Here is a 72,089-nt window from a genome sequence, read left to right on the forward strand (position 1 = left end):
GCTTCCTGCCGCTGAGGACTCGGCAGAGAAAAGAGCAAATCAAACAAACTCTTGTGTTCTGTCAAATGGTAAAAACGTGAATTTCTTGGCACAAAATCGTTGAAGCTAAGTGAAGCTGGTTGTGTTTGACTCACTCACACAGAACTGGTGTCTATGTATTTCCATGTCGGTTCCACTGTGTGATCGCTTAACGGTGTGAGTCTGAAATCAAGTGTAATGTTTGATTCGAAGTGCTGCTTCATATGTCATTCGGCAAATTTAACACTGCGAACGGCATTCAATGAGCCTGCTTTTCTCCCAGCGTGCGATTCACAGAAAGTGGCAGAGAATAATTATGCGGATGCATTGCATTTTATGCTGCGTGTCTATCCAGTCAAACCTTGTTTTACTGGGTAAAAGCAATCAGCACACTGTACCAATGAAGAACACATACAATTATTACAGAGCTTGACAGATAATCTGTTTTCCCTGCCTGGGCAGTTCTAAACAGGGGCCCACAGTCTCAGAATAAGCGGTCGGCCATTCAGGAAGAATGGGGAAGGCGTGGGGAAATGTATTCACTCTAAAGGTTGGCAGAGAAAACATTATAAGGACACCCTCAAAGCCTCCCTGATAAAGTGCAACATGTCCACTGACACCTGGGACTCTCTGGCCAAAGACCACCTGAAGTGGAGTAAGTGCATCCAGCAGGGCACTGAGCTCCTCAAGTCTCATCGCTGAGAGCATGCAGAAATCACACGCAGGCAGCCGAAAGAGCGTGCGGCAAACCAGTCCCACCCACCCCTTCACTCAACAACTATCTGTCCCACTTGTGACAGGGACTGTGGTTCCCGTATTGGAATGTTCAGCCCCCGAAGGACTCATTCTTAGAGTGGAAGCAAGTCTTCCTCGATTCCGAGGGACTGCCTATAATGATGATGAATTCCAGAATTGAACTGTTCCGTAACCTGAGAACTCACTGTCTGTGATGATGATCACATATATTGTTCAAACCAGAATTTGTTTGGGATTGAAAAGTTGCAAGAGGCAAATAGGCAAGCTTTGAATATCATACGTGTATGACAGGATGAATAGATTATTAACCCAGAACAACTTACTTAATTAAAGTTTGGTTCGAATCTTTGCTGTCATCATGGTCAGGATCTCCTGTGCTGAGATGGGAACTTTTACTACATCAGGCGCTCAGTGTCACCATCAATCATCCAAACCTCAGGGGCAGCACAGCAAAATGCAGCAACTAATTGCTTCAACCCAAGCCCCATTTTCATCCTACTGCCCAAAGCAGCAATGATGTGGGCTCGATTAGTGAGATGCCGTTCGCACAGTTAATTGTCAATTTTATATTCCACCCGATTAAAATTAAATTGGAATAAACAAAACTAGTAGCAACTTAGTTTCACGGAAATCTGGAGCAACGAATAAACCCGGGTATCTTTAATCGGCATCCAATAATAAGTTACTTTTCAGTTGGTAATAATCATATAATTTACACTCTTTTTCATTGGTTCATGGATGTGTGAACTAATCGCATAATTCAGGAGCACTTTTGATTGTGTAATCAGCAGCATTCATGATTGATTGCGCCGGTGTAAACTATTAGGGAAATGTTGGTAAACAGATGTCGTTTGTTGAAGAACATGGAAGATAAATTATACTTGAGTTGAGACAGTAGATGAATGCAGGATCGGCTCTCGGGTTTCCATAGGCAGTTGGGAAGATGGTTGAACTACTCACCGTGTTTTAGAACAGACCCAGGGAAGAGGAACTCCAACACAACACATCTCTTCTGCTGCTCAAGTAATTATGGCAAGAAATACATTTGGGAGGATTGATTCACCATAATCTATGTTTAATTTATAGGTTAAACAATGGAGCACATTGATAAGAGAATTGATCAGTTGAACCGTGTATCTCGATCGGGCAATGGAAGCAGGATTGGTGACCCCTCAAGTATGCGGCAACGCTGCGTGATTGGGGATAGGTTAATCAAAGCTCAGAAAGCACTTGAACAGTATTCACGCTACACATTTTAAGGAATCCCATTCCGAGTGATTACCTCCAATAATTTCTTACTCAATATCCTTCACATTTTCAATTTTATAGATCCTTCCACGTCTGTTAAAAATTGGGGGACAGCTTACATTTATTTCATCCACTGCAAAATATTTTCACTAAAATAATTTTGCTTTAACTGTTCTGAGCAGTTAAATTGCAAAAAAATGCACATCCATACCAATGCATTGCAAACTCTGCTTCCTTACCTCAGCAAATATCAACTTCCGTTTATACGTCATGTGTTCGCTGGCATGACCCTCTGTAACCATGTAATGTCCTTCAGCCTCCAATTCTCATCCTCGTATAAAAAATCCTACATATCTTCAACCCTCCCAATCCGAGTAACCTCCTCCAGACTTATAATTCTCATCCTCCTGGCCAAATCTCTCCATGGCCTCGCCCCTACCTATCCGTGCAATCTCCTCCAGCCCCCGAACCTCCAACAACTCTGTGTTCCAACAATTGTCATCCCTTGTACCTGCCCTGCTCCCTTCACCCCACAGTTGGCGGTTTCAGCCCTGTCGACCATCACCTCTGCAATATCTTCCCTAAATCGATCCTATTCTCCACATCTCTCCTCATTTATGACCCTCCATAAAAACTTCCTCTCTGAGCAAGCTTTTATTCACCTATCCCAATAACTCCCACCGTGGTGCAGAGTCAATTTATAGACTCTGTCCATTTTGGTCACAATCTGGATATCACGACCCCTGCCGTTACCCTGGACTCTTGTGCTCTCCTTTCTCTTTGACTTCTAACATTTCCCCTCACCTAAACTCTTCCCCCACACTATTCACTGCAAGCCCTGGTTTCCTGTATGCGTTAAATTTGAAAAGTTGCTGCCTGGCGCAGAGCTGTTCTATTTGGCCACCAGCTGCCCAGCAATTACGTTTGGGAATTTACTGACTGGTGGAAAGAGGCACTGGGCCTGATGGCACAGTGTAAGGGGATGCCGAAATTAACCAAAAGTTTTTTTCAATAACTTAAAAGCTTTAATACGAAGCCATCCTAGTGTATGTTAAAGGTGCAAGATTTAAAAAAAACGATTTCATCACTTTCTTCACAGTGCACAGACTTTCTTTACAAGTGGGAATTATGAGTAATGATTTGCATTCCCACGAGAAACGGTAGATCTGACAGTATTATAAATGATGCTATACTGAAGTAATGCAGTAATTCAAATGAATGAAAGACAATCAGTTTTCTGATTAGAGGACCAGGCCCACATGACCCCACGAATGCTTCCGCACAGCCTGATCCCGGCGATCCGTAGGCCATTTCGCTGCCCTTACTCGCACTGGTAGAGCGCAAGTTTATGAAGGATGGCCGCCATCATGTAGATGCGCATTTTGGGGGGAAGATATGCTGCCGGCAATTAATTTTTGCCCCATACCAGGGCCAATAGTGTGTTTAAGATACTGGGCCATTAATTTGTTTAAGATACTGAACCAACATTTTGTCTAAAGATACTGGGCCAACATTTTGTCTAAAGATACTGGGCCAACATTGCGTTGAATGAATTTGAACCAAGCTTTCACGTTTAATTAACACAATATCAACAACACAGCACATCGATACTTGTTAGAGAGTCTGGCTCCTCACTGGGAGACGCACGCTGTAAACAGCGACAATTGTTACAGAGTCTGACTCCTCACTGCAAGAGACACTGTACACAAGGACACTTGTTACAGAGTCTGACTCCTCATTGTGACACACAGTGTAATGGGTGTTGTGTAATGAGAGAGGTCTAATTAGCAATCTTGTTGTGCGAGGCCCCCTGGGGAAGAGTGACCATACTATGGTAGAATTCTTTATTTAGATGGAGAGTAACAGTGTTAATTCAGAGACTAGGGTCCTGAACTTAAGGAAAGGTAACTTTGATGATAAGAGACCTGAATTTGCTAGGATAGACTGGCAAATGATACTTAAAGGGTTGACAGTTGATAGGCAATGGCAGACATTTACAGATTACATGGATGAACTTCAACAATTGTACATCTCTGTCTGGAGTAAAAATAAAGCTCAACTGTGGCTAACAAGGGAAATTAGGGATAGTGTTAAATCCAAGGAGGAGGCATATAAATTGGCCAGAAAAAGCAGCAAACTTGAGGACTGGGAGAAATTTAGAATTCAGCAGAGCGGGACAAAGGGTTTAATTAGGAGTGGGAAAATAAAGTATGAGAGGAAGCTTGCAGGGAACATAAAAATTGACTGCAAAAGCTTCTATAGATATGTGAAGAGAAAAGATTAGTGAAGACCAACGTAGATCCTTTGCAAACAGAATGAGGTGAATTTATAATGGGGAACAAAGAAATGGCAGACCAATTGAACAAATACTTTGGATCTGACTTCACTAAGGAAGACACAAATAGCCTTCCAGAAATACTAGGGGTTCGAGGGTCGAGCGAAAAGGAGGAACTGAAGGAAATCCTTAATAGTCTGGAAATTGTGTTAGGGAAATTGATGAGATTCAAGGCCGATATATCCCCAGGGCCTGATAGGCTGCATCGCAGAGTACTTAAGGAAGTGGTCCTAGAAATAGTGAATGCATTGGTGATATTTTACAACATTCTATTGACTCTGGATCAGTTCCTATGGACTGGAGGGTAGCTAATGTAACACCACTTTAAAAAAAAGGAAGGTTTGAGAGAAAACGGGGAATTATAGACCGGTTAGCCTGACATCGGTGGTGGGGAAACTTTGGAATCAATTATTAAGGATGAAATAACAGCACATTTGGAAAGCAGTGACACGCTCGATCCAAGTCAGCATTAATTTATGAAAGGAAAATCATGTTTGACAAATCTAAAATGTTTTGAGGATGTAACTAGTAGAGTGAGTGGGGGAGAACCAGTCGATGTGGTGTATTTGGACTTTCAAAAGGCTTTTGACAAGGTCCCACAGAAGAGATTGGTGTGCAAAATTTAGGCACATGGTATTGGGATTAATATGCTGACGTGGATAGAGGACTGGTTGGCACACAGGAAGCAAAGAGTCAGAATAAATGACTCCTTTTCATAATGGCGGGCAGTGACTAGTAGGCTGCCGCAGAGTTCAGTGCTGGTACCCAGCTCTTTACAATATACATCAATGATTTGGAAGAAGGAATTGAATGTAATATCTCCAAGTTTACAGATGACACTAAGCTGGGTGGCAGTGTGAGCTGTGAGGAGGATGCTAAGAGGCTGCAGGGTGACTTGGACAGGTTAGGTGAGTGGGCAAATGCAGAGCAGATGCAGTATAATGTGGATAAATGTTGAGGTTATCCACTTTGGTGGCAAAAACAGGAAGACAAATTATCTGAATGTTGACAGATTAGGAAAAGGAAAGATGCAACGAGACCTGGGTGTCATGGTACATTAGTCATTGAAGTTTGGCATGCAAGTACAGCTGACGGTGAAGAAGGCAAATAGCATGCTGGCCTTCATAGCTAGAGGATTTGTGTATAGGAGCAGGGAGGTCTTAATGCAATTGTACAGGGCCTTGGTGAGGCCACACCTGGAATATTGTGTTCAGTTTTGGTCTCCTAATCTGAGAAGCGACGTTCTTGCTATTGAGGAAGTACAACGAAGGTTCACCAGATTGATTCCCAGGATGGCAGGACTGACACATGAGGAGAGACTGGATCAACGGGGTTTGTATCCACTGGAGTTTAGAAGAATGAGAGGGGATCTCATAGAAATATATAAAATTCTGATGGAATTGGGCAGGTTAGAGGCAGGAAGAATGTTCCCGTTGCTGGGGAATTCCAGAACCAGGGGTCACAGTCTAAGAATAAGGGGTAAGCCATTTTGGACTGCGATGAGGAAACACTTCTTCACTCAGAGAGTGGTTCATCTGAGGAATTTCCTACCGCAGAAAGTTATGGAGGCCAGTTCATTGGATATATTGAAAAGGGAGTTAGTTATGGCCCTTACGGTCAAAGGGATCAAGGGGTGTGGAGAGAAAGCAGGAAAGGGGTACTGAGGTTGAATGATCAGCCAATGATAAAAGTGGATTCTTTTCCCTCAATCTGCTTCAGCGAAATTACTGAGTCGAATACCGTTTCCGCCTTAAACAAAGCAAGCATTTATTTCAAAGCAAGTCTCGATCGAGGACTTTATCAGACAGAAGGAATGCACTGTGATAGATTGCACTCACTTCCTACAAACAAAGTGACGTTACATTGTAAAGGGACGACGGTTATACATTTTTGGTAAAAGATAACAAGATACAATTAGAGTGACATCCTAGTTCAGCCTATCCCCTTTGATCCCTCTTTCCCTTTGTTCACTCATAAGCCGACCTTAGTATGGTCTGATTTTACACAAATGTCCATTATGAGCTAATAAGACCTTGAGGTTTTTCTGCAAGCTGTGGGTTTGAAACTGTGTTAGTGTTGTAACATTTTGCAGTCTCGAGTCTGAGTTGTCATGGCTATTCCACCATGAATTCTTTGTTAGCTTATACTGTCCATATATAATTCCCACGTTCTCAACTTCTCGACTTTAATGTCTGTATACATTTAATATCCATGTTCAGTATGCATTCTCATTCCCCCCTTTTATCATTCCATGATAACCCTTAGGATATTTTGCTGATTAAAAGAGTTTGGTTTTCCCATCTCTCTTCTCAGGTCACCGTCGGTATAGCTGGCTGTCTATCACTATGGGTAAAAGTCCAAACTGGTCCACGTTCCAATTAGGATGTTGACGGCCTTGTTCAGCTATGGAGAAGAGGAAATCTGGAACAGAAACAGGATTTAGAATAACCAGTAAAATAGGTTCGTTAGAGGGTGGTGAGCTTGCAGTGGTGCAGGTGAACCCAGGCACTTTTCCCCTCAACCTTGGCTGCAGTGGGAGTAGTGAGTAACACCTGAAAAGGCCCCTCCCATCGTGGCTCTAATCCCTTCCGAATCCATTTCTTAATCAGGACATACTTCCCTGGTACCACGAGGGATGATTCGGGTAAAACTGGGAGGTCGATGTGAGCCTCTCGAACCTGGTTGTGAGCTAGTCGCAGAGCCTGAGTCAGAGAAAGAACATAGGTGGTCATCAGTCGAGCTGAGATACCATATCTAGGAACAATTTCCCTCATTAACACCTTAACAACAGTTTGAGCCTTATTGTCCAGGGTAGGGTGGACTTCAATCCATCTGCTAAACACATCTACTATTACTAACACATATTTGTAACACTGAACTTTTTGCAACTCAATGTAGTCCAACTGCAATGCCTCAAAGGGACCTTCGGGTAGGGGCGTTTTACCCCAATCACAGGGGAGTCCCTTCCCTGGATTATGTTGCTGGCAAACCAGGCAGCGGCTACTGATGTTCTGGGCGAGCGCCTGGAGTCTAGGGTGCCACCAAGTAGCCAAAAGTGTGTCACTCGTGGTCCTTGCTCCACAATGAGTAGCAAAATGCATATATTCAATAACCCATAGAGCCAACTCGTCAGACATGCAAGTCTGTTCCGCGGGAGTGGTCCAGAGTTTAGAAACATTGTCATAAATACACCCTTAGTTTTTCCACAACAGTTTTTCTTTTTCAGGAGCGTCCTCCTGTGCTTTAATAACATCTTGGATGGTTGGCATTGGTTTTTCCGAGGCTAACTTATCCTTCGCAGGATTTTTAGTCTGACTCATAATTTTGGGCACTACCATCTGTTGGTCACGAGAGGCCTGTTTAGCCTCTTTGTCAGCACAGTGGTTCCCTATATCAACCGGGGATTTTCCGGTGATGTGGGCGGTACATTTAACAATGGCAATGTGCTTGGGGAGCATGAGGGCTTGGAAAAAATCAGATACCAGTTGCTTATGGGATATCTCATTCCCCTGTGAGGTTAGGAATCCCCTATTTTTCCATAATTGTCCGAAATCATGGGCCACCCCAAAGGCATGCCGAGTGTCGGTATAGATATTGACTTTGAGGTCTTTGGCCAAGATACAGGCTCGGGTGAGGGCGAATAGTTCAGCTTGTTGGGCAGAATAGGCAGTTTCAAAGGCGGCAGATTCCAAGACCTGATTCTCCTGGTTTACTATGGTGTATCCTGAGATTCGTGTACCTTCTGGATTAATAGAAGAACTTCCGTCAACCTACATAATACAGTCTGGATCTTCCATTGGTACATCAACTAAATCTTCTCTGACTGATGAGGCCTCTTGAATTAAAGATAAACAATCATGACTGGGTTCTTCCTCATCTTGGGGTGGCTCAGTAAGAAAACAGGCCGGATTAATTGCAGCACAGTGCCGAAAGGTCAGCTTAGGATTCTTTAGTAAGTAGATCTCATATCTGCTTTGCCTTGTCATAGTAAGGTGTTGAGTCTGCAGTTGGCCCAGGAGGGCAGCTACGGAGTGAGAGATGTACACAACAATATCCTGCTGGAGGGTGATGTTGGCAGCGGATTGAAGGCTATTGTAGATGGCGGTTAATATTTGCGTGCATACAGGGTGTTCCAAGGCAACGGGGCCTATTTTGGAAGAGTAGTAGGCAACAGGCCTATGCTTATCCCCTTGTTTCTGAGTTAAGACAGCAGTAGCACAGTCTTTCAGGATTGTACAATACAGTTGAAAGGGCCGGTTGTAGAGGGGCCAGCCCAAAGCCGGAGCTTGCAGCAGGGCTGTCTTTAGTTCCTTAAAGGCTTGGACATCTGCGGTTTCTCTTTCAAAGCTGCCTTCCTTATTTTTATACAGTGTAAGGTGCTTAGTCATCAGGGCAACATTAGGGATCCAGGATCTGCAGTAATTTATCATCCCCAACCACTGTCGCATTTGTCTAGCCGTGCTAGGGACTGCAAACTGGCAGATGGGTTCGATTCGACTAGCCTGCAAGGCTCGGTGGGTGCCTGATAAAATGATTCCAAGAAATGTGACTTGAGACTGGCCAATTTTGACCTTTGATGGGGAAACTATGTATCCCAGGGAGGACAAGTAATTCAGTAACTGATTAGCATCTTCCTGATTACTTGGTTCATCTGCGCTGGCTACCAGTAAATCATCCACATACTGAATCAAAGTGGATCCCTTAGTCAGCGAGAGAGGCTGTAACTGTCTCTGCAGGCTCCTTGAGAATAAGGTCGGGGATTGGATGAACCCTTGGGGAAGTCGAGTCCAGGTATATTGCTGTCCCTGGTAAGTGAAGGCGAATAGGTACTGACTCGCCTGGGCTAGCGGCAAAGCGAAGAATGCATGATGAAGGTCTATTATAGCGAAGATCTTGGCGTTTGCTGGGATTAATGGCAGTATCTGTGCTGGGTTGGGAACCAGAACGTGCAGGGGCTGGACGATAGCATTGATCGGATCAATGGGAGTATAACCTACTTGGGAGGGGTCCTCTGCCCACACATGAGGATCCACATAGTCAGGTATGCCAGAGCCAGTATGATGCTGCAGAGTCGTTAAGATCTTCTCGGGGTCCCCGTGGAATTGGACTGTTCGGCCATGTTTTACAATCTGCACATCCCGGCTGGTAGGGTCAGCCTCGTTTATAGCCTGGCGCACCATAACTCCCAAATCTTTAGCGTGGTGGGGAGGTAATGCTTCACGAGTAATATGTGGTGCCACCGTTGGGGGCTGTCCATTTCCACAAAATCTGCCTTCCCTTCCGGTCCAGTCACTCTAGACCTTAATAGAATTTCCTTCACTTCCCCTTCGTGAGCCTGATAAAAGTTCTGCAGGTCCTGATTCTTTCCACTGGGATCGTATGCTAGGGTCACGTGATAGGGTGCCTGCGGCAAGTCCAGAGACCACCACTGAGGGGTTCTAGTGGTATAATACTGCCGCTTAAGGGTTCCCTGTTTTACAATAATCCCATCATCTCCACACTCCAAATGCAACTGTAATTTGCAGAGGAGGTCTCTAACCATCAAGTTACAGTCCAGATTGGTAGTGATAACAAATCGATGTTCCACAGATTCTTCCTGGTAACCCACTTTAACCGGTTCTGACACCGGGAATGTAGAGACTTGTCCCAGGAATCCTGACAGTCCCTGTGTTTCAGTGGATGCGGGGAGTTTAAGCTTTGATTGTACAGAAGACATGAAGGCTCCCGTATCTATCAAGAAGGGTTGCCACTCATTCCGAATTTTTAACAATATCATCGGTTCGTCATCCGGGGAGGGTCCCTGCACAATCAAACTACGTAGTCAATACGAATAATCGGGGGACGGTTGGCCAAAGGGGTTGTTCTGGGAGAAGTTAGTGTAAGATCCCCGTCCTCTCCCCCTTGCCCCCCTCCTCTTCCTCTTCTTCCTCTTGCGTGCCGACGGGAGGGACATTCTCTACTCCAATGTCCTTCTTACCCACAATTAAAGCATCCATCTAGTCTTTCCCAGCCCCGACCTCTTCCCATACCAGGCCGGGGACAGTGGGGCGGTCCGTAATTAGCAGGGCCCGGGCTATTTGGGTGTTTGGTATAACCGTATCCCTGTTTATCCACCCAACACTGCACACAACAATGCGGCTCCATCTGGTATCCCCTTGGGTCGGGTTTTGGTCCTTCCACCCGAGGCGGCGCTTCCTTTCTAGTCACGTATTCAGTCATGACCCAGGTTGGGGGCGCACCTCCCCCCTATCCTTTCTTTTCCTGCCAATAATTTTTAACCGCCCTTTCCATCTGGGCTTTACTGTTATCTGCCCAATTCATATTATTTGTCCGGATAGCGCGAGCAATCGAATAGGGCAGGCACTGAAGTAGGATAGCGCAGAATTGAGGAGAATCCTCTCCTTCCCTGAAGGCATTATCTCCTGATTGACTTCCGTATATTTCATAAATCTTTCCATGAATTAATCGGCAGTTTCTTCTCGTTTGGGTTTAGTTTCTAATACTGCGGCCATACTGATGGGCTTCTGAAGGGTCGTGGTGAGAGCATTAAAGATAGCGTTTAGGCGATCCTGGACATCGTTAGGGTGAGCAACCACCAATGCATCATGAGTAGCACGTCCGAGGTGAGTTAGAAATAGTGCATGCTCAGTTGGGCTCAGGGTTTGCTTTACCAGGGCCCACAGGTCCCTTGATTCTGCATTATATCCATGCATGTCGAGGTCACTCCGTGAAATCGGAGGTCAGGATTAAGTTGTGTTTGTGGATCTCTTTCAGCTTATTTATCTTAGCCTTTTAACTCTTCAATTTGTTTTGTTTGAGTATCTATTTCTTTATTGTATCAGGCAAGTATTAGTACATAAGCTAGTTCTGTTTTTATTTTTATTCTGACTATCGCACCATTCCTCTGTTAGGTGAGTCTTTTTTCTATTAAGAAATCCAAATTGATAATGTTCAGTATGAAACGGCTGTCAATGGAAAGGGTTAACTCCTTTACAGGTTTGTAAGAAGACCTGCTGTCATTACGTGACTTCACGTAACCATCTGAATAAAAATCTCTCATCAGGAAAAGCAGCATTTGATTAAACTCCAATATTTTTTAACTTCTTATTCAAGTACTTGCCAGATATTTTTTTAATTGATTTAAAACGAGACCACACATTTTTAATAGCTATTTGTTTACTGAAATTCAATTTCGTCATCAGCCTCGGTCAATGCAAAGCCAACCATTTTAACTACATAGTCTATCGATACCTTTCTCAGAGGTCCCAGTGGAACTCTTAGTACGTTTCTCGTGCGTGCACTCTTTCTTTAAGACATCTACGGTTTTTAATATGTCCTCCTTCTGTCAATGAAAGCCCTAATTTAATGGAGTTTTTCTGCCAACTCGACAAGAGTGATGCATTTTTTCAGACTGCAGTGGAACGTTTCTCATAATTTAAAATCTCAGCACATTTTTTTTTTCTTTCAGCACCTATTTAGTACGTTACGTCTTTTTTTTCGTCTTTTCCATAACTAGAGGGAAGTCTGGCACGTAAACTGAGGGCTGCTTTTCGTTATCTCAATTGTTCCAGCCTCAAGGTCGTGTTATACTGTCTCTTCTAAACTGCAGATTTAATATATTTTTTTGAATCCATCTCAGTATTTTGCTGTGCCTTCTCTGAATATCTCAAAATCCCGATTCAAACTTTGTAATTTCAATCTTTATTTAAAACTTTTTTTTGAGCTTAGAAGCTTTATTTTAAGGCATTCTTTATCTCATTCGGAGACTAAATTTATGTCTTTCAACACAATGTAATCAATCATTGCATGTTTTCTTTCGACAAGTAAGTGAGCATGTCAAATCCTTTTTTAACCACCGGGACCATGTATTTTTTTCTTTATTACTCAACAAACCTATCCTTTGTGCATTTCCTGGCTCCGTAACTTATCATCTGAATATACGTAATTCAATAAGGTTCACACTCTTAAACTTCCCACATACAGGACAACACTACCAAGGGTTAAAAAAACTTTCATTCTATTTAAAAAAGTGGGTGGAGCTAAAACAAACCACAACTCCCCGGTTTCCCACACAGGCTTTCTTTTCCACAGTAAAAATCACACAAGCATTTCTCATTTAAAACAGACGTTCACAAGAGTCTCTCTTCTTTCCGATTAATTGTTTTGGCCGGCTCTATTTTTGAATCAATGACCTTTCAGGGAATTCGTAGTTTTATCTAAATTACCTATCCTCATGTCGCCACAAGTTGGATCAGGGTCCTAATTAGTCCTGATTGTCCCCACGTCGCCCTGTGGTGGTTTCAGTTATCTTACCCAGAGCCTAGGCGGACCAAGTGATATACAAGATCGATGCCGTACCTGGCCTAAGTACAATTTAAAATTTACACAGTCCCGCGTAATCCCGCGGCTTAACTTTACGTAATTCCCTAACCTCTGCGTTTCCCTACGCGGTTCGCGCAATTCTCTCTCCGCGTTGCCACGCAGTTTTACTTGGGCCTCGAACCCACACAGACACTGGGCCTCGAACCCAGGCAGGCTCTGGGCCTCGAACCCAGGCAGACTTACCTATTCTAACCTATCTTTCCGAGTCGCCGCTTGGTTTGCGTCACCGCGCAATTTCCCTATATCTATCCCTATTCTAAGTTTGAAAGGTATTCACCAGATTGTCCTGGATCTCGTTCAGACACTACCTGAGAACCAGCGAGTGGCTAAACTCTCCTCAGACTTTTGAAACCGGAGGAAAATGGAGCAGTATTGAAATTATATCACTCCAGTGGCCATTTTCCTCTCGTCTCGTCCAAGGCTAGTCTGGCTCTTAATTCGCAAGTTTTCGGCAGTCGTCCGTTGAGATCCCACTTCTGACACCAAATGATAAAAGTGAATTATTTTCCCTCAATCTGGTTCAGCGAAATTACTGAGTCGAATACCGAGAGAGAGCAAGCTTTTATTTCAAAGCAAGTCTCGATCGAGGACTTTATCAGACAGAAGGAATGCACTGTGATAGATTGCACTCACTTCCTACAGACAAAGTGACGTTACATTGTAAAGGGACGACGGTTATACATTGTCGGTAAAAAATAACAAGATACAATTAGAGTGACATCCTAGTTCAGCCTATCCCCTTTGATCCCTCTTTCCCTTTGTCCACTCATAAGCTGACCTTAGTATGGTCTGATTTTACACAAAGGCCCATTATGAGCAAATAAGACCTTGAGGTTTTTCTGCAAGCTGTGGGTTTTGTTTCAAACTGTGATAGTGTTGTAACATTTTGCAGTCTCGAGTCTGAGATGTCATGGCTATTCCTCCGTGAATTCTTTGTTAGCTTATACTGTCCATATATAATTCCCATGTTCTCAACTTCTCGACTTTAATGTCTGTATACATTTAATATCCATGTTCAGTATGCATTCTCACCATGATCTTATTGAATGGCGGTGCAGGCTCGAGGGGCCGAATGGCCTGCTCCTGCACCCACTTTCTATGTTTCTATGTACAAAGGGACACTTGTTAGAGTCTGACGCCTCACTGGGAGAAACATACTGTACACAGTGACTCTTGTTAGAGTCTGACTCTTCATTGGGACACACAGTGTACATAGTGACACATGTTACAGAATCTGATTCCTCACTGGGAAAGACACACACTGTACACACGGGCACTTGTTAGAGTCTGTCTCCATACTGTACACTGTGTTAAACCCAGAGCGCCCGGGGGGTTAAAGGGGAAGGGAAGGAATTCAGCCCAAATGTTCAGATAATGAGAGCAGTGATGGTCATACAGTGAAATGTTCACACAATGGGAGCAGTGATGGTCATACAGTGAAATGTTCACACAATGAGAGCAGTGATGGTCATACAGTGAAATGTTCACACAATGAGAGCAGTGATGGTCATACAGTGAAATGTTCACACAACGAGAGCGGTGATGGTCATACAGTGTAATGTTCACACAATGAGAGCAGTGATGGTCATACAGTGTAATGTTCACACAATGGGAGCAGTGATGGTCATACAGTGAAATGTTCACACAATGAGAGCAGTGATGGTCATACAGCGAAATGTTCACACAATGAGAGCAGTGATGGTCATACAGTGTAATGTTCACACAATGAGAGCAGTGATGGTCATTCAGTGAAATGTTCACACATCCACACTGACTCTGGGTGATGTTTCCTGCAGCGACTTCAGCTGTTCCTGTCCGGTTGAACTGAACTGATTATCCACCAGCCTGGAACAGATTAAAGATTAAACAGGAAATAAACAGATTGAACAACAGTGTAAATAACAGGGAGACTGGGGTTAATATTTCTCTAATAATTACAGACCCATATCCATAAAAGTAAATGAATCCCATTTATATTTTATTTATTATATTAAACATTAACACAAACACTCACTCGATATACTCCAGACTCCTGCAGGTCTGTATGATGCGGCGGAGAGCAGGGACAGATCGGTCTGTGAAAGAGTTTGATCCCAGCTTCAGACCAGTCAGTGAGCAGTTTGTACTGAGAGCGGAGGAGAGATCCTCGGCACAACAATCTGTGAGACCTACAGCATAGAGACTGGGGATCAGAGAGAGAAATAACAGGAATCAGGGTAAATCCGCAAAGTTTATTCATAACATTATTACTGATACTAAGAATAATGTTAAGTGTTTATTAATAACCCTATTACCGATATTAAAAAAACACTGAACATTATTATTTGTAACGCTATTACTGATACTAATAATAATGTACAGTGACAGATATTCAGTGATTATAAACATAATGGTATGTTGACCTTCATAGCTAGGGGATTTGAGTATAGGAGCAGGGAGGTCTTGTTGCAGTTGTACAGAGCCTTGGTGAGGCCTCACCTGGAATATTGTGTTCAGTTTTGGTCTCCTAATCTGAGCAAGGATATTCTTGCTATTGAGGGAATGCAGCGAAGGTTCACCAGACTGATTCCCGGGATGGCAGGACTGACATATGTGGAGACACTGGATCGACTGGGCCTGTATTCAGTGGAGTTTAGAAGGATGAGAGGGGATCTCATAGAAACATATAAAATTCTGACGGGACTGGACAGGTTCGATTCAGGAAGAATGTTCCCGAGGTTGGGGAAGTTCAGAACCAGGGGACATAGTCGAAGGATAAGGGATAAGCCATTTAGGACTGAGATGAGGAGAAACTTCTTCACTCAGAGTTGTTAACCTATGGAATTCCCTACTGCAGAGAGTTGTTGATGCCAGTTCATTGGATATATTCAAGAGGGAGTTAAATGTGGCTCTTACGGCTAAAGGGATCAAGGGGTTTGGAGAGAAAGCATGAAGGTGGTACTGAGGTGAATGATTAGCCATGATCTTATTGAATGGCGATGTAGGCTCGAAGGGCCAAATGGCCTACTCCTGCACCTGTTTTCTATGTTTCTAATCTCACAGTCTGGTACTTACCACAGTTTCTGTATTTTGCATTCCAGGTTCCTCAGAGCCGCAGACAGCAGTTTCACTCCTGAATCTCCCAGTTCATTGTTCTCCAGTCTAAACACAGAGAGAGAAACACAAACTGAACCAAACCCCGTATCAGATATATTTTCTCTCGGATATTACAGCAATCACTGAAAGTAAATCAGTAATTAATATCGGGTTTTCGGCTGTGGTTCCATATGCGGGCAGGCCCGGTGTGACCGGGGTTGGTGGTGGGTCTCGATCTTGCGGCCGGCTCCAGCCCACTCTGTGAAACTATCCCCAGATTGGCCATGTTAAACCCCGCCCAGCACGGTTCCCAGCCAATTGAAGGAAGTGGGTCTGGTGACATGGCATCAGCAGGTTTACTTAAAAGGACTGTGCACAAATTGATTTTAACAGTTGTGCCCTCAGTGTGGCTGCTGCAAACAGCAGGGCCACCCTGAGCTGCGAGAGAACACCACTGCAGGTAGGGAGGCTAAGAGCTGGAGCGAGCCACTGCAGCTTCCAGAGCGAGCCGCTCCAAATTTGCGACGGCGTCGAAATGGGCGACTGGATGACGTCATCAGGACTCAGGTCGCCGTTTGGTGCCTGGGCAGGAACATCGGCGGGACCCAGGTACAGTAGAGGAGCGGGAAAATCATGGCGGACTTATGATGAGTGATCAGGGCGGAGGAGTGATGAGGGATCGTGGCTGACAGTTGATAGGTAATCGTGACGGAGGTACAGCGAATGTTTGGTGCAGAGATGCGGCGGGAGATCGTGGTGGAGGTGCGGCGAGTGTTTGTGGCGGAGGAGCGTCGAGAGATCGTGGCGGAGTTGCAGTGAATGAGGGTACAGGGCTCAGAAGAGCCTAGGGCTCAGGGGCAGCACAGGCCAGCCCACACTGCGAAAGGTGCATGCACTCGGTCCGTGCAGCAGAGCTGATCTCCAGTCGTCCTGATTAGCTCTTGCCACTGGATAAACATAGAAACATGGAAACATAGAAAATAGGTGCAGGACTAGGCCATTCGGCCCTACGAGCCTGCACCGCCATTCAATAAGATCATGGCTGATCATTCACCTCAGTACCCCTTTCCTGCTTTCTCTCCATACCCCTTGATCCGCTTAACCGCAAGAGCCATATCTAACTCCCTCTTGAATATAAAGGCCTAGCTGTGTCAAGCCCGTGTGGTGGCTGGTGTGCAACGGTCATCACACGCTAAAAAAATCCATGCACAGACATCTTCCACCCCCTCAATTGGAGACTGGGACTGGAACATCGGGTCCTTTATTGAAACATCTGTGAACTCACGTGGAAGCAAGTCATCCTCGTTCGAGGGACCACTTATGATGATGCTGCTGCAAACTGACAAGCACTGCAGAGAGGTGTATGGCTGCACTCTTGCTCTCCCATCACTCCCACCATATGCCTATGGAGAAATTCACAGCACTCAGGGAGATCCTCTTCCCTTCACAAGGGTGGAAGAGACCTCCCCAGGAGACCATTGCACAAGTACGAATATAGTCAGGAGGACCAGGCTGCAGTAGTGCACAACTATGATCTCCGTGGATCACAAAACATTACTGCAAAGCCACACAGAACCTCATCCTGCTGTGCCTCATTACATCAGCATCACTCTACGTTCCCTACCCGACTCCTGCAGACCCTTACTCACACCAACTTACCTTGCAACTCCCCCCATCCCGCTCTATCTACATTATTTTTCCTCATCTCACTAACCACCCCTCACACTCACTCACCATGTCCAATCACGCCAACTAACAACACACAACGGTAGGCACTTATGGCTGATGTTTATGTAAAGTTTCTGTTAGTACGCTGGCAAGAATTGAAATCTGTATTTTCAATACTTTTCGTGCTTGGGCAGACTTGTGTGCACCTTTGGAAGCGGCTGAGTGAGTTGCAGTGAATGGTGTGTAATAATTGTACCCCCACAATGTTGAGGAGGGTTTGGGCATTGTCGGGGTGCTTTATGTTGTTGGTGTAGGGTGGTGCTAACCTGGCGCATCGTGTGGCAGCCAGCGTACAGCGTCAAATGAAGGACATCTGGCCATGGTGAGGCCAGCCCTGACCTTCCGGGTAGAAATGTGGTCGAGTGCTGATGCCCTCTGACCTGTGCAGCATCAGGTGATTGCAGAGGTCGGTGTGTTTGTTGGTGCTGCTGATGTGGGCGGGGGCGGTGATCATGGTCAGAATCTGAAGACCAAGGGGAGACAGTATAAACCGCACCCATTCTGATATAATAGATGGCAGGTGAACTTGAGGTAACAGAACCGATCTGTCAATGGTGAGAGGTGACAATGGATGGAGATCTTTCTCCAAACAACTGCAACCCGCATAAAGATTGCTTGTCTTTCAAATGCATCAAGCAACAGCTTCTGAACTTGGAAAGTGAGAACTGTGAGATTGGAGCTTTTATAGCACATTTCCAGCTTTCAAGTAATGAGATGATTCCATGTCCATTCAACTCCCGCCCTGGTTACCCGACGTGATCCCCGAGCAGTGTGGAGCACGTGGGCGATCTGGAAAACTCTGAAGGTGGTCTGAAATTAGATGTTAACTGTTAAGAAGGTGATAATGACCTGAATTGTCTCCCCCGCCACTGTGTGTCGGGTCTGCTCAGCGCTGACAGACCCGACATTTGGGAAAGTCATGTGGGACGGGTTCACAGCGGGGTCCAGACCCACCGTCAAATAAATCATTTTCCCACCTGACCCGCCACCGATCGCGCCCACTGACCCCCGGCAATATTCAATCTCACTCTGTCCCACTCCCCATATATTCAGGGGCTGTCAGCAAATGTGTTTATTAAATAAAGTGCTGTCTGTGTGAACCTTTCAATGCCCCTCAGTCCAGACTCATTCCCTGATGATCATAATTACCCGCCTGGAGCTCAGTTACCAGACCTGTCATGTTTGGGGAAACTGGTTTCATTTCTGAAGCTCCTTAAATCCTGGGTTATATGGAATGGGTCGATTTTCCCAGAATTAAATGATAAAGCGGCGATTCGCTGCACTTTATACTCTGTGCATTATATTAATTTGTATAATATCTCGGGGTGAGTTATATTGTGAAACGGCGCTAACTGCTGCTATATAATCCACCCTCAGGATTTGATGTAACAAGGAGTTTATTCTGTCCCATTACAATGTCCCTGTACACGGGAGGCATGTCTCTCACTTATTCCCCATTAAACTGGCTCTACATAGATTCCAGGTGTAACTGGGGAAATTTTGGGGGAAATTTTCAGAAGTCCCCTCCCCAAGCGAGGCCTCACACACAGGGTGCAGATTATGGAGAATTCCCGGGTTTACTGCCCCCGGTTTACCCAGGAGCACTCTGCTGTGTGCGAGACCCCACCGCTGGCCGGTATGCGTCTGTACCCCAGGGATAATACCTCCCACCACGCTAGATTGGCCGGTGTTTGTCTGTACCCCGGGGATAATACCTCACACCACGCTAGATTGGCCCCGGGGATAATACCTCACACCGCGCTAGATTGGCCGGTGTGTGTCTGTACCCCAGGGATAATACCTCACACCACACTAGATTGGCCCCGGGGATAATACTTCACACCGCGCTAGATTGGCCGGTGTGTGTCTGTACCCCAGGGATAATACCTCACACTGCGCTAGATTGGCCGGTGTGTGTCTGTACCCCAGGGATAATACCCCACACCACGCTAGATTGGCCGGTGTGTGTCTGTACCCCAGGGATAATACGTCACACTGCGCTAGATTGGCCGGTGTGTGTCTCTACCCCAGGGATAATACCTCACACTGCGCTAGATTGGCCGGTGTGTGTCTGTACCCCGGGGATAATATCTCACACCGCGCTAGATTGGCCGGTGTGTCTGTAACCCAGGGATAATACCTCACACTGCGCTAGATTGGCCAGTGTGTGTCTGTACCCCAGGGATAATACCCCACACCACGCTAGATTGGCCGGTGTGTGTCTGTACCCCGGGGATAATGCCCCACACCGCACTAGATCGGAACCTTTTTACCGGCTGGTTGAAGATCCTGAATATCAATCGTGTCTTAATGTTCAGATCCGTGAATAATTGTAAACATTTACAGCTGAAAGAATTCCTGATCCCAAATATTCCCAATCCAGGAAACTTCCCCTCAACAAGACACAGGCTGCACGGTATTGGAGTAAATATCTCACGGTTAGTGATTTAAACTTGGATTTCTTGCCTGTTCCCAGTTGACATGGTGGATGTGGAAAACATTTGTAATTAATTTGATCTTTACTGTCTCATTATATTTTATATTTACATTCCACTGTGCAGCATCAGTAAATATGATTTTGGGCCGTAAACTGCGGACTCTCGGGGTGCGTACGATATGCGCCCGTACTCGAAGTGGTCCCACAAATGCAGGTTCTCGGCACGTAGGGCGCATGCACTGAGAACCTACAGTTGAGATGTGTTTAAATGTATTGTGACAGATTGTAAGCATCCCCAGGAGAAGGATATTCACAGGCAGAGATTGGACTATTTGCCCAACTCCTGCCTAGCGACTGTCCTTCAAACTCTTATATCTGGTAAAGGCAGGCATAGCATCAACTTTTATCAGCATAAGAGTTTTAAAACTTAGCACAATTAAATTCATCACTTGTTTTTACTTTAAAAACCCTGCGCATTAAGATATTTTAATCTTATTAAAGCATATTTAAAACAAATCAATTTCAATTAATTTTAAATATGTGAGATGTTATGTTATATATTGTGTTGTGTTTGTTTTTTAGGGGTATTTTTATTGATAGTACTGGGAGCTCATACAAAGTGAACTCTCAATATAATCAATGAGAATACTTGATGTTCATTGTTGTCCAGGCCACGTGATCCCAGGTTGCGCTTAGGTTCCTGGGATGTGTGAGCCCATTCACCGGGCAGCGCATCAAGGCCTAGGTCCAGAAGTATATGTTCCTCCGGGACCACCAGGTACTGTCAGAATATTTCTTCGGTCGGAGGTGACTGCACGCAGGAAGCCACAGACCGCAAATTTCGAGCCATTGGAATTATGTTTTCAGATTCTTTCAGTGAGTTGCATTTGTTGATGCGACAAAGAGTAAAATCTCTATTTATTCAAAAGGATCCGTTCTAGAGTCTCCAGCCCTTAGATAATTATTAACTGATCCTCTTATTATTGGTCATTAGTGTGTTGAATCAGTTTCTCTCTGGTTTAACTGAACTGTTTGTTTCCCTTCATTATGGAGTAACAACACAATCCGTGACTGTTCTACAATTCACCCAACAGTTAGAGACAAATAAAAAGTTACCTCAACACCCGGCATTTGTGCAGTATGGGTCCCAGCCGCTGGAGTCCTTCACACTGAATGTTGCAGTATTCTAGATCGAGGTGTTTTATTGTATCACAGAGTCCAATGACATGAGATAGGACCGCACAGTCAATCGGGGTCAATGTCAATCCACTAAATGAAAGTGTTTCCACAGATCCGAGTGTGTCCCGAGCCAGTCCTTTATTCTGTGACTCAAACAGGTAGTGGAATGTGTTTAGGATGTCCCTTTTACCAGTTACACTCTGTATGTTCCCAATCTGTCCTTCAACCATCTCCTTCACCCAGTCAATCACACGGCAAATGGTTTGATGAAGAAATTTACCCAGAAACTCCTCCAGGGGCCCAGCAGTATGTGGGGAGGAGAGACCAGCAACAAAACGGAGAAATATCTCAAATCGCCCATCCTGCTTGCTGTGGGCTTCACGGAGGAGTTTCAGGATGTCCCCGGGATCGGGATTCAGGAATTGTGCGAGTGCGGCTACAAACTCTTGGATGGTGAGGTGTGGGAACGTGTACACCACGCTCTGGGCAGAATAATCTCTCTCCAAAAGTTCCATCATGAACCCAGACAGGAACTGGGAAGGTTGCAGATAGTACTTGATCAAATCTTTATGCCTGAACACAATCTTCTTCTCGGAGACTCCTGTGAAGGCCATCTCACCCATCCTCAGTAACACACCACGGGGGTTTTGAATCTCTCGGCCATGGTTTTTCAGAATGTTGTAGATATAGTAGGAATATAGTTGTGTTATGGTCCTGGGAACTCGCTGCTGTTTCCTGTCTCTCTGTGTAAAGAAGGGACCCAGTGACAGACCGAGGATCCAGCAGTAGGAAGGGTTGTAGCTCATGGTGTACAGGATCTCGTTCTCCTCCACGTGTTTGAAAACAGCTGCTGCCACCGCCTGATCTTCAAAAAACTTGTTGAAATATTCCTTCCGTTCCTCACCAACAAATCCCAGGATTTCAGCCCAGACACTGATCTCAGCCTTTTCCAATAAATGTAATGCAGTGGGACGGCTGGTCACTAGCACTGAACATCCTGGGAGCAGCTTGTGCTGGATTAAACTGTACACAATGTCAGACATTTCACACCAGTCTTCGGGATCTGTGCACCTGTGCTGAGGTTCTGTATTTCTCCGATTGTCAGCAAAATCGATCCTGTCCTTGAATTCATCCAAACCATCGAATATAAACAGCAATACCTCTGGGTTCTCCCAGAGCGCTCTCAGAATATTCCCAAAGTAAGGATACTGATCCTGTATCAGTTTCCTCAGGTTTATTCTCTCGTTAATGGCATTCAAATCCCGGAATTTAAAGCTGAAAACAAATTGAAAGTGTGGATATATTTTCCCTGTGGCCCAGTCATGAACGATCTTTTGTACCAGTGTAGTTTTTCCAATCCCCGCGACTCCGCTCAGTGCCGCTGAACTCCCAGATTTGGACTTTTTCCGGGAAAAACTGCTGTGAAACAATTGATCAGTTCGGATTTTCTCCAGTTCTCTCCGGAGATGTTTCTCTCTCCACTCTTCATGGTCTCGGCCTCTTGCCAGCAGTTCATGTTCTACAAGTGTCCGATCTCGAACAGCAGAAATGACCGTTAGCTCAGCGTATCGATCAACCAGCTGGAAAACCTTAACCTTCTCCTTTATTAGGATAGTGTTCACTCTCAGTGTTTCAGTTTGTGCCCGCAGTGTTTCCTTGTGTTTCTGTTGAACAACTTCAATTAGAACAGACAGGAAATGGTTTTAATGATTGTTATATTGACAAAGAAAGCTCCAATATACTATTCTGCTTTTCAGTAAATTGTAACAGGATCTATTTCGAAATGTTCATGAGGACAGTTAGAAAACCGAAACCAACACTTCATGGGAAGCTTGGTTGAAATTTCAGGGAGATGTTCCATATTCACGTTCATATTTACTTTACATGGCGAGCTGGATGAGGGGTAAATGTTCCCTCTGATGGTGAATACTATCTGCCCAAAATGCACTGCAGACAGCTCATTACAATCCACATATCCTGCTGGTTGTATGGCTGTAGTGGTTATAATGGATCAATGATGGAACCCTCACCCTACATGCCCAGCAGGGCTGAGCTTTCCTACACACAGCAAATGGGGAATTGGGCAGCTCAGAGAGAGGGATAGGCTAACAATGTACTGCTGTCTGATCAGGTCTTGGACGGGCGCTTGGGGAATGTTATACCGTTCCATTCAGCATGTCACGGGGAGAATGCTCCTGTCATTGTGAAGGTAAAAATGCATTAACAACAACACCTTGAATTGATATCATCCCTTTAACGTCCCAAGAGGCTTAACAGGAGTGTAATCCAAAAAACAAGAAACACCAAGCAAATAAACAGATATTAGAACGGGTGACCGAAAGCTTAGTGAAAGAGGTAGAATCCTACATGTGAAAGGTGATCAGGAGAGGAGGGGAGGTTTGGAGAGGGAAGTCCAGAGTTCAGGGCCGAGGCTGCTGAGGACACAGCTGCTCATGGTGGAGGGCTGAATAGCTGAAATGTGCAACGGTCAACATTGAAGTGCACAGGTTTCGGAGGATTGCAGGCCCGGAGGAGATTATAGAGATAGGGAGTGTTGCAGGAGTTTACAGATCGGGAGCGTTGTAGGGCAGGAGGAAGTTGTGGAGATAGGGAGGGATGTAGCGGCTGCAGGAGGTTACAGAGATAGGGAGGCGTGTAGGGACTGGAGGGGATACAGAAATAGGGAGGCGGGCTAGAGTAGGTTCCAGAGATAGGGAGGGGTGCAGGGGCTGGAGAAGGTTACAGAAATAGGGAAGCATGTAGGGACTGGAGGGAGTTACAGAAATAGGGGGGCACGCTGGAGGAGGTTACAGAGATAGGGAGGGGTTTCGGGGCTGTAGGAGGTTACAGAGATAGGGAGGGGTGTATGTCTGGAGGAGGTTAGAGAGATAGGGAGGGGTGTAGAGCTGGAGGAGGTTACAGAGATAGGGATGGGGTTTAGGGGCTGGAGGAGGTTACAGAGATAGGGAGGGGTTTCGGGGCTGGAGGATGTTACAGAGATAGGGAGGGGTGTAGGGGCTGGAGTAGGTTAGAGATAGCGAGGGGGGGTAGAGCTAGAGGAGGTTACAGAAATAGGGAGGGTGTAGGATTGGAGGAGATTAGAGATAGGGAGAATTTCAGATGGTTACAGAGAGACAGTTACAGAGATGCAGAGATACAGGCCGTCGAGCTAATGTACTCGGACGATGCCTGCATCTGCTCACATTCAGAGGCTGAACTCCAAGTGATAGTCAATGTATTCACTGAGGCGTAAGAACGTATGGGTCTTACACTAAACATCCGTAAGACAAAAGGTCCTCCCACCAGCCCGTCCTCTCTGCACAGCACTGCCTGTCAGTTATCAAGATTCACGGCATGGCCCTGGACACCGTGGACCACCTCCCATAGCTCGGGAGCCTCTTATCAACAAGGGCAGACATCAACGATGAGATTCAACATCGCCTCCAGTGCACCAGTGCAGTCTTCGGCTGCCTGAAGAAAAGAGTGTTTGACGATCAGGCTCTCAAATCTGCCAACAACCTCATGGTCTACAGGGCTGTAGTAATACCCGCCCTCCTGTGTGGCTTTGTGCATGGACCATGTACAGTAGAAACCTCAAGTCGCTGGAGAAATACCACCAATTATGTCTCTGCAAGATCCTGCAAATCTCCTGGGTGGATGGACACACCGAAGTTAGCATCATCGACCAGACAAACATTCCCAGCATTGAAGCACTGACCACACTCAACCCGATTCTTTGGGCGGGCCACATTGTTCTGCATGTCTGACACAAGACTCCTAAAGCAAGTGCTCCAGTCGGAACTCCTTCACGGTAAACGAGCCCAAGGTGGGCAGAGGAAACGTTACAAGGACACCCTCAAAGCCTCCTTGATAAATTGCAACATCCCCACTGACACCTGGGAGTCCCTGGCCAAAGATCGTCCTAAGTGGAGGAAGTGCATCCGGGAAGGCGCTGATCACATCGAGTCTCATCGCCGAGAGCATGCAGAAAACAAGCGCAGACAGCGGAAGGAGTGTGCGGCAAACCAGTCCCACCCACCCTTTCCTTCAACCACTGTCTGTCCCACCTGTGACACGAGACTGTAATTCCTGTATTGGACTTTTCAGGCACCTAAGAACTCATTTTTAGAGTGGAAGCAAGTCTTCCTTGATTCCGAGGGATGCATATGATGATGAAAGTGATAGGAAGGGATGTAGGTCTGGAGGTGGTTACAGTGATAGGGAGTTTTGTATGGGCTCGGTGCGAGTTAGGAGACAGGGCAACACACGGGGTGATGGGGGAACAGGGCTCAGTGCGAGTTAGGACACGGGGCAGCGCAGAGGGTGATGGGAGAACGGGGCTGGGTGTGAGTTAGGACACGGGACAGCACAGGGTTTGATGGGGGAACGGGGCTGGATGTGAGTTAGGACACGGGGCCGCACATGGGGTGATGGGGGAACGAGACTGGGTTCGAGTTAGGACACGGGGCAGCACATGGGGTGATGGAGGAACGGTACTGGGTGCGAGTTTGTACACGGTGCAGGGAGCTAGTAGGGAATAGGGCTCAATGAGATTACAGATCTGTAACCTCAGGTTTAGAGGATGGGATTTGGTGGTGGGCGAGCCTTAGAGTTGTGGATTAACAGACTGGGTAGATAAGCATTTCAGCGCTAGATTGGCTGAGGCGCCGGCGATGTTACGGAGATGGAAGTAGGTGGTATTGTTGATGGACAGGATAGGGGAGCGAAAGGCCATCTGAGGATATAATAGCATGCACTGGTTGCAAACAGTCTGCTTCAGCCTTACACTGTTACCAGGTAGAGGGATGGAGTCCATGGCTGGGAACGGAGTTTGTGACCACAACAAATGATAATGGCTTTGGTCTGTCCAATATTCAGGAGGGAATGTTCTGTCGGCGATTAGTGAATGTCGGACAAGCTGTCTGACGAATCGGAGACAGTGGAAAGGCCGAGAGAGACAGTGATGAGGTAGAGCTCATTCTAGTCAGTGCAACCTGACATTGTGCTTTTGGATGATGTCACCACGTGAGGAATAGGAGGGGCCAAGGAGAGATCTTTGGGAGATACCAGAGGTAACATTGCGGGAGCAGGTAGTGAAGTAAAGGAGATGTGATTATCTTGCTCGGATGGGATGAATAGGAATGTAAAGGCATTAAAAAGATGCCTAGGGGCGTCAGAAATTTAAGATGAGGAATGGTCGAGCAAATTGGATAACTTTCCTTTACTGAAGGGACTGCAGACTCCTGACATTTAAGTGATGCCGATTTTGAATGGAATGAACAACTTTACTGCAGGAAACCAGCTGACTGAGGAGCCGTGTACTAACAGAAAGTTCCAATTAGGAGAGAAGGAGTAAGACGGATCTGAGATTCAATGATTTCACTCAAGGGGCAATAGAATCGGGGAACAAGTTACCAGGGAAGGGAATTTGCAACAGTGTAACTGGGACCGAGAGACAATTAGATGTGTTTCTGTGGATACACTGAGCAGATCGGCAGGTGATATCCTCACCGTTACAGAGACAGGCTTGTTTGGGTCAAGTGGATTTGTTCAGCTTCTCAGAATTGTCCTGCTGTAAGCCTGTTTAACAAAATGCCAACAGTGTTTGAGTGATGTTGCGCAGACAGTCTGCATGGCCTAGCTATTGATCGGGCCTGAAAATGGGCATGCCGTGTTACAATAATAAGAACATAATAAATATGAGCAGGAATCAGCCATTTGGCCCCTCGAGCCTTCTCCACCATTCAATACGATCATGGCTGATCTGATCATGGACTGAGCTTCACTTCACTACCCGCTCCCCATAAGCCTTTACTCCCTTATCGCTCAAAATCTGAGCGAGATTTATTTAAGCCTTAAATTTATTTAATGACCCAGCCTCCACGGCTCACTGGGGCAGAGAATTCCACAAATTTACAACCCTCAGAGAAGAAACCACAATAAAACCAGATCCAGTATCACGGGTGGTGCCCTTCAGACTGGACGTGTGTACACTTCCTGCCCGCCATATTGGTCGGAGGAGGCTGATAAACGGCCGGAAATCCAGCAGTACGTGATGGAATATCTAGGCCTATGGCTAAGTACTCGGCTCATTGGTACATCATCCATGTGAGTCATCTAGGGAAGCCCCAATACATTCATTGTGTCTGCTGATGAATCGCTGCATTAGACCGATTGACCAATGGGAGTTTGATGTTGATCCCAGACAATGATGTTCACTGGCTGCAAAGGCCAGTCACAGGAACAGCTGGATAAACTGCTGGATAAACTGCTGGAATAATGAAACATCTGCAAATTTACAGATCGTCCCAATTACAGATAGTGCAAATTGTAACCTCACCCCACACATTTCAGTGACAAGTGAAAATACAGTTCAATTCTGGTTGCCTGTCTGTTGAACTTTTCATCTCCAGATTCTCGAAATTGCTAAACTACTGGTCGAAGATAAAGCTTGTGATAGTCAGAAACGAAGAAAAATCTGTTTGAAATCTTCCACCGATCACCTACCTTTCAGCTGACTGGGAACTTCGGAGAGACATTCTGTGGCTTTCATTTTATCAAATCGAAAGAAACCTGTTTGAATAAATTAGTTTCCATCAAAGCAAATTTGTGCTGAACATTATTAAAATATGTAATTCCGATGCGAGGTTGAATCCAGTGTGTGATTTTACTGTACCGTGTTCCTGTACTTCTTTCAGAACTTTGTCCAGCTTTGGTACCCCAAGGCGCATATTCACAAAGGATTCCCACATCACTCTTCGGGCCCCAGAGCCTTTCCCCATCACCAGATTGAGGAGAAGTTTGGAACTATCTGCCCGGTTTCCCTTCTCCGTGAGCTCAGTGATTTTCTGTAAAAAATAATAAATATATTGATGAGCGGAGTGAAGGGACAGCAGTGAATGTCACGGGGACCGATTGTCCTCTTATTGCGCTTGGGCGAGAGGGCAGACTGGACGGGACAGGAAGAGGAAAATAAGGTGGTGCTGTTTTAGCCCCAGTAACAGACCCTGCCTGCTTTCAGTCCGTAGACTCCCCATCCCCACCCCAGGTAACAGACCCTGCCTGCCTTCAGTCCCCTACACTCTCACACTGCCCCCCACCACCCTCCCAACCCCGGCAACACAGCCTGCCTGCTTTTAGTTCGATTCACAATAACATCAATTTCCCCACAAATTCACCCAGTTTATTTAATTTGATACTGGATCGGGCATTGCTGTGCACATAGGAATTTTACTCCATCTCAGGAAGTGCAGATATTCTCAGGTCCGTGAAATATCAATGATTTGTGCAGGAATTTACTGAATCAGTGGGATAAATCGCTTTTCCATGGGAATATATGTGGACATTTTACCTCGAGCTTTGCTCCTTGTAGGATTATGTACACCCCATACCACCAGGGAACTTAATTCGCGAATTTAATCTCCACAACTCAATCTCCCCCCATTAAGCTGTCTGACACCTTCAAACACTGTCAAGGGGAATACTAAAGGTCTTTTTTTTGACATTCCCACTAATTAACTGTGGACAGCTTATTTCTACTGCTGTTGCAACATCGCGTGCCTCCAATATTGATCTACATAATTCTCTATGTATTTCGATAATACGTAGTTACATTCAAACCTCACATCTTTGTTTGAGAGATTTTTTGGGGGGTGTGTGCGGATCAGACCCGAGCATTCCTGGATACAATCAGATCAAGGGGAATAAGGAAGACAACATAGTGGGGCGGAGTGGGTGGAGAGCAGCGGGCGGAGCAGGGGAGGGGGGGGCGGAGCGGGGACAGGGTGGGGTGAGGGGGCGGAGCGGGGACGTGAATGAGGGGATGGAACGGGGACGTGAATGAGGGGTGTGGGAGGGTTGGCAGTAGACTGGGAAACACACAGCAAAGGCCAAGTAGGGATGGGATTCCTGAAGTGTACAAGAGAACACTGTTGAATCATATTTGTCCAGCCCAACAAGGAAGGAAACAATGCTAGATCTGGTTATGGGGAATGACGTGGGGCACGTGAATGATGTTTCAGTGGGTGAGCTTTTGGGGAAAAGCGATCACGATATCATTAGGTTTTGAGTAGAAATGGAACGGGACAATACAAAATCTAAGGTGAAGATGCTCAACTGAATGAGCGCTTATTTCAGTGAGCTGTGAACGGATCAGTTGCATTGTAAACATAGGTTAGCGTACATGAGCAATGGGACGCCCTCAAAGGGGAGATATCTCGTGTACAGTCCAGACACGTTGCTGTGATGGGGAAGGAAGGACAGCCAAATCTACAGCTCCCTGCATGACAAAATGTAAAGATTAAAATTAAGAACAAGTTAACTTATGATTAACGTCATATCTATACTACAATAGAGAGAAACAAGAGGAATACAGAGAGTGCAGAGGAGATTGAAAACAGAAATAAGAGGGCCAAAGACAGTTTGAGAAAATATCAGTTAACATAAAGCAGCAAACAAAAGTGATGTATAAATATTTAAATAATAAAATGAGAATCAAAAAAGGGCGAGGCCAATTAACAACCAACAACGAGATCGGCTTGTGGAGGCAGAGGGCATGGCTGAGATACTAAATTAGTACTTTGCATCTGTCTTCACAAAAGAAGAGGCTGTTGCCAATGTCACAATAAAGAAGAAATCGAGAAATCGGACAGCATGAAAACAGGTAAGGGGAGGCACTTAAAATATTGGCAACACTCAAAGTATAAAGTCACCCTGTCCAGATGAAACGCATCCTCAGTTGCTGAGGCAAGTAAGGGTAGAAATTGTTGTTTGTCCAGCCACAATCTTCCAACTGTGCTTGGACACGTGAGTGGTGCCAGAGCACTGGACAGTTGAAAATGTCACAACTCTGTTCAAAAAAAAGAAAAGGTCCAAACTGAGAGATGGTTGGCCAATCGGCCTAATGTCGATGGTGGGACAACTTTTGGACAATCATGCAGGGCTCAGTACTGGGTCACTTGCATTTTGTGGTGTACATCAATGATCTATATTTGAATATAGGGAGTATGATTAAGAATTTTGCAGATGAAACTGAAATTGGCTGTGCTGTTAATAATGAAGAGGAAAGTCATGGACAGCAGGAGGATAACAATCTACTGGTCAGGTGAGCAGAGCAATGGCAAATGGAATTTAATTCGGAGAAGTGTGAGGTGATGCACTTTGGGAGGACAAATAAGGAAAGGGTATACACATTAAGCGGTAGGCCACTTAATCGTGTAGATGAACAAAGGAACCTTGGAGTGCTTGTCCACAGATCTCTGAAAGTAGCAGGAGAGGTGGATAAGGTGGTTAAGAAGGCATACGGAATTGCTTGCCTTTATTGACCGAGGCATAGAATATAAGAGCAGGGGGGTTATGCTTAAATTGTATAATACTCTGGTTAGGCCACAGCTGGAGTACTGCGTGTAGTTCTGGTCGCCGTACTATAGGTAGGACGTGACTGCACAAGAGAGGGTGCAGAGGAGATTTACTAGGATGCTGACTGGAATTGAAAATCTTATGAGGACAGATTGGATAGGCTTGGTTTGTTCTCATGGGAACAGAAGTGGTTGAGAGGAGACCTCATTGAGGTGTACAACATTTTGAGGGGCCTGGATATAGTGGATAGCAACGGCCTACTTCCCTTGGTGGAGGGGTTATAGTTTTAAGGTGGTTGGTGGAAGGTTCAGATGGGATTTGAGGGGTGCGGGGGGCTTCTTTACACAGATGGTTGTGGGGATCTGGAACTCACTTCCTGGAATGGTGGTGGATGCAGAAACGGTGCTTGGATGGGCACTTGAAGTGCCGTAACCTGCAGAGTTACGGACCTTGTGCTGGTAAGTGAAATTAGACTGGATAACCTCTTGTTGGCTGGCGCAAATACGATGGTAAGTACTGCAGGGAATCGAATACGGCCAGGATGAACTCCTGGTCTAGTTTTGAACACCTGCATGGGTCGGAGAGGAATGTTGCCAGATTTTTTTTTTTGCACCAATTGCCCTGGGTATTTAATCTGTTCTTTGCCTATCCCAGGAGATCACATGGCTCCGGCTGGGGTGGAGTGTAGAATGTTATGGTGCAAGGTGTGTCGCAGTTGTGTGCGGCGGACTGGTTGGGCCGGGTACCTGTCCACCGTTGTTCAGGGCTGCTGACCGAGAGCCGGCGCCGACACGATGGGTCGAGATGGCCTCCTTTTGAGCTATGGATTTCAATGCATACAACATGGTCCCTTTGGAGATACATAGCTTAATTAATTACTGCCAGAACTATGGATGATGGAGGTCAGTTACATGGCACGTGCCTGTTTGACTCCCCAGATGTAGTTGTATAAATAAGGAGTGTTTCAGGAATTCTTTGGTATCCCGTGCTGAAATCTTGTCTGCACTGGTTAGTATTCAGACTCCAAAGTTGGAAATGTTAGGAATGGTCTCCTTGGAACAAATATTTAGTATCGATCTTCACGGTAGAAGACACTAAAAACATCCTAATAATGGATGATCAAGGGGCTATAGGGAAGGAGGAGGCACTAAAATAGCAGTACTCGGTAAAATAATGGGACTAAAGGCGGACAAATTCCCGTGGACATAGAAAATAGGTGCAGGAGTAGGCCATTCGGCCCTTCGAGCCTGCGCTACCATTCAATATGATCATGGCTGATCATGAAACTTGAGTACCCCATTCCTGCTTTCTCTCCATACCCCTTTATCCCTTTAGCCGTAAGGGCCACATCTAACTCCCTTTTGAGTATATCTAACGAACTGGCCTCAACAACTTTCTGTGGTAGAGAATTCCACAGGTTCGCAATTCTCTGACTGAAGAAGTTTCTCCTCATTTCGGTCCTAAAGCTCGTCAGAATTTTATATTTGTATGAGACCCCCTCTCGTTCTTCTAAATTCCAATGAATATAAACATAGTCGATCCAGTCTTTCTTCATAGGTCAGTCCTGCCATCCTGGGAATCAGTCTGGTGAACCTTCGCTGCACTCCCTCAATAGCAAGAATGTCCTTCCTCAGATTAGGAGACCAAAACTGTACCCAATATTCAAGGTGTCGCCTCACCAAAGCCCTGTACAACTGCAGTAAGACCTCCTTGCTCCTAAACGCAAATCCTCTCGCTATGAAGTCCAACATGCCAATTGCCTTCTTCACCGCCTTCTGTACCTGCATGCCAACCTGACATGATGGCTTGCTCCTAGTGTCTTAAAAGAACTGGCTGCAGAGATAGTAGATGCAACGGTTGTAATCTACCAACATTCCCTGAAATCTGAGGAGCTCCCAGCAGATTTGAAAACACCAAATGTAACGCCCCTATTTAAGAAAGGAGATGGAAAAAAGCTGGAAACTATAGACTTGTTAGACTAACATCTGTCGTTGGGAAAATGCTGGAGTCTATTATTAAGGAAGCAGTAGAAGGAGATTTGGAAAAGGTAGATTCAATCAAGCAGAGTCAACATGATTTTATGAAATGGAAATCATGTTTGACAAATGTGCTGGAGTCCTTTGAGGATGTAATGAGTAGGGTGGATAAGGTTGAACCAGTGGATGTGGTGTATTTGGATTTCCATAAAGCATTCGATAAGGTGCCACATAAAAGGTTACTGCGCAAGATAAAAGTTCCCGGGGTTGGGAGTAATATATTAGCATGGATAGAGGATTGGCTAACTCACAGAGAACAGTGTGTCAGGATAAACGGTTCACTTTCCGGTTGGCAAACGGTAATTAGTGGCGTGCCGAATGGATCGGTGCTGGGGCCTCAACTATTTACAATCTATATTAATGACTCGGATGAAGGGAACGAGTGCAATGTATCCAAGTTTGCTGATGATACAAAGTTGGATAGTAAAGCAAATTGTGAGGAGGACACAAACAATCTGCAAAGGGATATTCGGAGGCTAAGTGAGTGGGCAGAAAATTGGCAGATGGAGTATAATATGGGGAAATATGAGGTTATCCAGTTTGGCAGAAATAATGGAAAGGGAAATAATAATTTAAATGGAGAAAAATTGCAAAGTGCTGCAGTACAGAGAGACCTGGGGTCCTTGTGGTTTATACATAATATGTATGCAGGTACAGCAAGAAATCAGGAAGGCAAATGTAATGTTGGCCTTTACTGCAACAGGGATGCAGTATAAAAGCAGGGAAGTCCTGCTACAACTGTACAGGGTATTGGTGAGGCCACACCTGGAGTACTGCGTACAGTTTTGGTCTCCTTATTTAAGGAAGGAAATACTTGCATTGGAGCCTGTCAGAGAAAGTTCACTCGGTTGATTCTGGAGATGAGGGCGTTGACTTTTGAAGGTAGGTGGAATAGGTTGGGCCTGTACTCACTGGCATGCAGAAAAATGAGAGGTGATCTTATGGAAACATACAAGATAATGTCGGGGCTCGACAAGGTGGATGGAGAGAGGATATTTTCACTCATAAGGGAAACTAAAACTGGGCTGTATTGTCTCAGAATAAGTGGCCGCCCATTGAAAACAGAGATGAGGACGAATTTCTTCTCTCACAGGGTCACAAAACTGTGGAATTCGCTGCCCCACACAACTGTGGAAGCTGGGTCATTGAATGTATTTACGGTGGAGAGAGATTTTTGAGCGATAATGGTGTAAAGGGTTACGGGGAGCGGGCAGGGAAGTGGCCCCGAGTGCATGATCAGATCAGCCATGATCTTGCTAAATGGCAGAGCAGGTTTGAGCGACCAAATGACCAACTCCTGCTCCTATTTCTTATGGTCTTATTGTCTTGAGAAATAAGATGAGCCAATATGGGTTTTAAATATGATGAAATCTTTTGATAAGAGAGAGAAAAAAACGATTTCCTCGCGGGAGGACGCTGGAGGGGGTTAGTTCAATAACCAGAGGTCATAGATTTACAATCATTAAAAACGATCTCGATGTAAGGAAGAGAAGATTTTTCGCTCAGATTTGTCAGGATTAGAATGCTCTCCCTGAAAAAGTGGCACAAGCAGATTCCACAAATAAATTTAAAAGGGAGTTGAACAAGTACTTATTGGGCGAAGGACAATAAGTTGAATGTGAGACCAAGTAGGCCTGCTCTTTCAAAGAGTCAGCAGGCATAACAGGCCGAATGACCTCATTCTGTGATGTAAGTTTCCATGATTTTACTAATTATAACTGTATAGAAACGTAGAAAATAGTTGCAGGAGTAGGCCATTCGGCCCTTCGAGCCTGCACCGGCATTCAATAAGATCATGGCTGATCATTCCTTCAGTACCCCTTTTCTGCTTTTTCTCCATACCCCTTGATCCCCTTAGTCGTAAGGGCCATAACTAACTCCCTCTTAAATATATTCAATGAACTGGCATCAACAACTCTCGGCGGCAGGGAATTCCACAGGTTAACAACTCTCGGAGTGAAGAAGTTTCTCCTCATCTCAGGCCTAAATGGCCTACCCCTCATCCTAAGGCTATGTCCCCTGGTTCTGGACTTCCCCAACATCGGGAACATTCTTCCCGCATCTAACCTGTCCAGTCCCGTCAGAATCTCACGTTTCTATGAGATCCCCTCTCATCCTTCTAAACTCCAGTGAATAAAGGCCGAGTGGATCCAGTCTCTCCTCATATGACAGTCCAGCCATCCCGGGAATCAGTCTGGTGAAACTTCGCTGCACTCCCCCAATAGCAAGAACGTCCTTCCTCAGATTAGAAGACCAAAACTGAACACAATATTCCAGGTGAAGCCTCACTAAGGCCCTGTACAACTGCAGTAAGACCTCCCTGCTCCTAGTCTCAAATCCCCTTGCTATGAAGGCCAACATACCATTTGCCTTCTTTACCGCCTGCTGTACCTGTATGCCCACTTTCAATGACTGATGAACCATGACACCCAGGTCTCGTTGTACCTCCCCTTTTCCTAATCTGCCGCCATTCAGATAATATTCTGCCTTCGTGTTTTTGCCACCAAAGTGGATAACCTCAGTTATCCACATTATACTGCATCTGCCATGCATTTGCCCACTCACCTAACCTATCCAAGTCACCCTGCAGCCTCTTAGCGTCCTCCTCACAGCTCACGCCGCCACCCAGTTAAGTGTCATCCGTAAACTTGGAGATATTACACTCAATTCCTTCATCTAAATCGTTAATGTATATTGTAAAGAGCTGGGGTCCCAGCACTGAGCCCTGCGGCACTCCACTAGTCACTGCCTTATAATTTGCTGGAACATCCAGAGGATCGTCAGAGAACCAACAATTGATTTCGCTCAGGTATCTGAATCAATATCATTTAGATTATTCTATTGGGCTGATACAACGATCCACACTGGCTTAGCATTTTCTAAAACAGTATATTTCCTTTAGCACGCAGAGGATTAATCCTCATCTCAGTTTCTTGGTTTGGGTTTCATTTGTTTGTAGGTCACTCAACTCAGAAACTTCCCAGTTGTTTATTGCTTCACTTTCCAGTGCTACTCAAATTCCTGCTTCCCTTTGCCTTCAGCCCACGAAGGGTTATATCAGATCTGTTACCCTGGCCTATCTGTGCAGAGACTGACCGATCTGCTGGGTATTTCCACATCGGTGTTATTGTTTCAGATTTACCACATTAACAGGTTTAATTCTCTGTGTCCTATTGGGCTGTTTCTCTTCTGTAATATTCTCTAATTATAAGCTCAGATATCCTGCCAGTTCTGTGATGTTTAAACAATCCAAACTCACTCTGTACCTCCCACTCACCCGATGTTCCTGCCCACTGAAATGTCTCTTGTATGTTAACAACGAGCTGACTCCATCCACTCCTCCTTCCATCGCCTGTTCCAATCTGTCCCGGTAGAATTTCGTCAACTCGAACAGCTGGAAATCACTGCAGTCTGTCAAGAATTCTCGGATTGTAGAGTTCGGATCTGTGAACACAAATGGAGAAAACGAAACAAGCTATCACCATTCTGTTCGGCCGGCTAGCTTTCCTTATACCTCTGGCAGAAACCTCCGGTGAGCCATGTTATCAAACACCTTCTGAAAACCTATATAAACCCCATGTGCTACATTCTATCAATCTACATAATCAATTCATTAAAACAAAGCGTGTAAATTTCTCAAACATGACTTGTCCACAGTGAATCCGTTGCAGTCTCCCGTCATCATCCCCTAAACCTCAACGTTCACTAATCAACCTTGCATTAGGGATTCAAGGAGTCTGCCCATAACTGCAGTAGACTTTTTGTTCCAGTTATCCAATTTATCCCCTCTCCTCCATTCTTGAACAGAGACGGTACCTGGGCTCCTTCAGTGCTCAAGTACGTTGCTTATATCTAAAGTGGATTGAAAAATTGTGGCGTCTCTATCTTATTTCCTCTGTGACTTCCTTTAACATCCTGGAGTGCGTGACCTCTGGGATCAGCGACTTATCCACCTCGGTAATTTGTCTCAGTCCCAAATCCTTCGACAGTAATCTCTAACTATGGTCCCACATCCTCCTCTATTACAACATTCACACTTCCAAAATCCAGTTTAGAAACCCAAGGAAATATATGCTATCTCCTCAAAACTTCATCTTCCATGACTAGATTCCCCCTTCATCCCGAGTCCTTTAGCCGTGAATTATGATGTCACTTATTGTAAACGTTTTATATTATCTGCTGGCCTTGTCCCCTATAGCATTTTAACCAACCCTGTCCCTATCTCCCCTTTCACCTTGCTGGTGCATCTCCTACATTCCTCATCATTTGCTGCAGTATTGAGCACTCTGGCCTAATTTTGGGACCGATACAAACCAGCTATTAATACAGCCACCCGCAGCAATGTCCTCTGCCTGCTGAAAATGTTCTAACCATGAGCGTTTTTCTCCTAGTCCTGTACAAATCGAAGGCACATCGCATAGATGCTGGACTCCAGCAGTCTTGCTTTTAATTTCAAATGTGTTGGAAACGATGTTTACATTCAGACACGTACAATTCAGTCGGTTCGTTGTTAATACTCATCCTCGCTTGTTCTTTTAAATAAATAGTGACTTTATCTCTCACTACTTCAAAGTCTCCCTCCATTTTTCCTGGAAATATTTTTTCACTATTTGATAAATCTGCTGTTGCTGCTCCACCAGTTGTACGGATTAAATTCTCGAGTCACAGACCCAGAGATTTCCACCCTCCAGTCATACCAGCTGATACTATTCCCACTGCTGCATCCACCTTTTCTGGAAAACAATTGTTGCTGCTGACCCTTCCTTCCCTTCTCCCTGAACTCACTCTAGTGTCCGAAGAACGTGAACCCTTCGCTCCTGTTCCAGCCCTGCCTGATATTTCCCTTCATAAGAAGCCCAGTGCAAAACAATCCAGAGATTGCCACCTTGAGGCCTTTATTTTTAGTCATGTGTAATTCTTAATATTCCCTGTATTAAGGTATTTCTATCCGTGTTTCTGGTGCAGACCATGGCGATTTTCTGCTCTCCTTTCCTTCCCATAGATGGCACCACATATTTCAAGATGTTCCTCCCTCTGGCACCAGAGGGGAAATTTACCACCTGGGACCTGCTCAGGGCTGCAAAAGAGGCTGCCTATTCCCTTGATTATAGATCCTCCCAGCACTATCATTCTCCTATTCCTGTGCCCCACCTGCCTCTCTCCCCCGCCCCACTCGGGATGACCTCCTGCTCCCTGGTGTCAAACTGTTGCTCAGGAAGGCCCTCCTCTGAGTCACTGTCTCCATCCACCTTACATTCCCCAATACCAGGTATCTATTGGGCAGTTCCAGTACAGGGGGCTCCCTCTATCTGTGACTGCGGTGCCCCTCTGGATGGTCACTCACTTCCTTCATTCTACTCAGCCCCTGTCTTGTCCCCTTATCCTGTGTGAATCTAGGTTCTTGCTTGGGATCTGGACCCTTTGTCAGGATAGAAATTACATTTCAATTATGTGTCTGAACCTACCTGTGCTCATTCTCATTCCTGTTGTAAATTCTGTCCTGTTTGGACTTTCAGCCATGGTGCTGACAGGCGATCCCAGATTCTAATGCTCTGTAATAATACATTATTAATAGGAGGGTTAAAGGGAAATATTCGACTATTTTGGAGAACATTCCCTTTTAAACAGGATACCCAGTCACTCCTTCCCCCATCAGTAAACATAGAAACATAGAAAATAGGTGCAGCAGTAGGCCATTCGGCCCTTTGAGCCTGCACCACCATTCAATAAGATAACGGCTGATCATTCCCTCAATATCCCTTTACTCCTTACTCTCCATACCCCTTGATCCCTTTAGCCATAAGGGCCATATCTAACTCCCTCCTGAATATATCCAATGAACTGGCATCAACAACTCTCAGCGGTAGGGAATTCCACAGGTTAACAACTCTAAGTGAAGAAGTCTCTCCTCATCTCGGTCCTAAATGGCCTACCCCTTATCCTTAGACTGTGTCCCCTGGTTCTGGACTTCCCCAACATCGGGAACATTCTTCCCACATCTAACCTGTCCAGTCCTGTCAGAATCTTAAATGTTTCTATGAGATCCCCTCTCATCCTTCTAAACTCCAGTGTATAAAGGCACAGTCGATCCAGTCTCTCCTCATATGTCAATCCTGCCATCCCGGGAATCAGTCTGGTGAACCTTCACTGCATTCCCTCAATAGCAATAATGTCCTTCCTCAAATTAGGAGACCAAAACTAGACACAATATTCCAGGTGAGGCCTCATTAAGGCCCTGTACAACTGCAGTAAGACCTCCCTGCTCCTCTACTCAAATCCCCTAGCTATGAAGGCCAACATGCCATTTGCCTTCTTCACCACCTGCTGTGCCTACATGCCAACTTTCAATGACTGATGAACAATGACACCCAGGTCTCATTGCATCTCCCCATTTCCTAATCTGCCACCATTCAGATAATATTCTGCCTTCATGTTTTTGCCACCAAATTGGATAACCTCACATTTATCAACATTATATTGCATCTGCCATGCATTTGCCCACTCACCTAACCTGTCCAAGTCATCCTGCAGCCTCTTAGCATTCTTCTCACAGCTCACACCGCCACCCAGCTGAGTGTCATCTGCAAACTTGGAGATATTACACTCAATTCCTTCATCTAAATCATTGATGTATATTGTAAAGAGCTGGGGTCTCAGCACTGAGCCCTGCGGCACCCCACAAGTCACTGCCTGCCATTCTGAAAAATACCCGTTTATCCCGACTCTCTGCTTCCTGTCTGCAAACCAATTCTCTATCCACGTCAATACATTATTCAAAAAGGAGTTAGATGAAGTCCTTACTACTAGGGGGATCAAGGGGTATGGCGAGAAAGCAGGAATGGGGTACTGAAGTTGCATGCTCAGCCATGAACTCATTGAATGGCGGTGCAGGTTAGAAGGGCCGAATGGCCTACTCCTGCACCTATTTTCTATGTTTCTATGTTATCCCCAATACCAAGTGCTTTAAATTTGTACACCAATGTGTTTTGTTTGACCTTGTCAAAAGCCTTTAGAAAGTCCAAATACACCATATCCTCTGGTTCTCCCTTGTCCACAGGTTACATCCACAAAAAATTCTAGAAGATTTGTCAAGCATGATTTCCCTTTCATAAATCCATGCTGACTTGGACCGATCCTCTCACTGCCTTCCAAATGCGCTGCTATTTCATCTTTAATAATTGATTCCAACATTTTCCCCACTACCGATGTCAGGCTATAATTCCCCGTTTTCTCTCTCCATCCTTTTTTAAAAAGTGGTGTTACATTAGCTACTCTCTAGTCCATATGAACTGATCCAGAGTCGATAGACTGTTTGAAAATGATCACCAATGCATCGACTATTTCTAGGGCCTCTTTCTTAAGTACTCTGGGATGCAGACGATCAGGCCCTGGAGATTTAGCGGCCTTCAATCCCATCAATTTCCCGAACACCATTTCCTGACTAATAAGGATTTCCTTCAGTTCCTCCTTCTCACTAGACCCTCGGTCCCCTAGTATTTCCGGAAGGTTATTTCTGTCTTCCTTCGTCAAGACAGAACCAAAGTATTTGTTCAATTGGTCTGCCATTTCTTTGTTCCCCGTTATAAATTCACCTGAATCTGACAGCAAGGGACCTACGTTTGTCTTCATTAATCTTTTTCTCTTCGCATACCTATAAAAGTTTTTGCAGTCAGTTTTTATGTTCCCAGCAAGCTTCCTCTCATACTCTATTTTCCCCTCCTAGTTAAACCATTTGTCCTCCTCTGCTGAATCCTAAATTTCTTCCAGTCCTCAGGTTTGCTGCGGTTAGTTCTGGAATCGAGAATTTACCGAGTGTTACGATCAACTCCCCACATCAGTTGTGAAACAGATAGCTGCCCAGTGAAAACCAGTGAGTCCCGCTGATCTCCACAACCCAGTTCCCCACAGGATCCCGTCGGCCGAGACTGCGTACTGGGAGCGCCCATTGGTGAGATTTACTCACAGTGCACACCCAAACCAGCCTTATACCTGAGGTGAAGAATATTCTGCAGGGAGAGGGTGATCATTGATGTGTTAAATGACCCTTCACTCAGTATTATAGTCTGGCGGTATTGTATTATTTTTATTCACGGATTATGTCGATTGTTTGACTATTGATATTAAATTATGGTATTTGATGTATATATCTATACACATACCAAATACACAGTTGAGTGTGATTCTCTGGTGCCCTTGGGTAGTGAACTTGTGTGTCATGTGACCTGTTTGGGGTGAGGAGAGGGGGAAATGCACAACAGGCCAGAACCGGAGGAACGGCGAGATCCTGGTGGTGGGGGATTGTAGGACTGGAGGACGTTACAGAGAAAGGGGGGGCCAAGAACATGAATCGGTTTAGACGTGGTTGAGAGTTTTAAGTTGGAGGTGCTGGAAGACAGAGAGCTAATGTAGGTTCACAGTGACAGGAGTGATCGGTGAGCAGGGTATTTGATGTACTTAAGTTCACGGTGGGCAAAAGGAGAGCCTAGAGAGATAAAAGCGAGTGTGAGGATTTCAGCAGCACATGGGCTGAAGCAGCGATAATGATGGGCGATGTTAGAGGTAGAAGTAGACGGTCTTTGTGAGGAGAGGGGATCGGGTTGCAAGCTGAGCTTGGGGACATATAGAGCGCTGAGGTTGTGAACAATCCGATATTGGCTGGGACGGGGATGGAATCACCGGCGAGGGAACAGGATTTGCGGCGTCGTCGGTCTTTCCAATGTGTAATTGCAGAAAGATGTAGGTCATCACAGACTGGCTGTGAGACAAGCAGCCCGAGAAACCACAGGCAGTGGAGGGCTCGACAGAGGTGGCTGAGAAGTAAAGCACAGTGCTGTCAGCGTACATATAAAAGCTGACTTATCTCCAGATCATGTCTCCAAGCGGCAGCATGTAGGTGAGAAATAGGAGGGGGCGAGGGGAGATCCAGATGCAGACCGAAAGCCAGTAACGGGGAGTGAGAAGTTACACTACATGTTTACTGTCTGTATGGTGAAGTGTGATGTGTAACAGGAAGTGAATGTGACAAGGGCAGCAGTATGTGTGACACTTACAGAAAGTGTGCATTATAAATGACTTTTAATTCATTACTGGCAAACCTCCATCGTTTTGCTCATCTTTTGACAGATGGATTGGAAATAATTCTCACTGCTTTGTTGAAACAATGGAGATTGGCAGGTGGCTTTGTGCGATGTTCACTACAGCACCCCCATAGGAACAATATTCTCCATTATAAAAAGGGAGTTGAAACAGGCCTCATCAATAACAATTAATTATACCATGGCAACAGAAAACCTTATGAATTATATGTACCAGTTCCTGCGGACTGATCACCTTCCCCAGGAGCAGGGCCTAGATGACTGTGTTCACGTGGAGCGGTTCCTGCGGACTGATCACCTTCCCCAGGAGCAGGGCCTAGATGACTGTGTTCAAGTGGAGCGGTTCCTGCGGACTGATCACCTTCCCCAGGAGCAGGGCCTAGATGACTGTGTTCACGTGGAGCGGTTCCTGTGGATTGATCACCTTCCCCAGGCGCAGAACCTTGAATCTGAATGTGTTTACTGGAACCACTTCATTGACTTGATGCTTGTCCCATCGCAGTCAAATTGTAATCTGCAAAACATTTAATTCCAGGTTACAACAGAGTTTATTGGAGTAGAACATAAACATGTGGATTCAAAATGCTTCCATAGTTGCTATTGAAAGACAAGGCCCTCGATTTATAGATTCTAGAACGTCAAAATATATTACCGCTGATTGTTGATCAGGATGAATGTGGGTTACGCGGGTGGATTAGGATGCGAGTACAAACTCCAGGACTGCACAGACCAATTTACTCAATCTCCCCCTGTTACGTTTTCAGTAGGACCTCACAAGCACACAGGCTTTCAGATGGCTGATAACTTCAGGAAACCTTGTCAGGTGACCTGAACTATTTATTGTTGTAAACAGCACTGCCTGCAATGCCACAGTTGTCCACGGGGAAGAGCTATATATATTGACAAATCTTCTGGAATTTTTTGAGGATGTTTCCAATAAAGTGGACAAAGGAGTACCAGTTGATGTGGTATATTTGGACTTTCAGAAGGCTTTCGACAAGGTCTCACACAGGAGATTAATGTGCAAAGTTAAAGCACATGGGATTGGGGGTAGTGTTCTGAAGTGTATTGAGAACTGGTTGTCAGACAGGAAGCAAAGAGTAGGAGTAAATGGGTACTTTTCGGAATGGCAGGCAGTGACTAGTGGGGTACCGCAGGGTTCTGTGCTGGGGCCCCAGCTGTTTACATTGTATATTAATGATTTAGACGAGGGGATTAAATGTAGTATCTCCAAATTTGCGGATGACACTAAGTTGGGTGGCAGTGTGAGCTGCGAGGAGGATGCTATGAGGCTACAGAGTGACTTGGATAGGTTAGGTGAGTGGGCAAATGCGTGGCAGATGAAGTATAATGTGGATAAATGTGAGGTTATCCACTTTGGTGGTAAAAACAGAGAGACAGACTATTATCTGAATGGTGACAGATTAGGAAAAGGGGAGGTGCAACGAGACCTGGGTGTCATGGTACATCAGTCATTGAAGGTTGGCATGCAGGTACAGCAGGCGGTTAAGAAAGCAAATGGCATGTTGGCCTTCATAGCGAGGGGATTTGAGTACAGGGGCAGGGAGGTGTTGCTACAGTTGTACAGGGCCTTGGTGAGGCCACACCTGGAGTATTGTGTACAGTTTTGGTCTCCTAACTTGAGGAAGGACATTCTTGCTATTGAGGGAGTGCAGCGAAGATTCACCAGACTGATTCCCGGGATGGTGGGACTGACCTATCAAGAAAGACTGGATCAACTGGGCTTGTATTCACTGGAGTTCAGAAGAGTGAGAGGGGACCTCATAGAAACGTTTAAAATTCTGACGGGTTTGGACAGGTTGGATGCAGGAAGAATGTTCCCAATGTTGGGGAAGTCCAGAACCAGGGGTCACAGTCTAAGGATAAGGGGTAAGCCATTTGGGACCGAGATAAGGAGAAACTTCTTCACCCAGAGAGTGGTGAACCTGTGGAATTCTCTACCACAGGAAGTAGTTGAGGCCAATTCACTAAATATATTCAAAAGGGAGTTAGATGAAGTCCTTACTACTCGGGGGATCAAGGGGTATGGCGTGAAAGCAGGAAGTGGGTACTGAAGTTTCATGTTCAGCCATGAACTCATTGAATGGCGGTGCAGGCTAGAAGGGCTGAATGGCCTGCTCCTGCACCTATTTTCTATGTTTCTATGTTTCTACATCCTCCATTGCACAACCTTCTCATCCCAGGAGTCAATATCGCGAACCTTGGTTGTAGCTCTTCTAAGGCAATATCTTACTTAAAATAAGGAGAGCAATACAGTGCACAGTACACCAGGTGTGGTCTCACCACCTCCCTGTATAGTTGTAGCAATACTGCCTTATACTCCACACCCCTACATTAAAGGCAACATGCCATTTGCCCTAATTGCTTGCTGTACCTGTTTGCTAACTCTCTGTACTAGGACAAGTAAATATCCCTGAACACCAATATTTAATAGTTTCTCTTTATGTAAAAAATATTCAGTTTTTCTATTCTTCCTACCAAAGTGAGTAACTTCACACTTCCCCATATTATATTCCATCTGCCACTTTATTGCCCACTCAGTTAACCTGTCTGTATCCCTCTGCTGGCGCTTTTATTTTTACTTATTTTTTATAGCTGGTTTTGTATCGCTAGCAAACCTGGATACCTTGCACACTGCCATTTTATCTAAATCATTCATATAGATTGTAAATAGCTGAGGCCCAAGCACCCCACTAGTTGCACACTGTCAATCTGAAAAAGACCTGTTTATCCCGGACCATGCCCTGAATTGTGACCCGGGTCACTCCATTCGCTGGGGTTTATATCCCGGACCATGCCCTGTATTGTGACCCGGGTCACTCCAGTCGCTGGGGTTTATATCCCAGACCATGCCCTGTATTGTGACCCGGGTCACTCCATTCGCTGGGGTTTATATCCCGGACCATGCCCTGTATTGTGACCCGGGTCACTCCATTCGCTGGGGTTTATATCCCGGACCATGCCCTGTATTGTGACCCGGGCCAGTCCATTCGCTGGGGTTTATATCCCGGACCGTCCACAACTGCATTTTAAAGTCCCTCCCTGCGTGATATAAAATATCACATTGCTGAATATTTCCATCAGCTGCTGTATTTTGCTTTTGTATTAATGTTTCATTCACTACATATTCTATGCAACCTGTCCTCATTATTTAAACATTTTAACCTAGCTATCATTATGATGAATCTGAACTGCATCCCCTCCAAGGCCAATATATCTTTCCTGAGGGGTGGTGCTCAGAACTGAATAACTGTTGTAACAATATTCTCTATTCAAATTGTATTGAGATCAATATTACCAAATTTAGAAAAATAGTGTTACTGAACCATGGCGAGAGGGAGCCTTACGAATCATATTTATCTGTAGAACCTACTGCCAGAAACAACATTTTCCTACTCCTGGACAGCTGAATACACAGACAGGAGTTTACACTGAATGTTTCAGTGACTTTCAGATATAAACTGGAGCCGACGCTTTTTGTGCTGAGATCTGACAGATTGTTACCCTGGCAATGTAGGAAATTGCTCACCCAGAATAACAAACGGAAATAACAAAACCACCATCTCATGTTCTGCATTTAGTTATGAACATTGAGGCAGTTTTTCTCACCATGAAGTTGTGATTCCAGTAATGGTTGTTTGACAACAAAACTGTGCATTTACTGAATGCTCCATCAGTTCCAGCTGTACAGAACATTAAACAGTGCCACATCTACAAAAGATCATCGATAAAATAGTCACGTTACTGGAAATAGACCCCGTCACCTCTGAAATTCGACTTGTCTAAAACCATCTAAATCTGTAACTATTAACAGTGACCATTTAAACTACACAATAGTGAATTCGATGGCGAAATATCTGAGTCGCTTCAGTGCATGTTAGAGAATTTGGATAAAGGACAATTCTGAAAACCCCAGCGAGTGTTTAAAGGGCTGAGGCATGGGGATTTCTGCTAAAAGCACGTCACCACTCATCATGTGACTGTGTTCAACTAGCAAGGAAATGAATCTAGAAAGTATGGGGACAAACACCACACTCAATTTAATAAAAAGATCCCTGGGCTGAGGCAGAGAGCTGGATCAGGAACCGACAGCCTTCATTCTGACACAACACACAGTGATCAATTGGAAGAAATTCAAAAAATCATTAAAATATAAGAATTGCGTATCATTTTACCACCAATTATGTTGAAATGCGACATTTACTTCAGCTGCCAGTGAAATCCAGCAAGTCACTGAGAGGAAGTAACTGTGTGTAACACATGGTGCCCAGTACAGCATTGGAAGGTTATTTATTGATGGTTGGATTATGGACTGTATTTGAATGCCTGGTGCTACCTGAACACACAGTATCATATATGGGTATCATGGAGGCCATAAAGGTCTGTTCTTTCCAAGTTGCTGCTTGGGGCAGGGGGCAGTTAATATCTTCTGACCTTTCTCCCCAGTCCCCCAGGGCTAGTGTCTATCTGAGTCAATGGGACTTTCTGACCTTCCTCCCCAGTCCCCCAGGACCAATGTGTACCTGAGTCAATGGAGCTCTCTCTGATCTTTCTCCCCAGTCCCTGTGTGTATCAGTCAATGGGACTCTCTCTGACCTTTCTCCCCAGTCCCCCAGGACCAGTGTGTATCAGTCAATGGGACTCTCTCTGACCTTTCTCCCGAGTCCCCAGGACCAGTGTGTATCAGTCAATGGGACTCTCTCTGACCTTTCTCCCCAGTCCCCCAGGACCAGTGTGTATCAGTCAATGGGACTCTCTCTGACCTTTCTCCCCAGTACCCCAGGACCAGTGTGTATCTGAGTCAATGGGACTCTCTCTGACCTTTCTCCCCAGTCCCCAGGACCAGTGTGTGTCAATCAATGGGACTCTCTCTGACCTTTCTCCCCAGAACCAGTGTGTACCTGAGCCAATGGGACTCTCTCTGACCTTTCTCCCCAGGACCAGTGTGTATCAGTCAATGAGGCTCTCTCTGACCTTTCTCCCCAGTCTCCCAGGACCAGTGTGTACCTGAGCCAATGGGACTCTCTCTGACCTTTCTCCCCAGGACCAGTGTGTATCAGTCAATGGGACTCTCTCTGACCTTTCTCCCCAGTCCCCCAGGACCAGTGTGTATCTGAGTCAATGGGACTCTCTCTGACCTTTCTCCCCTGTCCCCAGGACCAGTGTGTATCTGAGTCAATGGGACTCTCTGACCTTTCTCCCCAGTCCCCCAGGACCAGTGTGTATCTGAGTCAATGGAACTCTCTCTGACCTTTCTCCCCAGTCCCCAGGACCAGTGTGTATCTGAGTCAATGGGACTCTCTGACCTTTCTCCCCAGTCCCCCCTGACCTTTCTCCCCAGTCCCCCAGGACCAGTGTGTATCTGAGTCAATGGGACTCTCTCTGACCTTTCTCCCCAGGACCAGTGTGTATCAGTCAATGGGGCTCTCTGACCTTTCTCCCCAGTCCCCCAGGACCAGTGTGTATCAGTCAATGAGGCTCTCTCTGACCTTTCTCCCCAGTCCCCCAGGACCAGTGTGTATCTGAGTCAATGGGACTCTCTCTGACCTTTCTCCCCAGGACCAGTGTGTATCAGTCAATGGGGCTCTCTCTGACCTTTCTCCCCAGTCCCCCAGGACCAGTGTGTATCTGAGTCAATGGGACTCTCTCTGACCTTTCTCCCCAGTTCCCAGGACCAGTGTGTATCTGAGTCAATGGGACTCTCTGACCTTTCTCCCCAGTCCCCCAGGACCAGTGTGTATTTGAGTCAATGGGACTCTCTCTGACCTTTCTCCCCAGTCCCCAGGACCAGTGTGTATCTGAGTCAATGGGACTCTCTGACCTTTCTCCCCAGTCCCCCAGGACCAGTGTGTATCTGAGTCAATGGGACTCTCTCTGACCTTTCTCCCCAGGACCAGTGTGTATCAGTCAATGGGGCTCTCTCTGACCTTTCTCCCCAGTCCCCCAGGACCAGTGTGTATCAGTCAATGAGGCTCTCTCTGACCTTTCTCCCCAGTCCCCCAGGACCAGTGTGTATCTGAGTCAATGGGACTCTCTCTGACCTTTCTCCCCAGGACCAGTGTGTATCAGTCAATGGGGCTCTCTCTGACCTTTCTCCCCAGTCCCCCAGGACCAGTGTGTATCTGAGTCAATGGGACTCTCTCTGACCTTTCTCCCCAGTCCCCCAGGACCAGTGTGTATCTGAGTCAATGGGACTCTCTGACCTTTCTCCCCAGGACCAGTGTGTATCTGAGTCAATGGGACTCTCTCTGACCTTTCTCCCCAGGACCAGTGTGTATCAATCAATGGGGCTCTCTCTGACCTTTCTCTCCAGTCCCCCAGGATCAGTGTGTACCTGAGTCAATGGGACTCTCTCTGACCTTTCTCCCCAGTCCCCAGGACCACTGTGTATCTGAGTCAATGGGACTCTCTCTGAACTTTCTCCCCAGGACCAGTGTGTATCAGTCAATGGGGCTCTCTCTGACCTTTCTCCCCAGTCCCCCAGGACCAGTGTGTATCTGAGTCAATGGGACTCTCTCTGACCTTTCTCCCCAGGACCAGTGTGTATCTGAGTCAATGGGACTCTCTCTGACCTTTCTCCCCAGGACCAGTGTGTATCAGTCAATGGGGCTCTCTCTGACATTTCTCCCCAGTCCCCCAGGACCAGTGTGTACCTGAGTCAATGGGACTCTCTCTGACCTTTCTCCCCAGTCCTGCAGGACCAGTGTGTACTTGAGTCAATGCGACTCTCTCTGACCTTTCTTCCCAGTCCAGCTATGGAATTTCTGTGAATCGGAAGGTTCCCTCAGGTTGGTGCTCTCACAATCCTGAGCTGGTTCACCTCTTGTTCCTCAGTCTACAATCCCTGTTGCTTCCAGCTGTGGACCTTCCTCAATCGCTCCTCCACTCACCGGGAGATCTAATTATGGCCGGGCAGAAAATGAGACAAACATTGATGGTGTGAAGTAGAATGTGATGTAAACCTATCCTGGAGTTACTGGTAAAAACAAAATATTGAAATAAAAATAATGTCGCAGTCCGCAGTTAGATATTGCTCATATACCGGCCGCACATTCTCCAGGAGGCTCACATTTTGGGGACTTTCTCCACTCTCTCCAATCACTGCCCATTGCTTTATGTTCCTGGCTGGAGCCGATCCAGGACACAGCCGCCGAGGCTCTGGACACAAATCATTACAAATGGGTATGATTTGGTGGCCATTACAGAAACATGGTTGCAAGGTGGCCAAGACTGGGAATTAAACATACAGGGGTATCTGACGATTCAGAAAGATAGGCAAGAAGGGAAAGGAGGTGGGTTAGCTCTGTTAATAAAGGATGATATCAGGGCAGTTGTGAGGGATGATATTGGCTCCAATGAACAAAATGTTGAATCATTGTGGGTGGAGATTAGAGATAGTAAGGGGAAAAAGTCACTGGTCGGCGTAGTTTTTAGGCCCCCAAATAATAACTTCATGGTAGGGCGGGCAATAATCAAGGGAATAATGGAGGCATGTGAAAAAGGAACGGCAGTAGTTATGGGGGATTTTAACCTACATATCAATTGGTCAAATCAAATCGCAGGGGGTAGCCTGGAGGAGGAATTCATAGAATGCATATGGGATTGTTTCTTAGAACAGTATGTAACAGAGCCTACAAGGGAGCAAGCCATTTTGGATCTGGTCCTGTGTAACGAGACAGGAAAAATAAACGATCTCCTCGTAAAAGATCCTCTCGGAATGAGTGATCACAATATGGTTGAATTTGTAATTCAGATTGAGGATGAGGAAGTTGTGTCAGAAATGAGCGTACTATGCTTAAACAAAGGGGACTACAGTGGGATGAGGGCAGAGTTGGCTAAAGTAGACTGGAGACAAGGACTAAACGGTGGCACAATTGAGGAACAGTGGAGGACTTTTAAGGAGCTCTTTCATAATGCGCAACAAAAATATATTCCAGTGAAAAAGAAGGGCGGCAAGAGAAGAGATAACCAGCCGTGGATAACCAAGGAAATAAAGGAAAGTATCAAATCAAAGACCAATGCGTATAAGGTGGCCAAGGTTAGTGGGAAAGTAGAGGACTGGGAAAATTTTAAGCAACAGCAAAGAATGACTAAAAAAGCAATAAAGAAAGGGAAGATAGATTACGAAGGTAAACTTGCGCAAAACATAAAAACAGATAGTAAAAGCTTTTACAGATATATAAAACGGAAAAGAGTGACTAAAGTAAATGTTGGTCCCTTAGAAGATGAAAAGGGGGATTTAATAATGGGAAATGTGGAAATGGCTGAGACCTTAAACAATTATTTTGCTTCCGTCTTCACAGTGGAAGACACAAAAACCATGCCAAAAATTGCTGGTCATAGGAATGTGGGAAGGGAGGACCTTGAGATGATCACTATCACTAGGGAGGTAGTGCTGGACAGACTAATGGGACTGAAGGTAGACAAGTCCCCTGGTCCTGAAGAAATGCATCCCAGGGTATTAAAAGAGATGGCGGAAGTTATAGCAGATGCATTTGTTATAATCTACCAAAATTCTCTGGACTCTGGGGAGGTACCAGCGGATTGGAGAGCAGCTAATGTAACGCCTCTGTTTAAAAAAGGGGGCAGGCAAAAGGCAGGTAACTATAGGCTGGTTAGTTTAACATCTGTATTGGGGAAAATGCTTGAAACTATAATTAAGGAAGAAATAGCGGAACATCTGGATAGGAATAGTGCAATCAAGCAGACGCAGCATGGATTCATGAAAGGGAAATCATGTTTACCTAACTTACTGGAATTTTTTGAGGATATAATGAACATGGTGGATAGAGGTGTACCGATGGAAGTGGTGTATTTAGATTTCCAAAAGGCATTCGATGAGGTGCCACACAAAAGGTTACTGCAGAAGATAAAGGTACGCGGAGTCAGAGGAAATGTATTAGCATGGATAGAGAATTGGCTGGCGAACAGAAAGCTGAGAGTCGGGATAAATGGGTCCTTTTCCGGTTGGAAATCAGTGGTTAGTGGTGTGCCACAGGGATCAGTACCGGGACCACAACTGTTTACAATATACATAGATGACCTAGAAGAGGGGACAGAGTGTAATGCAACACAATTTGCAGATGACACTAAGATTAGTGGGAAAGCGGGTTGTGTAGAGGGCACAGAGAGGCTGCAAGTAGATTTGGATAGGTTAAGCGAATGGACTAAGGTTTGGCAGATGGAATACATAAGTGTGAGGTCATCCACCTTGGGAAAAAAAACAGTAAAAGGGAATATTATTTGAATGGGGAGAAATTACAACATGCTGTGGTGCAGAGGGACCTGGGGGTCCTTGTGCATGAAACTCTTTTAGGAGTAAACAAAAAACATTAAACCGTGCCCCCCGATCTAAACACCATCCCAAAAGGTTAGTTTGCAGGTGCAGCAGGTAATCAGGAAGGCAAATGGAATGTTGGCCTTCATTGCGAAAGGGATGAAGTACAAAAGCAGGGAGGTCCTGCTGCAACTGTATAAGGTATTGGTAAGGCCGCACCTGGAGTACTGCGTGCAGTTTTGGTCACCTTACTTAAGGAAGGATATACTAGCTTTGGAAGGGGTACAGAGACGATTCACTCGGCTGATTCGAGAAATGAGGGGGTTACCTTATGATGATAGATTGAGTAGACTGGGTCTTTACTCGTTGGGAGTTCAGAAGGATGAGGGGTGATCTTATAGAAAGATTTAAAATCATGAAAGGGATAGACAAGATAGAGGCAGAGAGGTTGTTTCCACTGGTCGGGGAGACTAGAACTAGGGGGCACAGCCTCAAAATACGGAGGAGCCAATTTAAAACCGAGTTGAGAAAGAATTTCTTCTCCCAGAGGGTTGTGAATCTGTGAATTCTCTGCCCAAGGAAGCAGTTGAGGCTGGCTCATTGAATGTTTTCAAGTGAAAGATAGATAGATTTTTAAGCAATAAGGGAATTAAGGGTTACGGGGAGCGGGCGGGTAAGTGGAGCTGAGTCCACGACCAGATTAGCCATGATCTTATTGAATGGCGGAGCAGGCTCGAGGGGCTAGATGGCCTACTCCTGTTCCTAATTCTTATGTTCTTATGACATCGGACCGGTGAATATTACAGTCACCGCCAGCCTTCTGTCAGCTCGGAGCCCCGCCCCTGTAACCCGGGTAACCGTCCTGTGTCTGCCGCCCCTCACATTCCGGCCCCGCCCCGTATCCCGAAGAACCGCCGTGCGTCAGACTGTCACTGGCCCCGCCGCGTACCCCGCGGAACCATCCTGTGTCAGCCCGTCACTCCCGGAGGGAGGAGAAGCGAGTGGCCATTAACCGGTACAATCCCCGCCCGCCGAAGCGCCCTGCTGCTGGTCCAGCCGCCCACCATCAGTCCGGTTTCACTCACATTGCCCAACCGATGTGTGCAGCAAACCGTGCAGCATCCAGGGACTTCGGGCACCGAGCATGCGTACTGCGGGCCACACGGCGCAATCGCCGCGTCGGTGACCCTCGCTGAGTCGTCCCTTGCTATTGGCTACCGAGTGGAGATTGACGGCCCCGTGAACCAATCGGAGCTCCCTCTGCGCCGTAGAGCCCCGCCCCAGTGGGCTGGAGCGGCGAGCGGGCTCAGGTGGCTCCTGATTTGAACCCGAGCGCCGGTTCAACCGCCGTCGCGCGAGCCGGGCAGCGGCAGGGCATGACCCCGCCCACTGTGTGTGAGGTCAAGGCTTCGCCAAACAGCAAGGCGGGAGGTTGGAGACAGGCAGCTGCTGGGGGGTGGAGAGAGAGAGAGCGACCCTCAGGTAAGGTGATGGCCATCCATCCCCAGGGCATTCAGGGGTACCGTGCTGTGAGATTTATTGAAAACATACTATTTCATAAAATATAATTCAAAATGTGTTATATGTAATGTCCTGACTCAAGATGTTAATGAAGTCACTAGGCAAAGTCATGTATTGGATCTGGTGTTCAGTAGTGAGCCTGACCTGGTCACAGGCCTCCATTGGGGGGACATCGGGGCAATAGTGATCACATTATACCAGCTTGGATATATTCAAGAGGGAGTTCGATACGGCCCTTACGGTTAAGGGGATCAAGGGGTATGGAGAGAAAGCAGGAAAGGGGTACCGAGGGAATGATCAGCCGTGATCTTATTGAATGGCGGCGCAGGCTCGAAGGGCCGAACGGCCGACTCCTGCACCTATTTTCTATGTTTCTGCCCCAATTGGCCGCGACAACCAACGGGACCGAGAACCTGCAACTCTGACCGCGTTTCAGAAGGGCAAACTTCTCCAAAATGGCAGAGGACTTGCAACGGGGTAAATGGGCTATCCCTCCTCGGTGGTGATGTGACCGATGTTGAATATCGATGGAAAGTTTTTTTTTTAAGTGCAAGATTAAAAATATGGAAAACGAACATGTGGCCCCAATCAAAAGAAGGAAATGTGGTAAGAAAAAGCCAAGGTGGCTCACTGGCTCTGTGCAAAGACAAATAAGGAGTGAACAGCAATGTTTCTATAAATTAAAGATATTTAACACTATAAATAAATAGGGTTCAATACAAAGAGCAACTAAAGACAACGAAACATTAGAAAATAGGAGCAGGAGTTTGCCATCTGGCTCCTCGAGCCTGCTCCGCCATTCAATAAGTTCATGGCTGATCTGATCATCGACTCGTCTCCACTTCGCTGCTCGCTCCCCATAACACTTTACTCCCTGATCGCTCAAAAATCTGTATATCACCCTGAAATATATTCGATGACGCAGCCTCCTCAGCTCTCTGGGGCAGGGAATTCCATAGATTTACAACGCTCAGAGAAGAAATTTGTCCTCATCTCAGTTTTAAATGGTTGACCCTTTTTCTGAGACGATGTCCCCTAGATTTAGTTTCCCCTGTGAGTGGAAATATCCTCTCTGCATCCACCTTGTCGAGCCCCCTCATTATTTTATATGTTTCAATCAGATCACCTCTCATTCTTCTGAACTCCAGTGAGTATAGGCCGAACCTCCTCAACCTATCCTCATAAGTCAACCCCCTCATCTCCGGAATCAATCTCGTGAAACTTCTCTGAACAGTCTCCAATGCAAGTATATCCCTCCTTAAATAATGAGACCAAAACTGTATGCAGTACTCCAGGTGTGGTCTCTCCACTACCCTGTACAATTTCTATCGGTATATATAAAGGAAAAGAGTGACTAAAGCAAATGTTAGTCCCTTAGAAGACGAGAGGGAAATTAGTGATGGGGAACATGGAGGGGACAGAAACTCTGACAACATATTTTGTATCAGTCTTTACGGTAGAGAGCATTAAAGTATCTCAACAATGAATAGTCAGGGGTCTATAGGGAGAGGGGGGGGAGGAACTTAAAACAATCACAATAATTAAGTACATTTAGTAAGATAATGGGACTAAAGGCAAATAAATCATCTTGACCTGATGCCTTGCATCCTAAGGTCTTAAGAGAAGTAGCGGCAGGGATAGTGGATGCATTGGTTGTAATTTACAAAAATTCCCTGGATTCTGGGGAGGTCTCAGCAGATTGGAAAACTGCAAATGTAATGCCCCTATTTTTTTTTTAAAGGAGGCAGACAAAAAACAGGAAACTATAGACTAACTAGCCTGACATATGTGATTGGGAAAATTTTCGATTCCATTATTAAAGGAGCAGTAACACGACATTTAGAAATGCATAATTCAGTCAGGCAGAATCAGCATGGATTTATGAAGGGGATGTCATGTTTGACAAATTTGCTGGAATTCTTCGAGCATGTAATGAACAGGGTGGATAAAGGGGAACCATAGGATGTGTTGTATTTGGACTTCCAGAAGGCATTTGACAAGGTGCCACATAAAAGGTTACTGGACATGATAAAGCTTCACGGGGTTGGGGGCATTATATTAGCATGGATAGAGGATTGGCTAACTAACAGAAACCGAGAGTCGGGATAAATGGTTCAATCTCGGGTTGGCAATCAGTAACTAGTGGGATGCCGCAGGGATCAGTGCTGGGTCCTCAACTATTCACAATCTATATTAATGACTTGGATGAAGGGCCCAAGTGTAACGTAGCCAAGTTTGCTGACGATACAAAGCTGGGTGGGAAAGCAAGTTTTGAAGAGGACACAAAATATCTGCAAAGGGATTTAGACAGGCTGAGTGAGTGGTAAAAATTTGGCAGATGAAGTATAATTTGGAAAAATGTGAATTTATCCACTTTGGCAGAAATAATAGAAAATAAAATTAAATGGATGGGGTGGGGAGGAGCTGAGGAAATTGGGTGGGTGAGGAGGAGCTGAGGATATTGGGTGGGGTGGGGAGGGTCTGAGGATATTGGGTGAGAGGAGCTGGGGATATTGGGTGGAGTGGGGAGGGTCTGAGGATGTGGGGTGGGGAGGGTCTGAGGATGTGGGGTGGGGTGGGGAGGGTCTGAGGATATTGGATGGGGTGGGGAGGAGCTGAGGATGTTGGGTGAGGTGGGGAGGGTCTCAGGATATTGGGTGGGGTGGGGAGGAGCTGAGGATATTGGGTGAGGAGGAGCTGAGGATATTGGGCAGGGTGTGGAGGGTCTGAGGATATTGGGTGGGGTGGGGAGGAGCTGAGGATATTGGGTGGGGTGGGGAGGAGCTGAGGATATTGAGTGGGATGGGGAGGAGCTGAGGATATTGGGTGGGGAGGGTCTGAGGATATTTGGGCAGGGTCTGAGGATATTGGGTGGGGTGGGGAGGAGCTGAGGATATTGGGATGGGTGGGGAGGAGCTGAGGATATTGGGTGGGGTGGGCAGGGTCTGAAGATATTGGGTGGGGTGGGGAGGAGCTGAGGATATGGGAAGCCTAATTAGATATGGAATGGCATAAAGTAATGCTGATGTTAACAGTAGTATTCAATATGGAGAAGTACGGATTCATCAGCTGAGGGAGGGCAGTAGATGGTAATCAGCAGGAGGTTTCCTTGCCCATGCTTGACCTGAAGCCACGAGACTTCATGGGGTCCGGAGTCAATGTTGAGGACTCCCAGGGCCACTCGCTCCCGACTGTGTACCGCTGTGCCGCCACCACCGGTGAATCGATCCTTCCGATGGGACAGAAGATACCCAGGGATGGTGATGGAGGAGTCTAATTTCGTTTACCGTTAATATGCCAGCAGAGATACACACAGTAGAAAGTAGTACGGTTCTGTCCTTTTTTATGATTTTATTTTCAAGTGATTTGTTCTTTCTCCACAAAATCCCATATCTGTCCATCTCTTTTACATCTGTATTTATGAAAGCATGTTGATTCTCATAATCTACTGCGGTAAAATGCAGGTATGAAAAAGCAATCATTAGTCCCAATTAAAGTCTAATGGGCCCGGATGAAAGTGAAACAACTCTGGATGCACAGACATGCAGAACAATTTCATAATTTCCTCAAATCCTGATGAGGGACAGTTTAATCCTCAATTTTGTCCAAATGAGGGTAAATCTTCAGTTGAACAATATGGGTCCAGCCTGTTCATCTCAGGAATAAGTAGCAACCAGTTTATGCACTGAAAGTTTGTTCCTGACCAGCATGGTCCCTCATTTTACAGAACCATAAAGGATCATATGAATGCACGAAAGATGCAACAAACTTCACAGCACATTCTTGGACTGCATCCCACTGGGAGTGAGTACTTACAGTAAAGCTTAGCTGGAAAAAATGTTGCTAAATAGCTTTTTATATGATAAAATTGCTGATATTTCTATATGGAGCAGTGTACGGCAGGTTTCTTCAGACTCAATTGAAACCATGTTCTCATAAACTACAGCAATCTGATCATTTGAAGCTTGTTAAGGTGCAGGCTAGACAGATTTAATATTATGTTTCCCGTCTGCCTTTCAATTGTTGTAAGTAGCTTGCATTAAAAAGTGTCAAGAACCTCCTCTGCCACTGCAGAAAGCTCTTTCCTTGTCTGTGTTAAAAAGCGGCCCAGACTACAGGGTGTGACAGGGCGCTTTGTTCCTCATGAGGCCCCAGTCCAAAGCAGCGGCTCACAGCTCCCTCTGCACACCACTCGAGAAATGGCTGCATCGCCGCTCAATCCTCCTACGCTTCTCCTGTTGTGGCTCGGGCTGGTGTCAGCAAACTAACCCGCCTCCACAGGACCCTGAGAAAACCCTGGCACAACTGCTGCTCTCCCTTGGGCACTTGTTCGGCCACCTCGCCAGATTCAGGACTCACTCAGATTGTATCAGGCAGTGTCCAGGGGCCCAGTACAATTAGCCGCTCGACTCATTACATTGATTTTCACAATTGTTCTAATGCGGGCTGTCAATTGTGGGGGAACGCCAAGCTGTCCAATTTGATACATCCAAGCCTTCCAAGTTTGGGTTCGATACAGAGTAAATCTCACCCCACACTGTCCCATCAAACACTCCCAGGGCAGGTACAGCACGGGTTAGATAGAGAGTAAAGCTCCCTCTACGCTGTCCCAGACACTCCCAGGGCAGGTACAGCACGGGGTTAGATACAGAGTAAAGCTCCCTCTATTGATGTCTTAATCTATAGCGGACTTTCACCCATGCTGAGGATTGTGGGGAAGATTAGCCACCATTACTGAATGAAATTTTCCCAATGGGTTTGAGGGAGAGTGCCACTGTCAGGAGTTCCCGATAGGTTGGCTATGCCCCCAATGCTCCTGCACAGCATGCACTGAGCCACTCCAGGCACGGATAGACCCAGGGCCAATCCCCTGTCCATATGGTGTTTGTTGGTCGGAGTTTGGGGCATCTCTCCAGGCTCTACACTTGCCTCAATGCCCGGCGTTAGGGCAGGAAGATCCCGTCGGACATGGGCAGCTGGCCCTGTTGTACCGAATGCTGGTGTTCGGGGCCCGGCTGTGAGCGTGCGACAGAGACCCTGTACATCACAGCTGTCTTCCAGATGTGACTGAGGGAGTTAGCGGGCGAGGAGGGGGTGGAGTGTGTTAACCAATTCACTCAAACTGGAACTGAGGAATAAATTGCTCCGGGGAAGGAGACTGAGTCTCAAAATTCAGACTGATCGATCTTGGTTGAAAATAAAGACTTGCATTTATATAGCACCTTTCACGACCATTGGATGCCTGAAAGCGCTACACAGCCAATGAAGTACTTTGCGAGCGTAGTCACTGTTGTAATGTGGGGAACATAAGGAAGGGTATTAAGGGTTGCGGAACCAACTTTGGCAGATGGAATTAAGATGCTCCTCGTCTCTCTATCCTCTAACCATCTGCGGTCTCTCTCTTCCAGCGATGGACAGATCAGCAGAAACGGGATGATAACTTACTTCATGCAAGCTCCCTGCTCAACTGCAAGATGGGATGCAAGCGCAACTTCTTCGAGACCTCATACTGGATCGGCACTACCTGTCATTTCTGCATGAAATGGGTACGTATACCACACGGCTTTGGTCTCTGTATCTGCGGAAGGACATACTTGCCTCGGGGGGAATGGCTGGTGGAGCAGCGAAGGTTCGCTAGATTGCTGGGTCGCGAGGGTTGTCCTCCAAGGAGAGTGCCTCACAATTCCCTCCGTGGCCCTCGCCCCTCCCTATCTCTGTAATCTCCTCCAGCCCCACAACCCACCCGAGATCTCCGCGTCCTCCAATTCTGCCCCCTCGAGCATCTCCGATTTTATTCGCTCTGCCATTGGCGGCCGTGCCTTCAACTGCCTGGGCCCCAAGCTCTGGAACTCCCTCCCCAAACCTCTCCGCCTCTCTCTCCTCCTTCAAGACGCTCCTTAAAACCGACCTCTCTGACCGAGCTTTTGGTCACCTGTCCCTAATATCTCTATGTGGCTTGGTGTTACATTTTGTCTGATAATGTAATACCTGTTCTGTGAAGCGCCTTGGGACATTTCACTGCATTAAAGGCGCTATATAAATGCAAGTTTTTGTTGTTGCCCAGCCTGGATTTAAATGGACCCTTATTTACGTGAGGCTGGGCCACATTGGTCGGAAGCTGTGGGACTGAACACTGTGTCAAACAGGTTGGCTCTGATTTCCATGCTCGCTGTTCCGTGATGGTTTCCTTTGCTTTCCTCCCACAAATCGGGGGCTGGACAGATTTCTACAAGTGCGATGGTAAGAGTGTGGGTCGACAGGTCTGGGGGGATCCTGGGGCCGGGGGGGGGTAGGGGGGGGTCCCGGCATCTAGAGACCAGAACACAGGAAAAGGAGTCGGCCATTCAGCCCCTCGAGCCTGCTCCGCCATTTGCTGAGATCGTAGCTGACTCCATCTCCCCGCCTTTGCCCATGTCCCTAACTTCCTTGGGTTAACAGAAAGTATAAATCTCCGATTTACAATTAACAATTGACCCAGCATCGATTGCCGTTTGCGGAAGTGAGTTCCAAACCTCTACCACCCTTTGTGTGTAGAAGTGTTACCGAACCTCACTCCTGAATTTTTGGACTGTGCCCCTCATCCTAAACTCCCCAACCAGCGGAAATAGTTTCTGTCTATCTACCCTACCTGTTCCCCTTAATATCCTGAAAACTTCGATCAGATCGCTCCTTAACCGTCTAAATTATAGGAAATCAGACCCAAGTTTGTGTAATCTCTTCTCGTAACTGAACCCTTGGAGTGCAGGTACCATTCTGGTAAACCTACGCTGCACTCTCTCCAAGGCCAATATATCCTCCCTAAGGTGTGGTGCCCAGAACTGCTCACTGTTCCAGCTGTGGTCTAAGCAGGTAACGAGATCCCTTTGTAAAAACCACGTATTAGTTGCCCATCTTTGATCCTGTGCGGGTATTTGGTGCACACGTCTAATTTAGGCTCACTCCCTTTGACCCGAGCGGGTCGGATGTTGCGGTGCATCGGTCTGTACCGTCCCTCGGAGAGGGATCCCGCATTGAATATCAGGGTGGGTGTCTCACGCTGGAAACGCTCCCCTGACCTGCCCCGTGTTGGACCTGCCCCTTTTGCAACCTTCACACAACTGAGTCGGGGGGAGAAAGACGGCCCGGTCTGTGTTTAGTGGGCGGTGAACGAGCCCTCGGGGCAAGGACCTGTACTCCCGGCCCGCTGCTGGGGGGGGAGGGCATGAGAGGGTGGAGGGAGAGGGGGAGAGCACGAGAGGGCAAGAGGGAAAGGGAGGTAGGGGGAGGGGGGATGACGGAGGGGAAGAAGTGGAGAAAGAGAAGAGAGAGGGGGGGAGAGCAAAGGAGAGGGAGGATGGAGGGGGAGTGAGAGGAATGAGAGGGGGAGAGGGACTGAGGGGGAGTGAGGGTGAGAGAGGATCAGGGGAGAAAGGAAAGGAGAAGGGGAGTGGGTGAGTGAAGGAGAGAGGGGTGGAGGGGGGAGGGGAGCGAGGGGGGGGGAAGAGAGAGAGAGAGTGGGAGAGAGAGAGAGAGAGAGAGAGAGAGAGAGAGAGGGGGGGAGAGAGAGAGAGAGAGATATAGATATGTCTTATTCTGTGCACTGGGAGAACCCAGCATCACACCCTGACCTCCCAGCCCGTGACTGCTGAGCTAGAGGCCAAACACGGGACTGGGGATGAAGTCAGGGAGGTTTGTGTGTGAGAATTGCTGGTGTCTGGGCCCAGGCTCCCCCACCCCTGTGCCTCATCATCTCTCGCTCTGTTACTTCTGCAGCATGTGGGTACCGCTGCCACTTAAGTTGCAAGAGAAAGCTGCGAAAGAACCATAAGAGGGAAGTCTCGGTTACCGGTGTAGGCTCATGACCCCCACAAGGGCAGGTGAGGCTCGCGATCAGCACTGGGCACTCGGGGAGGGGGGCAGGTCTCTCGCACCCTCTCACTCAATCGCACTCTCAAGCTCACACACAGGCACTCACAGAGGGAGCTTTACTCTATATCTAACTCATGCTGTACCTGCCCTGCGAGTGTTTGATGGGTCAGTGTAGAGGAGTGGCAGTGCAGCTCCCACTTCAGTTGCCCCTGGAACACCTCATTAGATACCGCCTCAAGTCTTCTCCCATTTTTCGCCAATACTAAAGACCCCTGGCCGCAGATGGTGAAGATATCAAATGGGAACCGAGAGACATCTCCTGTGCTTGAAGCTGACTGTGACTCCAACGCCCACTGACTCGACACTCGAGTTGGGGGGTGGGGGGGTTTGGCGGTGGCTGGGGTGGGGTGGGGTGAGGGAGTGTGGTGGGTGCTGGGGTGTGCGGGGCGAGAGTAGAGCAAATCTGTCTGGCAAATTCTCGGGCCTTGTGACCTGCCTCAGGCCTGGGGCCTAACCGGGCCCGATTGCCACCGCACGAGCTGCCTTCTGTGTAGTGAGCAAGCAAACTCAGTAATAAAAATGTCAATGCGGTTTTTGAGTCTCTGTGTGTGTCCCTCGTACTTGCCTGAGATCAGAACCTGCCCTCTGGGAGCTCTGGAGAACTGCATCATAACGCGTTTCCGCATGTGCTGAAATCCCCAACTTGCGATCTGTCAAGTTACAGCTTGACACATCATTCGCCCGGCCTGGCAAATCCCAATTGCTGGGGCCCAGTTGGGCTGATTGCCCCCAACTGCCCGGCAATTCTGTCGGGAAACTTTACGGCTGATGCAAACAGGCGCAAATAACAAGAACAACTTGTATTTATATAGCGCCTTTTTAACCGAGTGAATCGTCCCAAGGCGCTTCACAGGAGCGTTATCAGACAAAAAATCTGACCCCGAGCCACGTAAGGAGATATCGGGGCAGGTGACCAAAAGCTTGGTCAAAGAGGTCGGTTTTAAGGCGCGTCTTAAAGTAGGGGGGAGATCCCAATCAGGAGAACACTTCCCCCCCCCCGATAGTCTGATCAGCTTTTATTTTCTATTGGTCGCCCTCCCCCCCCCACAGCTGATTCCCAGAAAGGGATATAAAACAGAATTGCATTTCTATAGCGCCTTTCATGACCACCGGATGACGCAAAGCGCTTTACAGCCAGTGAAGCACTTTTGTGAAGTGCAGTCGCTGTTGTAATGTGGGAAATGCACGCCTTGTGGGATCCTTTGTTGTCCTGAGTTTTCCCAGACTTGTACTCTCCATAGGGAACTGGTTTTCCCCCTCCGGCCAATCAATCCAGGGGCTCCTCTGCTTGATTGTATCAAACCCTTTGTCTCGATGTTTGATCGGGTCTCGTTCTTGACCGCAGAAGTTGCAGTAATCAGTGATGAGTCACCACCTGCCCCTGGCTAGCACCATTTCTCCTGGCCAAGCAGTCCTAAAGGTTTCTTTTAAACTATTTTAGTCTGTGGCCTCTTGCTGTGCCTCGATGGTGAAAATGTGTAAACCTTACACTCCCCCCTTTAATGTCTCTCATTATAAACTCGGAGACATTACTCCAGGTGACTTCTTTTCCCTGAGCCTTTTAGGGTGTATTGCAGTCTTCAGTCAAATCTCCACATTATGTACTTTTTACAACAAAACGTTTGGCCTTAATCCATCTGACTTCAGTTTATACTTTTTACAAACACTTTGGCCTCGGTTCATTTTAATAACCCTTCAAGATTCCCTTCCCTCGTCTTTTGCTTTAATTTACAGGACAAGACGAATAGATACAACACTATTACCAACTGTACAATTACTCTCGAGTGCGATACGATTCGAACCCGGGGGGGATCTCAATATCTCATCGTGGAGGGGCAATTATTTCCTCAATTTCCTTCCTTCCTTTTTCGTTCTTTTGGTGCAACGTGCAATAATGTTTGTGCGATGTCCTTTAACAGTTCAACCAAATGTTTGGGTAATGGCGGGATATCATATCCAAAACGTGATATGTATCCTGGAGGTTCAGTAACGTACCGTTGACTGAAATACTGATATGTTTTTGTTCTGAGATAGGAATTATCCTTTCTTGTGCTGCTGTGTCTCTACCTGGGGTTTGAAACAAAAGGTAGAATCCCTCACTGGGCACCAAGTGTCCTGGTGTACTCTATACCGACTTTCACTGGTGGTGACACAGTATGCCCCGTTTCCCTTTTACACAACCTGTGGCAGGATATGGTCATGAGCCGTCATTTCCATGATACAGCCCGTCCCCGTACTTGAAGCCACATACCGGCCGATGGAAATGGTTCAGATGATAGGGGCACAATGTGTACCTCCTCTCTGACATCCCTCCAGACTAGACCGGTTATTGAGTCTCCCAATTTCACCACATACTGAGGGGTTCTATGATGCTTCACGTGTACCTCGTTCCGAATTACCCCAATGTTTACTACCCGGTATACCTGTATGGGTCGCTGTGACTGATCCATCACCGGTATTCTAAGCACGATCCCCATTATAGATTGTTTACTCTGACCGCAATTGACCGGGATGGGTAACGCTTCGGAGGCTGATCGTAGCTGGCACGATTTCAGGAGGTTGTTGTAGACACGCCAAGCTTTTAGGTGCTTGTTACTGACCCACGATGGTATGTGGTCTTTTGTTTTAAATCCTCTAAATTACTGCGTCCTTCATTTAACAACCAAGCCCCGTACATGATACACATGTCATTCTGAGCAGCTTGATCTGACGCGTTTCTACCCTCCTTTATTAAAGCATTGATGGTCTGAGCATGTGTCTCCACCTCAGCTACCATCTCCTTCAAATGGATTATCATTGCCCGGTCCTCCTGTAGTTCGTGACCCTCTGTGTTGCTACCCTCCCCCAGTATTTTCTTTAACTGGTCCCGTAAGGTATTTGCTTGGACTTGCAACTGCATGTTCTCCACACTATTGACCAGTAATGTCCCTGTATTAAACGTTGTAGCCAAATCATTCATCAGTCCCCTTTTTCGTCTACCCCGAACAGTCTGGCTGTTGATTATCGGTTTGTATGTTTCCCCCTGACTTTTGTCCCCATAATCCTTCAAATAGAACTGCTTAAACATTTCTCTTAACAATCGCTCATATACCTTTTCCGTTTCTGGCGGGCACCACCGGGATAATTGTAACTCTATTAAATTCAGAATAACCAACGCTACTTTGTAATACATAGAAACATACACAGTATGATACAACATTTTCTCTGTTGGGATTAGCACCAGCCCATTCTTAGGCCCGGGTGTTAGAACAGGACATGGAATTTCTTGGTTTTGAATCTCCAGTATTTAAGGGAGAGGTTTTAATCTGCCCGCGACCAGCTCGGTTGCATTGACTGCTTTTGGAGGGTTCAAGGTTACACAGGAATCAAAACGCTGCGTCCAATTCATACCTGACCGGAATCCTGCCTCTGTCATTTAAAAACAATCGCCACATCTCCCCTGGACTTGTAGCTTGATCCAACCACACAAACATAAATCCCTTGTTCCTCCTTTCACCATTTCTCCCAACACAATGTTGCCCCTTCTTTTGTTCCTGTGGTCTGCCTGTTTAAACTATTACCCAATTTCTCCCATTCTGTGGATGCATTAATTTTTCTCTTGTCTATTTTCCATAACTCCACCACCCTCCCATGGGAGTACTCCCATTACATTCCAGACAAACTCGTCCACTCTCTCTCACCCATATCTTTCTGGTCGTGATATTTACCCTTAGGCAGGACACTGACACCTCCCCACGTTTACTCTCGGTTTGTCTGGAGTACTGGGTCGAATTTGACCCTTAACCACCCTGGCCAGCTCCCAGTGTGCCTATGGGCGTTTGTGACCTTGTTGCTCCGTATCACCCCCCCTTGGATTACAGTGGGGCTGGTTCATCCCATACACCCGTATGTAAGGAATGTCTCGGTGTCACCCCGATCTCCCCATCCTGCGATAATCAGGGCCATCCACCGGCCTATCCACCTCATCCCATATCCCCGGCTCGATTCGCTCCTATAAAGACACAATGAAAGCAATAACCCTGCTCTGTGAGGGGCCTCCCCCTCACAGGTCTTCCTTCAGTTATGCACAGATGTACATTTACATGATTTAGATCACTGCTTCCCTCCTTTATCCCGATGTTTGGGCTTTCGGAGGCTCGGGGGTGGAGATGGAGGTGTTGTCCGGGGCTCCCTAGGTCGCGGTACACGGCCACTACGGCTTAATGCTCCATCCCTTACATCTCCATCATCATCCCACAGCATGGGTGGGAGGCTAACATTAATCAAACTCAGCACAGTTCCTTGGCCTTGGCCCACTTTTTCTTTTTTTCTCTGGGGTTGTGCAGCTTACATTGTTTATGTGAAACCACTGTATTCGTTTTGGCAGCTGGATCACATAAACCTTGTCCACTAGGTTGTATGGTCTGTAAGTGGTTTTGCCCTTGGTGGTTTCGAATCACCCCCCTTACAACAGTTCCAGACACCGGAATTATACTGGTGAACTATAATATACAGTCCTGGACAGGTCTTTCGGTCTCAGCCGTCACAATGCTTTTATTCAAGTTAAAGCACACACCTGGTCCCAGTAAAATAGACCCTGGTGGTGTAAAACAAGCCAGCACAGTACAACACACAACCCTGGCCCATCTGAACAGGCTTCTAACACAAAGTACCCACGTCTAGAACACCCCTGCTCAGATTCAAAAGTGCACCACCGAATCTGTCCAAGGGTATGTGTGCACGCTTATGATCCTTGCAGGAAACCTCCCCAGTAAACTTCTAAGGCCTGGTTGGGACACACGACACCCCTTTGCACTATGCGGTGGTCTTAAAGATGTGTGGGCTGGGATAAATGCTCACCAATCACCCCTCTGGCTCACTCGCTGCTGCTCCCAATGAGGCGTATCTTCTGGATCCGTACTAATCTGTGGTTTCCAAGTCCAGTCTCAAGGTCAGCTTCCCAGTCGAAGTAGCGAGACTCTCTTTGCTGGTGGATGGTGTTTCTTCTCTCCGTCCTGGACAGAATGCTCAGTCCTTGTGCGTTGAACGAAGCACGCTGCGTAGTAGAGGGGAGAGAGAGAGAGAGAGATAGCAGCCAAGCCCTGCCACTCTTATACCTGCAAAATGTTTCTTCTCGCGCCAAAAGTTCAACGATCCTTCGCCTGAGGCAGTGCAACTGACAGAGCAAAATCATGTCTTCGGCCTAATCCTTTGTAACTGGGCTGTTTCCTCGATAAGGCTCCAACAAGTCTGGCTGGTCGAGTAGCTTCCTTTGTGTCTTGAGCACCGACCGATCTGCTTGGTCTCTGCTTACATGACAAAGGGCCCTTCCTTTGACCATCTTCCTGCCATTGCAGCCATTGATTCCTGCCCACCTGATGTGTATTCCTGTGGGACATGTTTGGACCTGTCCCATATCAGGCCATCTGCTTCTCTACAGTAACAGCAAGTTAAAGCAATGTGAAAGTCCAAAAGTTTATGCTTTTGCTGTCGATGTTTTTGCGGAATTCTTACAGGTCCTTTGTACAATGGTGCAAATGCCCCTAATCTGACCATACCTGATCCCCTACCCTCCATACCTGTATAACCCGGGGTTCCAGCAGCAGTTTATTCTGCTGGTGCTGCCTGCCCATATTGTTAGCTGCTTCCCAATGCAGCCCCTTCAGAGTATCATACAGATCTCTGACAAACCTGTCCTGTGTGACCTCTTTAACCTGCGTTTCGGTCAGGACTGGTGCTAGTATATGGGTCGGGGTCCTCATTAGTCTCCCTGTCATCGGCGCATGCAGGGAGTGTCCCGTACTCTTAGAGAGACTGGCTCGTTGACTCATCAGTACTCTGGGTAGCATCTCATCGCATTTCTTCAGGGTATCTCCTATCTCCTTCCTAAGCCTCTCTTTTAAGGTTCAGTTTATCCTCTCTACTGGACTTGACGATTGGGGGTTATACGCCACATGCCATTTCCCCGGTATTCCTAACAGCTTTAGGGTGGCCTGTATTACCACTCCGGTGAAATGACTCCCTTGATCTGATTCCACTATCAGGGGCAGTCCCCACCGAGAAAATACTTCGCACACCAGAATCTTTGCTGTGATTACTGCGGTGGCTGCCCTACAAGGAAAAGCTGCTACCCATTTCGTGAGAGAATCTATTAACACCAGGCAATATTTATTGCCTCTGCCTGAGGTGAGCAGTGGCCCAATGAAATCTCTCTGTATAGACTGCCATGACCCCTCTACCCTCGTGTGTCCCAACGGAGCCTTCCTCCGGTGGGGGTCTGGATTGTTTGCTGCACAATTCTGGCAATAATCCTTTACATCGCTTCTGATCCTGGGCCACCATCCCCCGGCCTCCACTTTATTCCATGTTGTTTCTGGCCCTGGATGTCCAGCCCCTGGACCCCCGTGAGCTAGCTGCAAGAATTATTCCCTGCACTGCCCAGGCACGATCCAACTGTCTCCTTTAAACAGCATTCCTTGTCTTACTGCTACGTCTGCAGCTCCTAAAGGTCCCGCTACAGGCTTCCCGTCTACCTTGTCTCTAATCGCTACTCTAAGATCTGCATCTCGTAGCTGAGCTTGTTTTAAATCAGGTACTTTGGGCCCCTGTCTGCCTGTTTCAGCCATGATCTGTCCACAGTGATATGGGTCTCAAGGTGTCCCTTCTCCTGCCCCTGTTTTGGCCAGTATGTCATCTCTGGCTTAGTGTATGCTTTGACCTTTTGGATGTAGTAATCCTTCTGGTCTCTACCTGTGACGTCCAGAATGACTTTTAACAAAGGAGCCATCACCAACGGCTTCCTGTCTGAGAATTTAAACCCTCGCCGAGCTCATATTGCTGAATACTCTGTACAGGTTGCACGTGAACATGGAGTCCGAACATATCGTATAGGGAGTTGGGAATTCACTCGGGTGTGTGACCACATACGCTACATCTGCCAGTTTGACTTGCTGTGCACAAAGTGTTGGGGAGCTTTATGGCCTTTTCTCTCCCTGCCTCAGGATCGTAATTCCCACAGCCTGTTCTTCTCTCTCCTTTTATCAATGAACTAGACGCATCTAATAAACGTCCCTGCTTGTCGAGTGTTCCCCTGCTCGGAATCCCACCTCTACATCCCACACTCCTTCCACTGAACACACGTGACCTGCCCCTGGATAAACCAGGTTCGGGGCTGGCTTTGGTTCTCCCAGCCTTTCTACCTTCAGGTCTTACTGAATAAACAATAATGTCCAGCGGGCAATCCTGTTACTGCTCACTGACCCAGCTTTCATCCTACCATCCAGTAACATTTGTGTCGGGCTGTGACAAGTCAGTCGAGTCACTGTAGCTAACCCTGTGAGCGACCGGAAATGCTTTCCTACCCACAAAGTTGCCATCAGATGTCGCTCGCAATTTGAAAAGCTCTTTTCTACTTCTGTGAGAACTCTGGAGGCATGTTGCTCCTGGTGTAACTCTGCACTCAAGCTGTTCCCAGTTGCTGCTACTTCCAGACTAAAGTCCCGGTCCCCATTTACTGCTCCCAACACTGGTGCCATCTGTAACACCTCTTTTAAACGAATGAAAGTTTCCTGACAACTCTCACTCCATTCCCACTCTATTCCTTTCTAAGAAGCCACAACAAAGGAGCTGCCATGGCTGCATATCCCTTGATAAATTCCCTGCAGTAACCCGTTATTCCCAGGAAAGACCTTACTCTAGACATGTCCTTAGGAATGGGTAGCTCCTGAACTGCCTTTCTCTTGGCTCCATCTATAGCTCTCTCTCCGGCTCTAATGGTCAAACCTAGAAACTGCATCTCCTCTTGGCCTTCTTGGGCTTTCTTGGGATTCACTTTAAAACCTGCTTCTTTTAACAACTACAGTAATGGCCCGTGGTCCTCCGCACTTTCGGAGAATAACAACAGGTCGTCCACATTTGGAGCAATCGATCCGGCTGACGAAAACCTTTTAGTGCCTCGGCCATGCTCTGGTGTGTAGGGTGTTTATTTTTACTCTAATCTGAGTCTTAGACCTTGGAACTTATAGTGGGGAAGGACAACACGTGTCACGAAATTTAGGCTGAACCCAGGGTCAGTTTTATGATGCACAAAAACCGACTAAAACTGCAGGACCTGACTGCTGAGAGAAATCGACTGAAGACATACAATCACCCTTCCTGGCTGTATCTATTGTAGGTTCGTGCTCATTGGTTCTTCTTTAGGCCGTTCCCTGCAGTGCTGTTCCTTGTGTGTACATTCCATACTACATGTCCATCCGTCCATTCCTCAGTTCGTTCTTTCGACCTGTGTCCATCTGTACACGTGTCCTTCTACTAAATCTGTGAGCTTCTTACATAAGAACATAAGAATTAGGAGCAGGAGTCAGCCATACGGCCCCTCGAGTCTGCTCCGCCATTCAATGCGATCATGGCTGATCCGATCATGGACTCAGCTCCACTTCCCTGCCTGCTCCCCATAACCCCTTATCCCCTTATCATTTAAGAAACTATCTCTTTCTGTCTTAAATTTATTCAATGTCCCAGCTCCCACAGCTCTCTGAGGCAGCGAATTCCACAGATTTACAACCCTCTGAGAGAAGAAATTTCTCCTCATCTCAGTTTTAAATGGGCAGCCCCTATTTTAAGATCATGCCCTCTAGTTCAAGTCTCCTCCATCAGTGGAAACATCCTCTCTGCATCCACCCTGTCAAGTCCCCTCATAAACTTATACGTTTTGATAAGATCACCTCATCCTTCTGAATTCCAATGAGTAGAGGCCCAACCTACTCAACCTTTCCTTATAAGTCAAGCCCCCTCATCTCCGGAATCAACCTAGTGAACCTTCTCTGAATTGCCTCTAAAGCAAGTATATCCTTTCGTAAATATGGAAACCAAAACTGCACGCAGTATTCTAGGTGTGGCCTCACCAATACCCTGTATAACTGTAGCAAGACTTCCCTGCTTTTATACTCCATCCCCTTTTCAATAAAGGCCAAGGTACCATTGACCTTCCTGATCACTTGCTGTACCTACATACTATCCTTTTGTGTTTCATGCAAAAGTAACCCCAGGTCCCGCTGTACTGCAGCACTTTGCAATCTTTCTCTATTTAAATAATAACTTGCTGTTTGATTTTTTTGCTGCCAAAGTGAATAACCTCACACTTTCCAACATTCTACTCCATCTGCCAAATTTTTGCCCACTCACTTAGCCTGTCTATGTCCTTTTGCAGATGTTTAGTGTCCTCCTCACACATTGCTTTTCCTCCCATCTTTGTATCGTCAGCAAACCAGTCTACATTGTGCTCGGTTCTTTCTTCCAAGTTAATATAGATTGTAAATAGTTGGGGTCCCAGCGCTGATCCCTGCGGCACCCCACTAGTTACTGATTGCCAACCCGAGAATGAACCATTTATCCTGACTCTCTGTTTTCTGTTAGTTAGGCAATCCTCTATCCATGCTAATATATTACCCCCAACCCCGTGAACTTTTATCTTGTGCTTGTCAAATGCCTTCTGGAAGTCCAAATACACCACATCACTGGTTCCCCTTTATCCACCATGTTCATTACATCTTCAAAGAATTCCAGTAAATTTGTCAAACATGACTTCCCCTTCATAAATCCATACTGACTCTGCCTGACCGAATTTTGCTTTTCCAAATGTCCTGCTACTGCTTCTTTAATAATGGACTCCAACATTTTCCCAACCAGAGATGTTAGGCTAACTGGTCTATAGTTTCCTGCTTTTCGTCTGCCTCCTTTTTAAAATAGGGGCGTTACATTTGCAGTTTTTCATTCTGCTGGGACATGCCCAGAATCCAGGGAAATTTGGTAAATTACAACCAATGCATCCACAATCCCTGCCGCTACTTCTCTTAAAACCCTAGGATGCAGGCTATCATGTGCAGGGGATTTATCTGCCTTTAGTCCCATTACCTTACTGAGTACCACCTCCTCGTGATTGTGATCGCGATTGTGTTAAGTTCCTCCCCCCCCCCCCCCCCACCATAGCCCCTTGAGTATCCACTGTTGGGATATTTTTAGTATCCTCTACTATAAAAGCTGATACAAAATATTTCTTCAGGGTTTTTGCCATTTCCATGTTCCTCATTACTAATTCCCCGGTCTCATCCTCTAAGGGACCAACATTTAATTTAGCCACTCTTTTCCTTTTTATATACCTATAGAAACTCTTGCTATCTGTTTTTATATTTGGTGCGAGAATACATTTCACTTAGTTGGCCCTGATTTTGCCAATTAAGTGAAATGTATTCTCGCACCAAATATGCCGGCCAAACCTGTTTAACAGACCCTGTAACTTCTGTGACTCCCCATGTGATACTGGGTGCCAGCAGGTTGGGTCGGAATTTTTTTCTCAGTCAGAGGCGTATTCTGGAGGTACGCCTCCAACCACAAATTCCAGTCCATTGTGAATAGAATTTACTCATGCATCAAATTACATGGAAATGACAATATGGAAACAGGCCGTTCAGCGTGAGCAGTCTGTGTTGGTGCTTATCCCACACACGAGCAATTGTGCTCATCCTATTGGACATAAGAAGATAAGAAAGCCTGCTCCTCCATTTAATAAGATCATGGCTGATTTGATTGTATCTCAACTCCACCTCCCCACCTGCTCCGCATAACCCTTCACTTCCTTATCGTTCAAAAATCTGTCTATCTCCGTCTTAAATATATTCAATGACGCAGCCTCTGGGGCAGAGAATTCCACAGATTCACCACCCTCTGAGAGAAGAAATTCCTCCTCATCTCAGTTCTAAATGGGTGACCCCTTATTCTTTAACTATGCCCCCTATTTCCAGATTCCACCACGAATGGAAACATCCTCTCTGCATCTAACTTATTGAGTCTCCTCAGTATCTTATATATTTCAAGAAGATCACCTCACATTCTGCTAAATTCCAATGAGTTTAGGCCCAACCTGCTCAACCTTCCTTCACGAGTCAACCCCTTTATCTCAGCAATCAATCTTGTGAACCTTTTCTGAACAGCCACCAATGCAAGTATATCCCTCCTTATATAAGGAGACCAAAACTGTACGCAATACTCCAGGTGTGATCTCACCAATACCCTGTACAGTTGTAGCAGGACTTCTCTGCTTTTATACTCTATCCCCCTTGCAATAAAGGCCAACATTGCATTTGCCTTCCTGATCACTTGCTGTACCTGCATACTAACTTTTTGTGTTTCATGCACAAGGACCGCCGGGTCCCTCTGTACTGCAGCACTTTGTAATCTCTCTCCATTTAAATAATAATTTGTTGTTTTATTTTTCCTGCCAAAGGATAACCTCACACTTTCCCACAATATACTCCATCTGCCAAATATTTGCCCACTCACTTAGCCTGTCTATATCCGTTTGTAGATTCTTTGTTTCCTCCTCAGAACTTGCTTTCCCACCCATCTTTGTTTCATCAGCAAACTTGGCTACATTACACTCGTTCCTTCATCCAAGTCATTAATATAGATTGTAAATAGTTGAGGCCCCAGCACCGATCCCTGTGGCACCCACTGTTTGCCAACTGGAAAATGACCCATTTATCCTGACTTTCTGTTTTCTGTTAGTTAGCCAATCCCTATCCATGCTAATATATTACCCCCAACTCTGTGAGCTCTTATTTTGTGCAGTAACCTTTTATGTGGCACCTTATCGAATGCCTTATGGAAATCCAAATACACCACATCCACTGGTTCCCCTTATCCACCCTACTCATTACATCCGCAAAGAACTCCGCCAAAT

General features: G+C 46.3%; 1 protein-coding gene across 1 annotated transcript; it reads right to left on the reverse strand.

The window, feature by feature from the left end:
- Positions 1 to 14,496: 14,496 nt before the first annotated feature.
- Positions 14,497 to 38,071, reverse strand: LOC139239487 (NACHT, LRR and PYD domains-containing protein 3-like). The gene is made up of 8 exons (XM_070868268.1): positions 38,017 to 38,071; positions 35,829 to 35,995; positions 27,835 to 28,006; positions 27,666 to 27,731; positions 21,096 to 22,833; positions 17,923 to 18,135; positions 15,794 to 15,880; positions 14,497 to 14,584 (listed from the first exon to the last, which is right to left on the reverse strand). The coding sequence occupies exons 1-8, from the start codon at positions 38,069 to 38,071 to the stop codon at positions 14,497 to 14,499; spliced, it is 2,586 nt and encodes an 861-aa protein (XP_070724369.1).
- Positions 38,072 to 72,089: the final 34,018 nt, after the last annotated feature.

This window comes from Pristiophorus japonicus, chromosome 27 (genome assembly GCF_044704955.1).
Source record: "Pristiophorus japonicus isolate sPriJap1 chromosome 27, sPriJap1.hap1, whole genome shotgun sequence".
Lineage (NCBI taxonomy): Eukaryota > Metazoa > Chordata > Chondrichthyes > Pristiophoridae > Pristiophorus > Pristiophorus japonicus.

Bases quoted from the DNA above. Each gene is read 5' to 3' on its own strand.
- LOC139239487 (XM_070868268.1), bottom strand. From the start codon at position 38,071: ATGGCTGAAAGTCCAAACAGGACAGAATTTACAACAGGAATGAGAATG. The intron at 28,007-35,828 runs GTGAGTGGGAGG...TATTTTTTACAG, and splicing joins TCAGTGGGCAGGAACATCGG to AAAATCACTGAGCTCACGGA. The intron at 14,585-15,793 runs GTAAGTACCAGA...AATCTGTTCCAG, and splicing joins TGCAAAATACAGAAACTGTG to GCTGGTGGATAATCAGTTCA.